The sequence below is a fragment of the Amblyomma maculatum genome, chromosome 10, assembly GCF_055883805.1.
Source record: "Amblyomma maculatum isolate TAMU_Amacu chromosome 10, ASM5588380v1, whole genome shotgun sequence".
NCBI lineage: Eukaryota > Metazoa > Arthropoda > Arachnida > Ixodida > Ixodidae > Amblyomma > Amblyomma maculatum.
This window is the reverse complement of record NC_139353.1, coordinates 72,096,236-72,168,324: the sequence shown is the minus strand read 5'-3', so window position 1 is coordinate 72,168,324 and position 72,089 is coordinate 72,096,236. Positions and strand designations below refer to the sequence as shown.

At 47.9% G+C, this 72,089-nt stretch overlaps 1 protein-coding gene across 1 annotated transcript; it reads left to right on the top strand.

Annotated features, from left to right (window-relative positions):
• The first annotated feature begins 21,777 nt into the window (after positions 1-21,777).
• Positions 21,778-62,443, top strand: LOC146176773 (organic cation transporter protein-like). Its single transcript, XM_084581382.1, has 9 exons — positions 21,778-22,146; positions 27,237-27,340; positions 30,919-31,073; positions 35,276-35,444; positions 36,926-37,073; positions 38,583-38,668; positions 44,958-45,172; positions 56,909-57,090; positions 62,300-62,443. The coding sequence occupies exons 1-9, from the start codon at positions 21,784-21,786 to the stop codon at positions 62,441-62,443; spliced, it is 1,566 nt and encodes a 521-aa protein (XP_084437508.1). The 5' UTR covers positions 21,778-21,783.
• Positions 62,444-72,089: the final 9,646 nt, after the last annotated feature.

The following is a 72,089-nucleotide window of genomic DNA, read 5'->3' as shown; positions in this document are numbered from 1 at the left end:
CCTTCTTACGCTCATTCTCTCTTTCCTGTTCCTATGCTCCGCTTTTTACGCTCTGCAGCCCCGCCGGGGTGGTGCAGTGGTGAGATGCCCGACTACTGTGCCGGAGTTCCCGGGTTCCAACCCTACCTCGGCGGCTGCGTTTCGATGGAGGCGAAACAGAGGCGTCCGTGTGCTGTGCGATGTCAGCGCACGTTAAAGATCCCCAGGTGGTCGAAATTCCCCGTAGCCCTCCACTACGGCTCCTTTCTCTTTTTGCACTTTCACTCCCACCTTCCTCCCTTCCCTTACGGCGAGGTTTCGGTGTCCACAGAAAACAAGTGAGACAGTTACCGCGCCTTTCCCTTCCTATAAATAAATCAGTTTTTACGCTCTGCAGGCGGCTGCGTTTCGATGGAGGCGGAGCGGAGAGACGTCCGTGTGCTGTGTGAAGGTGATTGAAATGACACCGGAGCCCTCCACAATGGCTCCTATTTCCCTCTTTCTGTTTTCTCTGACACCTTCCACCCTTCCCTTAAGCTGTGGGCAGATTTCCACAGAGAAAGTGTGACAGATACTGCGCCTACCTTTTTCTGTGAACCAATTTATTGATTATTATTATTATTATTATTATTATTATTATTATTATTATTATTATTATTATTATTATTATTATTATTATTATTATTATTATTATTATTATTATTATTATTATTGCTTTCTGTATCTTGGCGTCTCCGCTTGGCAAGACGTTCTTCTCTTTGTTAGGGCTTCTCTGCTGCGTCGGCAGCGGAGTCGACACGCGGCCGCCGCTGCCGCGTGCTAGGCGGGAGTATGCCCTCGAGAGAAAAGTCATTTCATGCGCATTTATTTAATATACGACCACGTGCCACTGTCTGATTGTTCAACCTATTCATTTTGCAGTTGCGGTTGTCAGAGTTCTTACTGGAACTGGCTGCTTTATGTACACTAGGTTTTGACACGACGCATGTAAAATTTATCTCGGCTTCAATAAATGTCAATGTCTTGAAAAAAAAAGCGTGCGGGATTTTCATCATGCATTTTTTTTATCCTATACGACTACCAATAATTTGTTGCGTGGTGTAAGAGGAAAAAAACAGTAAATAAATGTGCAGCTCCCAAGTAGGCAGAACATGTAACTTATAATATGCGCGGCTGATAAAATCGTACTTTGTGCACGTGGAGTTCTGGATGCCACGACAAGCTACAGTTTTTATTGCTTCTAATGCTAGCATGCCTTGATTGCGCACGCGGATTCTAAAGGAATTGCGATTACAGTGACGCCAGTTTTGTATTGGTGTGATATGGTCTCCAGAGCATTTGTGTGATACCAGTTTTGCAACCCTGCTTCAAAAAGTGACTATTTCTGCATGCACTTTTTGGTTGCTTATGAATTGTCGCGCCATTTGGAAGTGGTCAATACAAGCTTTTGGCCATTGCCGTCATTGACGTTTGGAAATCACACTTTTCTTTCTTCTTTTCCATTTGAATGAACTATATGGCTGTTATCTCTAAGAATTTCCGCTACCGCAAGTTTTAAACTAATACTATTTTTCGTGTTGGTTGTGCATTTATCAACAATCTCAAAGTTTGCAGTCTAGACGCAGTTTTCTTTATTGGCCGCAGGCGCCGCTACTATTCGTAAACAGCCGAATTTGGAATAATCAAAACCGCCGTTTTTTTTTTATATATATGGGCCGTATGGGAAGTTTTGCAACTGGTAGCATTGAATGACTCTGACAGTCTCTACCTCTTGAGCTGTAGTGGGGCTCGTTTCTGAGTTCACTGTCTCCCGCTGCCTCTTGATGGCCGCACCTCGCTCATCTGGCTTACCGGCGAGTGGTTTTACTCGAAAAACAGTAGTACAGAGCCTGCTCTCAGAAGTCTGTGTACATAAGACGCAGAAAAAAAGGTCAAAAACTTCTGAACAGCACATGCACGCAGACTGTATAACACAATGTTGCGAAATTCTCCGAGCACACGCTTACTTGTCGCTCGTTGCAGCCGCGGAAGACAGCTCTTGATATCTACCGGTAGCGAAGATTATCGCTAGGAAATCACGTCACTTGCCACCCTGGAGCAATTTTTACACCCCACAATAGAGCAAAACTGTTCCCGTGAACCGCCACTCTGGGCTTATACATCACAGTCAGCCGCAGGAAACAAAACCGCTATGATCAAGTCCAGATAGGCAACCCGTGATCCGATCGTGCCCCATCAAGCAAATTACGCCAGCTGCACAGAGTGACCGGAAGAGATCGCTCGATTATCGGGTATGACTCGCCTTAAGAGGTATTCTTATCTAGAAAATTCGATGACGACAAAGTGACGCTGTGTTCTGGTGAGAAATGTCACATGGAAGATCAGCATGTGTGATTAATATGTAGAGAAATGTCACCCGAGCTCCCCTTAAAGTAGGACAGCGAATATTTTTCATTCCTTCTTATGATGTATCAGCTGCTTCGGCATCTTCTGTCTATAAAATCGCTCGTATTAGCAATTCAAGACATTCCCACATATGCCGTAATATGCCACCAATAAGCTACCTTCCTATCTTCCTGCATTTGGAGAAACTGGTTTCGCGCATCCGTTTATCTAAGCAGTCTTATGCGTTTACTGGGACAAGATGAAAACGCTTTTATTTTCTCTGCAATTATTGTTATTACTAGCGCCATTTGTCAAGTAAGTAGAAAAAAAAAATTATTCAGTATGTTTTTCGCAAGTAACATTTTTATTTAAACCCCTCAAACCATTCTTATTTAATCTAGTTGTTTTAAACCGTCGGTTCGGTTCAGTTATAGTGCATCGAAATTTTATTAGCGGCCGTAGGTAACGTAACCAAACTGGTACTGGGTTAGTCTCAAGCAAGGATTCAACCTGGAAGCAGTTGACGACGCTTTGGAGACAGCGATACTAGGCTCAGACGCCTGAAGCGAGACTCTCTTATTTCGTCTAATTATTTTTTTAGTTTTGGCGGACTGTTATTATTTGCTTCTAGATTTGGCTATGCCACAGTGCTTGTCTTTATTGGTAATTAAGAACATGTTTCTTTAATTATTGAAATGGTTTAAGCTGTACTGTGAGACCACCTAAGGGCAAATTGAAAGAGCTGAATTAAGACGAAAGTTATTTATTGGAAATGATGGGCTTTCGATTCTCGCAGAGCTGTCGGTGTGTACTTCCCCTCAGGGGGCAGATTTATAACACGCATTAACGTAGCATCCCATGAGCGCTATTTGAACCCGCCTGTCGAACTCTCCTAGCAGAATGTAACCACGAAAATAAATTTCGGAGAATTGACGCGCCTAACGCATGGTCCATAGCAGGCATAATCCTACTGAACAGGAAGAAAGGGGGGGCAGAACACCAATCAAAACGAGAAAATTAATTCCATAAGAATAGGAGCACTAATATGCTGTTAGGTTTCTTGGCAGCCCCATCAGACTTAATTAAACGCGTCGTTCGTTGCGTGTGGCACGCGATCACATTCATGCAGTAACTAATGTCATTCATTGAACGTTTCAGGGCTGGCAATACTGGTTCTGCCTTCGACCCACACCGTCGTTGCACCCGACCGGTAAGTACCCAAAGTGGCAATAATAAGTAAATGTAACCTTTGTATTCTTTAATTGAATAGCATTTTAGTAATAAATAGGCTGTGAAAAACAGTACGTCTCATACACACGATGAATGGAGTCTGGTGCCTCCTCGAACCGAGCCCAATTATCTCCTTGGCGATTACAATAATCTCTTTTCACAAATTCAGTGCATGAAGAGAAGCTCAGAAAAGCTGTCCCCGTTCTCTGGTTATTCCAAACCTACATCAATCAGCAATATGGCACCTGGACGCAGCGCACACGAACGTCTCTCACCGCATATACGTACGCATATCTTTTAAAATCTATCAGATATGGGTGCACAAAATTGCTTTAGCAATGTGGATGATAATTTTGTTTCGAAAACTGTTTTAGTCTAGCACGATGGATTTCGCCAAACAAGGGATCCCGGTTTTTGTTTCACTTGAGTGTTGTAATGGCAACAACCAAGCGTAGCTTTGCTGTACATGGTTATACTGACACTATATACGAGTGACCATGACTGCCAAGACTGTGACCATGAACAAAGTCAAAGTAATTGAGTCTAATTAAGCCTGTGTGAAGCACAGGTTAGGAAATAGGCTAAACCTGTCTGAACAGATGGCGTAACGTATAACGTCTTAAGCATGTTACTGAGCATGTAGGCTGAGGCTGATAAAACTTATTGTGAATAAGTGTGGGCAAAGAGGGGAAAGTCAGCTAACGTGCCGCATGCCGTGGAGACCGACGGCCTTGAACTGAATGTCAGGGTCATCGCTGGACCTTAGCTTATCCTGAGTTTCTTTAGAGCATGTTAGGCTTACTTGAGCACACTACGTTTGCTAAGCCCGCTGGGCTGTGACGGGACATTACAGTAGTGTGTTGCTATCTGAAAGCAAACTTGCCATAATGACACCTTTATTGGCCTAATTATTCTTGATTAAGCTAATGAATTGGCTTAAGGAAAAGGTAAGGTGCAGTATCTGTCACATTTGTTTCTGTGGACATCTGAACCACTAATTATGCCACAGAGGCAGCAGAGGCCACGCTTGCGCTTGCTCTTCTATCTACATCTGCCACTAAAATTATCTCTGAATCCGAACCTGGCATTCTAAATTACGCCAATGGCTAGATATCCCACACCGCTTTTCGCTTATTACGCTTCTGACAGCCCCGGCTCTGCATAACCCTCATCTGGTTCCCATCACATGCCGGCCTCCGTGTCCCGAAGGAGGTTAATTCCTTAGCCCGAGGTTTTACATTCACGACTGCAGGAATGAAGCCCCCTTTAGAGACCGGAGAGCGCCTGCTCACCTTCCATAATATTATCTTGTACTACCGAGACAAACGAAGGTAATATACACCCCCAGATCCATCCCTCACCAGAGCGCAGGCCGCACACTGGCGAAGCTTGGAGACTCGGACTGCTCCATACCCTACACATCTACATGCCTGATACCCAGACCAATTTTCATCGTACAGACTGTGCGGCAAACCAGAAGCCTTCCTACACGTCCTTCTTACATGTCCCATCTTTCCTCATCTCCCATCTCCAAGCGAGTCTTACTTGGAGTCTCTTATGAGCAGCACTTCAAATCAAGATCAGCGTAGAATCCTCTCCAGTGCTATGAGCAGGATTGCGCGCCAAGGACTTTCTTTGGCTTGTACGTGCCATGCCGGGGGCTTTGCCCTCACTATTTGTACATATGACAATTATTGTGTATGCTTTTAAAAAACTGATTTATTTATAGGAAGGGAAAAGCACGGTAACTGTCTCACTTGTATTCTGTGGACACCGCAACCGCGCCGTAAGGGAAGGGAGGAAGGTGGGAGTGAAAGTGGAAAGAGAGAAAGAGGAGCCGTAGTGGAGGGCTAAGGAGTAATTTCGACCACCTGGGGATCTTTAACGTGCGCTGACATCGCACAGCAAATTATGTATGCTTCCACCACCAGGCCGTAACGAAAGAGAGGAAGGTGGGAATGAAGGTAGAAAGAGAGAAATATGAGCCGTAGTGCAGGGCTACGGAGTTATTTCATATAATAGAAAAACGAAAGAACAGAGATACGAAAGCAATATTGGGTGTACACTTAACCAAAGCGTTTGATAATACCGGCCACTTGGCCATCCTTGAAGGCTGTCAGATATTAGCGCAGGGAAGAGGATCTTCGATTACGTCAAATCTTTTCTCAAAGACTGAACAGCGACTGTTCGCATGCAGAGCCTCAGCTCAGAAGAGAATAAAATAGGAAACGGGCACCCCACAACGGGCTATCCTATGCCCCTTCCTATTAATTCTAGTTATGAAAGACCTACCGCGCAAGTTAGGAAGCATCGAAGGACTAAAAACGAGTATCTGTGCAGACGACGTCAACGTTTGGCTCAATGAGGGCAGCGATGTGTCTATCGAGGAAAGGCTCCGACGGGCAGCTGACATCATAGACCTCCATGCCAAACGGAAAGAGCTCAGCTGCTCTCCGACGAAGTCGGAGCTACTAATCGTCAGGCTTCGGACGAGAACATCCTTTGCATTTCCTCCCATAATCTCGATATAATTGAACGGAAAAGAAATCGTGCAACTAGATGCGATCAGAAGTCTTCAGTTCAGTTCAGGCGTTCAGTCGTGTCCGACTCTTCGTGACCCTATGGACCATGTCACGCCACGCTTTCAATCGTGACTGGCCATAGGGTTTTCTTGGCAGGAAATACTGGAGTGGGTTGCCATTACCTTCTCCAGTGAATCATATTTTGTCAGAACTCTCTGCCATGCTCATAAGCAAAACAGGAAACAACCCCACGACTATAGCTAAGCTAGGCGCGCACGCAAACCAAGTGGTAAGTATCATTAGAAGAATCTCGGCCAGGGGCAGAAGTCTAAAGGAGAACAAGTTGAGGCTGCTCCAGGCCTTCATCTTGAGTCCTATCCGCTACTCAACCCCATTCCTTAACATAAAAAAAAAAACAGACGAAAAAAGTTAGACGTCATAATAAGGAAATGCACGAAACGAGCACTGGGACTCCCAATCTCGACCTCAACCGAGGCACTAGAGGGAATGGAGGTGCATAACAAGTGTGAGTAAGCGGAAGCAACGATAACGGCGCAATTCGAACGCCTAAGTCCAACTGAGACAGGACAGCAGATTCTAAGCTGGATAGGACTACAAGAGAACAGAGGCACTAAATACCAGACATTCCACATTGAGTCCAAAATTAGGAAAGCACTCACGGTCGCACTGATACCTCAGAACATGCACCCTCAACACAATCAGGGAAGACGCCAGCACAGAACCAGGCACACAGTAACAAAAATAAGCAGAAATGCCACCCGAGACGGTTGCCTTCACAGATGCCGCCCTTGATGATGACGGGAACGCCGCCTCCGTGTTAGTCGGCGGGTCCAGAATAGAACAAGGCAAGATGTGTACAAGCGGAGTAGACGCCACGGCTGCGGAGGAAGCGGCGATAGCCCTAGCGTGCGTTAGTACGAACGCGAAGGTGATCATTAGTGACAGCAAATCGGCAGTGAGGAACTTCTGCAAAGGCAAAATATTACACAACGCGTTAAGCATATTATCGAAAGGCAACATAGCGTGATCACCCTAGCCTGGACTCCTGCTCTCTCCAACATACCAGGAAACGAAGCAGGGGGGCACGTTTTTAAATTTTGCACCAATTTTAAAAACACTTTTGTGGTACTTGTTTGCGCCAGGATGCATGGGAATGTGAAATCAAGGGGACACCGTCTTTTCTGAACAGGGTTAGTGTATGCTGAGGACGCTTCCTTGGGTTCCATGGTTTTACTAGCCTATCCTACCAGCCGCCTCTGTGAGGCCGGTTCGGAGCTGGAGATCGCAATCTCCCAACCCTCTTTTAATGCGAAAGCCTTTAATGCCTCATCATTGTCGACAGAACGTTGTCAGCAGAGGTGTCACGCTTTCGAGAACGAGAGTTAAAAAAAAAAGCAGAGGGTCTCTTAGATGTCTCTTAAGAGGAGAATGGCGCCAGCCTATCCTTCCTCTCCTGTCGTCTGACTCATTGTTTGCCTTTTATCGGCGTTCGTTGCAGTGCTGCATATAATTATAATTTGTTTACAGGAAAGTAAAGGCGCAGTATGTGTCACACTTTCTCCGACAAGTGTGCGTTTCGACGGTTCACCATTGCTCCTGTCGCGTGGCGTTTCTTGGCGCGCGTTCAAGTGTGGCATTGCAGATGGCAGGGACGCATCCCGCCTCGGTCAATCAGAACGCCGCGAAAGCGCGACATACTTTATCCCCGACAGCATGAGCCAACAAAAACTTTCGTTTTATTAAATGAACATTTTCTCCACCGGGAATCGAACCTACATCCCCAGCTCAGCGCTTTACCAACTGTGCCATGCCCCGGATCGTGAAACGCTCTTCATAATTCCCCTTGTTAACGTTAGTATGATAGCGGGATTCCGCAAGTGACCCTGTAAACGAATTATAGAACGCCGTTGAGCTTCGATGCCTTCAATGAAATGCTAGTTCGACAAGGGGTGCGCTATGTACCGTAACGACAGATCATGAAGCTGACCCCGCCGGGCGTCTGATCCAGGCGTCCGTGCGGCGCCTGTCATTTGCCGCTTCCTTGAACGCTGCACCACACAGCAAACAGAAGCAGACCCAAATGTCTAGGAGGCGTTAGTACAGCAGGCATCAGCGGCGTTTGAAATTGATTTACAGGATAGAAAGGCTTATTTCGGAGTCGAAGTGCTCGCTTCTAATTACATTTGTTTCGTTTCTGCCACGCAGTGCGACCCTGACGGATTTGGATTTGACTGCCCCACTGGCTGCAGCTGTCACCGCCATGCTTATCACCGCCAGGTCGGGATGTGCTTTAGAAACGGTTTCGGGACACCCCCAGCATGGCAGCGTCCGAATTTGCTTCGGCCTCCAATAAGAGTATAAAAGAACCTTTTTGAACTCTTTGTGCTGTCCTAAAGCATGTCATTAAAAAGCGCTTTTAATGACTCAAATTTCCTATCACCGAGTGTCCTAATTATTGGTCGTCATCTTACTGGCGAATACATCAGGAGGATCATAGTAGGCGAGTGCGGTCAGTAGAATATGCATTTTTACCGATGTGCTTGCAGCGGATCCACGCCGGCTTGTGCGGAAGGCGTTGCAAGAGCGCACCTTTGTGTACCAAGTACGAAACAGTTGAAGCTCCGACGTCTAGCGGGAGATAGACGGTGCTCGTTGAGGAACATTTTTTTTTTATATTTATGAGGCTAACTTATGCGTTTAATGGTCATGTGGATGAACGAAAAAAACTTTGGAATTAGTGCATTTTGACAACGAGTCCGGAAGGATCACGGTGCGAGTTTGTATTCATGCAGTCCTAGCAAGCAAAGCAATGCGTAGCTGAACGTTATTACGTATCGAATGCCATTTGAGTTTTTTTGTCGCAGTTTTGGCACCGAACGATCCTGCTACATCTGCATTACGGCAGCCGCAGCTCGGCGATTGGTATAGAGCCCGTGGAGTGGCGCCATCTATCCACGTTCGAGAAGCTCATGGAACGACGAACAAGATCTCGTCGCGCTGCCAGGGTGCTGCGTAGACACCTCAAAATATTCTTACACCGTGCTGACGAGTCACTGTCACTGGGTGACCCACGTTATACATCTGGTGAGAGCGAGCGGTTGAAGCGATGGTCGGCACTGCGCGGAGGTGACGGCGGAGCGCGCCTCTCGCTACGTGCCATTTCTAAGCCTGATTTGACATTAAGCTCCGCATGTGAGAAGTGGAGGTGTGATAAATTATGCAACATGTCCCGCCGCACTGGCTCAGTCGTTAAGACGCTCGACTACTGAATTGAAGTGCCCGAGTTCGATTCTGACCACCGGCTGCTGGATTTCAATGGTGGCGAAACGGAGAGGCGCCCGTGTGCTGTGCGACATTAGCCATGTGGTCGAAATTACACCGCAGCCACAGCCATCTACTACCGGCACCTCTTTCTCTCTTTCTGGTTTCACTCCCGCCTTCCTTCCTACCCATAAGGCGCGGTTCAGGTGTCACACACAAGAAAAACAGCTAATTCTGTAACGTAATAGTATGTAGCACAAACTGTGCATAATATGCCTTTGTACGCGTGTAGGACAGAGCGATTTGATAAAATATACCATCGAGCTATGCTACGCAGTTTGGTACGTATGTACATACACACTTTCTTTGTGGACAACAAACCGTGACGTATGGTTTTTTCCAAACGTTTTTTTGCCTTCAGTTTCGAGAAGTGAAGCTTTGCTCCAAAAGCTGAGAAACGCGTTACCACTCTATGTTAGCTACAAAAATTTGATGCTCTCTTAGATGTGTCCTAAATGGAGAATAGGGAAAGCTTACTCTTCTTCTCCTACCGATAGCCTCTAATGATAGGTCATCCCTAGCCACTATAGTCTTTACCACTCATACCTAAGCATTTTTTCTCATTTGCAGCCTGCTGCGGCCATTCCAAGTCGTCGTTCGACCGTAGTCATGCTGTCATGCTTAGACAATGTAGTCATTACTGCACATAGCTAAGTATGTTTACTCATTTTGAGTCAGCTACGGCAATTATAAATAGTTCTTTGACATACTGATCCTTCTGTAGTCATGCCTAGTCATTGTAGTCATTACCAATCATAGCTAAGCACGTTTACTGATTTATAGTTTCTAGAGGTCATTCCAGGTCGTCGTTCTGACATACCGGTCATTCTGTAGTCATTTTTAGTCATTTTATAAATACTTAATCAGTGATTATGATTATTCAATAAATCAATCGATATCTACTACAACCAGTGTACCATTGCGGCGGGGTGCCAGAAAAAAGTCCGAAAATGACTTGTTGCCAGCTGCTGCCGGTATGGTCTTGGCGAGTTCGGTGAACACCGCGGTGGTATTGTAGCGTAGACCTGGTTTCATATAATCGGGCTTATAATGCGAAAACATGACTTCGCTATGTTCACAGATTTCTGTCTGCAGGCCGTGTCCGCAGAATCGTGTCTGCAGCAGTTGTGAGTAATTGAGAAGCGGTAGAGGTTAATTAGTGGTGTCAATCGATAGAGGGTGACGTAATTTTGTTGCAAAAAACTAATTAGACCAAAAGGGTAATTACGTACTTAATTAGAATAACTGGTTCACAGGAAAGGAAAGGCGTAGTATCTGCTTCACTTGTTCTGTGGACATCTGAACCGCGCGTAAGCGAAGGGAGGAAGGTAGGAGTGAAAGCGGAAAGAAAGAAAAGGGGTGCCGTAGTGGATATCAACGTTGGTGGATATGACGTCAAGGGTGGGACATCATGCAACCGGAAGTAGAGCCGAAAAAAGGGCATAGGAATGGATTGGCGCTCAATTTGAAAGTACCAAACACTAAAATGAGCAAACAAGAAGTCATATAAGCAACTAGAAGCAATTTAGAAGCAACCAATAGCAGCATCCGTGCTTTCGCATTACTCCAATTAAGATTCTGCAGTGCTCTTTAATTTTCATTCTAGTAAACGGTTTGAGTTACAAGCATGCAGATGCACGGGATATTAGGTTACAGGATTCTAGAAAGGAGAAAATTTGTGAGAGCGCAAGACAACCTTTGGAAAGCCTGCTTGCGTGCCGAAATAACCGCAATCAACAAGCGGTATAAGCCTGGCTTATCAGCACCTCTTTATTAGCGCTTGGTTTATGACACGCCTGGAGCGTATATGGGAGCTTCCGCTCTGCATCTTTCCGAGGTTAGGCGGGGCAACCGACGGTGAGCGGATAGCTGGCGTGTTTCACACACGGCGGTGAAACTAATACGTATTTCTGTAAATGATAAAGTTCGTATTTTGAGGGTTGAGAGCCCCCAGGCGAGGCAGCTTTTTTATGACACCCTTTGACATCAAGAGCTGAACGTTAAGTTCATTATTGCTCAAAGAAAAATTCCCCGCCAAAACCTAACTTCACCGGGTGAAGGGGCCGACATAAACATCTTACAGGAGTTTGCTTTATTCCCTATAGCAGCTGAAGCACGGTGGTTGCGTTTTCGACAATATGAGCTGCTTTAGTTCTTCCCTTATCATATATTGTTTTTTTTTAGATCTAAGATCTTTTAAATGTCTTGGTTCCATATCTGAGAACGCTTAATACTATCGGCTTAAGAAATATTTTGCAACCAATATATTCTTCTGCTCCTTTGTCGTGTTAATTGCCTCTAGAATATTGCCTTGATTTACAGCATTGCGAACATGCTAGGAAAGTATCAGCTTCTTTGAAGGCAGGCCCAACCTTCAAGAAAATATCTGATAGACGAGGTAAGTTTTAACCCTGTGCAAAATTCCTGGGAACTATAAATGCAAGGCTTTTCCGCTTTTCCATCGTTTTGCGTGTGCTGCAAAATTCACCTGAGCATCGAGCTTAAGTTGAACTTTCAAGGACATAAAACACGCCAATAGTCCGTGGATTTATTGAGGTAAGGTGTTAAGGACATTAACATGCGGCTGTCTAAATATGGACAGGAATCTTGGCGCCAATACACAAATCAATCCTTGCTCTTTAAACGTTATGATCATATCTGTCACAAGCAGTCGCTTACTCAGTCAGGTAAGAATACGTGCTAGACGTCGCTGCAGCATTTAATCATCTTCGCAGTCAACTGAATGCGCCGTGCGAGAAAAGATTGGCAGTGGCTTAGCTTGGTTAAGCCTGGTAATTGTGAAAGCAATAGCTATGGCTACGCACGCCTTGGTTCAGCTGATGGTGTAGCTGGTTGGGATGCTTGTGGTTATGCTTATGGTTATGCAGTGATTCACTCTGCCCACGGCATATGGTTCAACTATTGTTTATTGCGGGGTGCTACCTGGTTATTCTGTGTATAACTAGTAGCGAGGCAAGGAGTGCCGTGGCTGCAACGACATCCTTGGTTGTGGGTGAGGTTAAGGCAGAATGTACAACTGCCGCTCCGGCACTGGCTGCAACGGCATTTTTTACGCCAGCAGAAATGAAAGCATCCCTGGAGACTGCGTTGGTTCCACCTGCCGCTAGGCCACCTCCTATAGTATAAAACGTTGCCCCCCCGCCGGTAGCTGCGGCTGCAACCCCATAATTCTTCCTAGTTTTAGAAGCACGTGGCACAATTGCAGCTCCGCGGTTGGTAGATACCGCCTCGCAAGCCGACGGCGCGAGTTGGGGCCCGTGTTTTTGCCGCAGGTGGGATGACGTCAGTCCGGCTGTAGCGCCCCTCGTGGCAGGAGCAGGAGTTAGGCCGCAGTCAGTAGCTACCGCCTCGCGCGCCGACGGCACGAGTTGGGGCCCCTGTTTTTGCGGCAGATGGGATGACGTCACTCCGGCTGCAGCGCTCCCTCACGGAGGGAGCGGTAGTTAGGCCGCGGCTGGTAGCTACCGCCTTGCGAGCCGCCTTAGCATCCTCCTGCATGGGGTCCCAATCCGGGAAGTGCCACTCATACGAATCCTGGGTCTCTGGCTCCAAAGCGATAGAAAAGTAGACCACGTGCTCCACCTCCTCAAGAATACAACACAGCAGATCTCTAAAATGATCTGCCGGGTGGCCAGAAACAGAAAAGGCATACGGGAAGAAGACACGATCCGTCTGGTGCAGGCGCTGGTCATCAGTCACCTCTCCTATGGACTACCTTACCTCACCCTGCTCCGAAGAGATCTCAACAAAGTAAACGCAATGATACGTGCAGCTTACAGGAACGCGTTAGGCCTCCCACCATACACCTCCAACGTCAAATTGGAAGCTCTTGGACTGCACAACACATTTAAAAAAATTCAAGAGGCTGTCCTCCTGTTCCAAAGGGAACGCCTTCTGTCAACTGAGACTGGCCGGCTCATTCTCTAGCGCGTTGGCTATCCTTCGGACGTACAAGCTATACAGTCAACGACTAGCATTCCTGTTCCGTACCGGGCAAGAATATATGTGTCCCCGCTCCCAAAGAACATGTCTCCAGTCCACAACGAAGGCAGAGGACACGCCCGAGTGAATTATCTTAAGCGTGCAGTGGAACGCAGACCGAGAACTGTCTATGTGGATGCCGCTCTATACGAGCATACATCAAACGCAGCAGCAGCCGTGGTGGTGGGCTCTTCATACACAGAAGTCTCCAGCATGTCCATCCCGCACTGTACTATCACAGAAGCGGAAGTGGCGGCGATCGTGCTGGCCATTACCTAAGGGGACGCGACCAATCGAGAGCTTCACGTAATCACCGACTCACAAGCGGCGTGTCGGCTCCTTCTTGCAGGCAGAATACCTAAAAAATTAGCTCGCTTCACAACTAACCCATTGGCTACAACCTCACAGCTCAAGCATCAGATCCCTTGGGTTTCGGGGTGCTCTGGATTGGAAGGTAATGAGGTCGCGGATAGGCTAGCTCAAGGTCACACAAACCGAGCGGCCACCAATCCCGATCTCACAACCAGCATTCCTGTCCCAGCGACTTACGGCGCGCGACTTAAGTACCTACGGGAACAACGTAGGATTTATTCCCCTTCACACAAGGGTCTAAATGCACAAGAAATGCGGGAATGGAGACAGCTCCAAACCAACACTTACCCCAACCTACATCAATACAACATAATGTTCCCAGAACACTACACAGACGTATGCCCTTGGTGCAATGACCAGCCCACCGCGTACCACGTCACATGGGGGTGCACAGGCCCCAAATCTCCAGACATAAACATGCACCATTCGGAGGCGCAGTGGGAGGCCACTCTGCAATGCTATGATCTAGAGACCCAGCGTAGGCTGGTAACTCAGGCAAGAGCGGCAGCCCAAGCCACTGGGGTCTTGAAATGAAGACTCCACTCACTGCCCCTCCCCCTTTATTTTCTTTTTCTTCTTTTCTCCTTTCTCTTTTCTTTTTCTTTTTAAAATAAAGTTTTCTCTCTGTCTCTCTCTTGCGAGCCGACGGCGCGAGTTAGGGCCCCTGTTTTTGCGGCAGATAGGATGACGTCACTCCGGCTGTAGCGCTGCCTTACGGAGGGAGCGGGAGTTAGGCCGCGGTTGATAGCTACCACCTCGCAAGTTGACGGCGCGAGTTGGGGCCCCTGTTTTTGCGCAGCTGTGCTTGGCGGCGCGCCAAAGGTCACGATGGTAGCTACCGCCTCGCTAAGCGAAGGGCTGAAAAGTGAAAATAGTATTGCTTTCACAATAAAAAGGTTTCAGTAGACCGCCAGCGGTTCACCAAACAAGCACTATATAAACCAACCCCCAATGTTAGACTGGGACCGCTGCTATGCGCATTAGGGTGCCTCGATCCTCGATGCGCGCGAGAGGCGGAGGGGTGCGCGCGCTTTGAGGAACGCTAATGCGCATGAGGTGTCCATATAAAAATTTCTGAGAGCACTGTGGAATCTGTACTGCAGAAATGTGGAAGCCGGAGCATTTGCTGCACATGGTGCATCACGCTTGCTGTGATCATCATTATCAACTTATTGCAGCGTCATTATCACTGCACCATGCGTGACGTCACTTGTGCTCCGGCATACGCCGGTTCACGCGAAACGTGGTGTTCGCTAGCGTAGTGAAGCTTAAAATTTAAATTGGTTCACAGGAAGGGAAAGGCGCAGTAACTGTCACACTTGCTCTGTGGACACCCGAACCACGCCGTAAGGGAAGGGAGGAAGGTGGGAATGAAAGTGGAAAGAGAGAAAGAGGAGCCGTAGTGGAGGGCTACGGAGTAATTTCGACCACCTGGGGATCTTTAACGTTTTTTTTTTTTTATGAAGGAGGGGTTCGTGTGCTGTGCGACGTCAGCGGACGTTAAAGATACCCAGGTGGTTGAAATTACTCTGAAGCCTTCCACTACTGCTCCTCTTTCTCTCTTTCACTCCTATCTTCCTCCCTTCCCTTAAGGCGCGGTGCAGGTGTCCACAGAAACACGTGTAACAGATACTGCGCCTTCCCCTTCCTGTGAACCAGTTATTGTTGAAGCGAAAAGCTTCACGGATCTTTAACGTGAAGCTTTTCGCTTCAACAATAACTGGTTCACAGGAAGGGGAAGGCACAGTATCTGTTACACGTGTTTCTGTGGACACCTGCACCGCGCCTTAAGGGAAGGGAGGAAGATAGGAGTGAAAGAGAGAAAGAGGAGCAGTAATGGAAGGCTTCAGAGTAATTTCAACCACCTGGGTATCTTTAACGTCCGCTGACGTCGCACAGCACACGGACCCCTCCTTCATAAAAAAAAACTGATTGCTTTATAGGAAGGGAAAGGCGCGGTAACTGTCTCACTTGTTTTCTGTGGACACCTTAACCACGCCGTAAGGGAAGGAAGGAAGGTGGGAGTGAAAGTGGAAAGAGAGAGAAAGAGGAGCCGTAGTGGTGGGCTACGGAATAATTTCGACCACCTGGGGATCTTTAACGTGCGGTGATAATGCACAGCACACGGACGCCTCTTCGTTTCGCCTCCATCGAAACGCAGCCGCCAAGGTCGGGTTCGAACCCGGGTACTCCGGCACAGTAGTCGGGCGTCTTACCACTGCACCGTCCCGGCGGGACCCCTCCCTCATGCATCCCATATTCAACACAGAGAGGAGGGAGAAGAGAGCAGAAGCACTAATCAGACGCTTCGATTCGATGGACAGCAAATCGGCTGCGTACGTGGGTCAAGTGGCAAAACGGGGGCGGCGGTCGCTTCGGTGGTCGAAGGCCGAGGTGCCCCGGTGTCAGCCGCCACCATTAGAAGCCGCAACGCCGAAACGGCCGAAGTTGCTATAGCGCTCGCTTGCGTCGAAAAGTAAGCCAATTTCATAATCAGCGATAGCGAAACGGCTATTTAGAATTTTGGAAAGGGTAGGGTCTCACTGGAAGCAGCAAGGATTCTGGCCAGTAGACGATTAAACAGAAAAATTCGCCTAATTTGAACCCCTGCACACACGTCCTTTCCTGGAAACGAAGCGGCCCACGAGTTAGCTCGAGCTCTCTACTTCCACGTAACTGTGGAGCCGGCCGACTGCCGGAACATGGACGAGCGTCAGCAAAATTATACAGAGATTCTTCAAAATTACAGGTTAAGCAGGAGACTGATGCCGCCACTGAATAAAAGTCTAAACAATAGGGAGGCAGGCGCGTGACGGCGCCTGCAAGCTGGGAACTTTGTGAACCCGGTCTGGGCATATTATGTCCAGATGGACGATAGGAGAAATGGTAAATGCAAGCACTGTGGGGAAAGAGGGACCGTCGACCATATAATCTGGGAACGCACTAGCTCCCCAGGGGCTAAAACAAATATAAATTGTAGAGAAGCCTGGGAAGCCCTACTGCGGAGCGAGGTCCCTGCCCCACAGCAACAAGCCAGCCAAGACCTCTTTGCCTGCTTCTGATCGCAGCATTAAAAATTACAGACCAATCAGCTTACTGTCTGTTACGTATAAGGTATTTACCAAGGTAATCGCTAATAGAATCAGGACAACCTTAGACTGCAATCATGCAAAGGATCAAGCAGGGTTTCGGAAACGGTACTCTACTATCGATCATATCCATACCATCAATCAGGTGATAGAAAAATGCTCGGAATATAACCAACCCTTATATATAGCATTCATTGATTACGAAAAAGCATTTGACTCAGTTGAAACCTCAGCGGCACCCCGCCGGGGTGGCGCAGTGGTTACGGCGCTCGACTACTGTTCCCAAGGACGCGGGATCGAATCCCGGCCTCGGCGGCAGCTTTTCGATGGAGGCGAAAAGCAAGGCGCCCGTGTGCTGTGCGATGTCAGTGCACATTAAAGAACTCCAGGTGGTCGAAATTTCCGGAGTCCTCCACTACGGCGTCTCTCATAACCTAAGTTGCTTTGGGACGTTAAATCCTACAAACCAACCAAACCTCAGCGGTGATCCAGGCATTGCGAAATCAGGGGGTAGACGAACCGTACGTGAAAGTGTTGGAAGATGTATATAGTGGCTGCAGAGTAACCATAGTTCTGCATAAAGAAAGTAGCAAAATTCCCATTAAGAAAGGTGTTAGGCAAGGAGACACAATCTCCTCGGTACTATTCACAGCTTGTTTAGAGGAAGTATTCAGAGACTTGGAATGGGAGCAGTTAGGGATAAGGGTAGATGGAGAATACCTCAGTAATCTGCGATTTGCTGATGACATTGCCTTGCTAAGCAACTCGGGGGTTGAACTGCAAATAATTATTGATGACCTGGACAGGAAAAATAGAAAGGTAGGCTTGAAAATCAATATGCAGAAGACTAAGGTAATGTTCAACAGCCTCGGGAAGGAACAGCAGTTTACGTTAGGTAGCGAAGTACTGGAAGTAGTAGGCGAATATGTCTACTTAGGACAGGTAGTAACCGCAGATCCGGACCACGAAAAGGAAATAACAAGAAGAATGCGATTGGGATGGAGCGCATTTGGCAAGCACTCGCAGATTATGACTAGCAGCTTACCGGTATCGCTCAAGAGGAAAGTATACAACAGTTGCATCTTGCCTGCTGAAACGTGGAGGCTAACCAACAGAGTTCTACTTAAGTTGAGGACAACCCAGAGGGCAATGGAACGAAGAATGGTAGGGGTAACATTGAGAGATAGAAAGCGTGCAGAGTGGGTCAGAGAAGTAACTGAAGTTAGCGACATTCTAGTAGAAATTAAGAAGAAGAAATGGACATGGGCAGGAGATGTAGTGCGAAGAGAGGATAACCGATGGTCGCTGAGGGTAACAAACTGGATTCCAAGGGAAGGAAAGCGTAGCAGGGGGCGGCAGAAAGTTAGGTGGGCGGATGAGATTAAGAAGTTCGCAGGGGTCAAATGGATGCAGCTAGCACAGAACCGGGTTAAGTGGAGAAATATGGGAGAGGCCTTCGCCCTGCACTGGGTATAATCGGACTGATGATGATGATGATCGCGGAGGTCTCGGCTCCCATCCTTTAGGCCTGCGTGCCGGGGGCGGGGATTGGGGCCTCCTTATCTGGTGGAAAAATGAAGTTATCACATTCCACAACCGAAGCGGTGGCGGGTGCAATGACAGCCTACAACGGATACAAATCCGGTGGCAGGCTAGTCCCCGCCGCAATTAAGCGGCGGTGACCTACCTGTCCGAACCTTTCAGGCAGCCAGTTAGTGCACGTAAAATATTCCCAGGTGATCGCAATTTCTCCGTAGCCCTCCACTATGGCTCCTCTTTCCCCCTTTTTACTTTCACTCCCACCGTCCTCCCTTCCTTTACGGCTCCGTTCAGGTGCCCACAGCAACAAGCGTGAAAAGATATTGGGCCTTCTCTCCTGTCAACGAATTATTACTATGGCTGCAAAGCTCACACCCATCGCTCTCCCAGTAGATTCAAGCAATGTCGAAACCCCCACAATTTTTGGTTACATGGAATTCTTAAGACTCCAACATTCTGATTATCCTTGGTATTGTATAATAATAATAATATAATTGGTTCTCAGGAAGGGAAAGGCGCTGTAACTGTCACACTTGTGTGTGGGCACCTGCCCCGAGCAGTAAGGGAAAGGAGGAAGGTAGAAATGTGAACCCAGAGAAAGAGGAGCCGTCGTGGAAGGCTACTAGTAATTTCGACCTAACGTGAGCTGACATCGCACAGCTGACGGACGCCTTGTTTAGCCTCCATTGATTGATTGATTGATTGATTGATTGATTGATTGATTGATTGATTGATTGATTGATTGATTGATTGAAAACTTTACTTCCACCGGCATAGGATGTGCCCTACTCCCCACTCTGGTATGCAGACCGTAATAGGGGGTTGGGACTTCGCGACAAGAAAAGCGCAAGAATACATTGATTCTTCGCTGCCTCAGCCGCCAGGCGGACTTCTTTCTCGGACTCAAGGTTGTCGCTTTGTAAAAGGAACTCCCAAGCTTCCGAATCTTGAATGTTGATCATTGCCCCATGCGAAAAAAGGCATTGCCAGATTATGTGGTCTAGTGTACCTCACTGTCTGCTGTGTTTACAGTTTTCGCGTTTTCTGACCTATATATTTAAGATTTGCAGCCATATTGGGTTGGGGTAATTTCCGGTCTGTAGTCTGCGGACATTTGGCCTCTTCGTTGTTCAGCCGGTCGGGATCAAACCCGGGCACTCCGGCACAGTAGTCGGGAATTTTAACCACCGCGGCGGGGTTGCATGATTGTTGCTTTTCGTTTCCTTCATTATGGTAAAAAAGTAGACAGTAACTGTCGCACGGTAGGAACATTGCAATCAACAATCATGATTGGCACCACAACGCACTTAAGCTCTAGAAATCTACAAGGCACTTTTGAAGGAACCCGCAGCAAACCTGACGCCAACTACAGCTTCTAAAGATCTCAAGAGCCTGGCGCGCACTGCGGAGCGGAAGAAGCTTATTGTGCAGTGCACGAAGAGATAAGAAAAAGATATCTGCGGGAGAGGAGAGGGTGCCACTATATCGTTTGGCCTTGTAGACCTATTGCTCTGTCACTGCTGTATAAAATGACCTGGAGCTGTATATAAGGTGACCTGGAGCCCAAACGAGAGATCGGTACTCGGGATCCGAATCTCGACTGTAATTAATTTTGGTATATGCGGTAAGCTAGGGGAGCAGTCCACCCTTGCTGGACGTTCCGACTTGCCCCTCGCGAGTCGGTTATGATGTATTTGGAGGAGGAGTCAGAGGCTGCGAGGGCGATGGCAACCTCTTCTGCGTGTGTTGGTGACTGGGCGTTGAACGTAAGGCCATCTACTATTTTGCCCTTGTGGATGACCGCGGCTGTGTACCAACCCCTAGGGTTTGGGCCAGAGACGTCCACATAGAAAACTTTTAGCAAGCAGCTGGGTCAAAGAGGCAATAGTGTTGTTAAAATTACGGATGAAGCGGCGGAAGTAGGAACAAAGCCCTATAAAGATGCGCAGTCCCTGCACGAAGCTTGGCAGGTTCCGGCCGGAAACCGTCCTTGGACTCGTGGCCTAGTATGGTTAACTGTCGAGCACCAAGCCGACACTTCTTTAAATTGAAGTGTAGACCTGCATTGCTCATAAATCAAAGAGCACTCTCGAAGCGAAGTAGATGGAATGGAAAGTCCTTCGAGAAGATGACAAAATTGTCTAGATAGCTGAGGCATACCTGCCATTTCAGCCCCCTAGGATGTTGTCCACCAAGCGCTGAAACGTAGCTGGAGCGTTGCTCAAGCCGAATGGCATGAAATTAAATTCGGGGAGCCCGTCTGGCGCGACGAATGCGGTTTTCTGGTAGTTTGCCTCAGCCATTGGCACTTGCAAAGAGCCAGAGCAGAGGTCCATCAAAGAAAAATATTCAGCTCCCTGCAGACAGTCAAGGCCGTCATCAATACGAGGCAGCGGATAAACGTCCTTCCTAGTACGCGAATACAAAAGTGGCGCGGTAGGTATTTGCAATAAAGAAGTACATAAATAGATACTTCAGCAACATAAATATGTTTCGCAGCCAACAGCTACGACGGGAAGCGTACGCTGCATGATTAGCGCCTTTTGTAGCTTAAAAACAATTTCAGGCGCTTCCACGCATAGACGCAACTGTGGTCTAGGTTTCTTGCCCTTCAGTGTTAGTTCTGAAGAAAGTGGGTATTGTGTTAGGAAAATAGTGTAAGGTACATTTGAATATGAACCTTCAGATACGTAGTTACAACTAGTTTTTAATGTTTTCCCTGTGTTGTTTACCAAGATGACAGTCATAAAAGGGAAATAATTATAATAATTAGAATGACTAAATATTGCAATTGGTTGCCAAATCTTGCTTTAATGTTACTCATGCGCGTCAATCAGCAGTTAACACTGCTACTGAAAATAATTGGCGTGCATATTAAGCAATAAACATCAGAAAAGCTAAATTCCCGAGGGAAGATGTGCTTTTATATTGATATTTTTTTTTCATGTAGTCCAAACACACGCAAAACATCGCGTTCATTAACAACTCGTTAATGAGCTTGTCTGTAAATGTCGCTAATTGCTGAGCATGCCCAGACGTGTTATCTTCGGTGCTCCCCAGTGCTGAATATGGCTGGTTCTTCACTTTCGCTACATTTTCTCATATAAACAGCAGCAACAGAGATGATTAATTCTGTAATGTTTTCAGCTAAAGTTCGCCAAATGGTTGGCGATATAAATAAGCATCGATGGATATCATTCGGCAAGTTGGAATTTCGGGTTTCCACTGCAGTCACATATTGTCTTGTTTTTTTTCATCACTTTTCTTTGACAGGTGAAGGCATCGCATATTTCTGCACACGCTTCGTCACACTGTGAAATAACATGGTCGCAGCCACAGTGGACAGCGTTCTGGACAAGCTGTCTCCCACCCATGCCATCATATTCGTGTTCTCCTTCATGCGAGGCCTGCCTATAACGTGGAATCTGATGATGCCGGTGTTCGTGGCACCCTCAAACGTCAATTTCCGCTGTGCTCAAGATATGGAGAGCGCTGCCAACTGGACTTCGTCTCCTACTGGCCACCTATGGAGTAACTCCAACTTCAGCGCAGAAGGCAATGCCACGGAGCAATGCTCCCACACTCCCGTATTTGAAGACGGCGAGAAAAGAAGTGCCAACGGCTCGGAACCCTGTACGTCTTGGATTTACGACCGCAGTCTTTATGGCAAAACAGTTACCGAAGAGGTGAGCGGCTCCTACGTCCGCATCAAAACACATTGACATGAAGCATGCTCTTAGACTAATTGCGCAGAATGTATTGGGTGTTGCAGCTAAATATAGCTAAATATGCAACGGCTCATGTATCCCAGCCAATTTGAACTAACCTAAACCTGTTGAGAGTCTATTTGCTTTGTCTGAAGTATTTTTCATTCTCAAAATCTTTATTAGTAAATACTAATTGGTTTCCTTTTTATTACTGGCTTCCAGGCCCGATTGTGAATAGATTAGTTGTATATCGTATTGAAAATCAGCTGACTGAAATGTTTGCGCCAACCTACCATTTACATTAAGTACTTGTTTTTACAGACTTTGAACAAATATTCGCTCGATAAAAATTCTTATACGTAACAGCACATCTCAGAGAACAAAATCTTCTTTTTTTCTGGAACGCTATCCACTATGAGGCTTGATTGCGCACAGGGCGAAAGATGTCTGGAGCTCGTGACGTGATAGCTTCCATTAATGGTCTGTTCATGCAGAAAGGTAGTTGTTTCTGCATCGACTTGTGCACTGGTACTTTTGTAAAACAATGCTTTAGGCTAGTTGGGCATATTCAATAAAAATAATTGCACCGAAGAAACACGATCACATAAAAGAGAAAGAAACATCACGCAGACGAACGCTGCACTCGCAACTGGCTTAATTTTTTTATCGGTAACCCGGCTTGCGAATATAAAGGTGCTTCCCGTCTGCGCGACACAGAGAGAACATACAATCACGTGCCAAAGGTACTCCAGAAATTTTTTATATTCTTCTTTTTTTTTTGCCAAGGAAAAGGATATATTCCGATGTGCACATAGATACTGACGCATCGCTTATACAGTTAACTGTATTATATCGTTTTCTCGGCAGAAACATAAGATGGTTTTACTGAAACTTTGGCATGTGGTTGCACGGTATGTGGCCCGTAGGTACGAAGAATATGGTCCGAATAATGAGGTCGAGGCGGGACGAAAGGCTGTGGCGCTTGAAGATATTCCTGTACAGGCGCTGGAGGCGTAGCGTACACCACAGGGTAGCTAGGTGGCCGTGGTCGGGCAGCGACCGCAGCGTACGTCAGCGGTGCGACAGGAGCGGGGGCGCATATCATTGGTGGAGCGACAGGTGGAGCGACGTCGGCGTATGCGAGGGTCTCAATGGCTTGTGCGGGCTGAGGAATGGGCGCTGACGGATGGACAGGGGGAAGGGCGTCCGCCACGCGGTCGGCGATGACCTGTCGAAGGGGCGCCAAATTGCGGGAAAGCTCACAGTTTGTGGGCAATAGGGATATTTGGCGAGCAACTTCCTCTCGGATGAAATCTTTGAGCTGCTGCAGCAGCGACGAGGTCTCAGATGTAGCGAAGAGACCAGAAAATGATTCCACAGGCGCGGAAGGCTGTCGAGGGAGGAGTCGCTGCTTGCGCAACTCATCGTAGCTTTGACAAAGGTTGACAACTTGTGCAACAGTTGTCAAATACCGGAATGTCAACATGAGGAAGGTGTCATATTTGATGCCCTTCAGGATGTGCTTGATCTTTTGTGCCTCGGGCATCTGGGCGTTAACGCGACTGCTTACGTGGAGCACATCTTCAGTGTAGCTGGTAAACGTCTCGCCGAGCCGCTGCGTTCGATCGTGCAAGCGTTGCTCGGCGCGGAACTTGCGTACAGTAGGCCGACCAAACACGGTGGTAAGGTTCGCCTTAAATGAGTCCCAATACGCGATTTCGGCTTCGTGGTTACGGTACCACAGGTTGGCGACTCCGGTCAAATAAAAGATAACGTTTGTTAACTTTGTTGCATCGTCCCACTTATTGTACGAACTCACTCGCTCGTATGACGCATGCCAGTCGTCACAGTCGGTGTCGTCTGTCCCACTGAAGATCGCAGGGTCTCGCTGGCGCAAGGAGCCAAAGCAGACGACCGGCGGGGTCATCGGGGCGGTTGGTGGGTGTTCCTCTTCGGCCATGTGAATTACCGGTAGCGTACGGGTGCGAAGCTCCAGCGTGAGGCAAGGGTATCAGGCCGCAACTCCACCAAGTGTAAGAGAAGGTTTAATCTATACGTCGAGGACGGCGTCGAGGTCGGCAAGGAAGCGCACGATGATGAAACCAGCACGATGATCTGCGCAATCACAATTCCACAGACTGCTTCCTCTTCATCAGCGTCCAGCAAAAAGGGCTCATCTTCTTCTTCACAACATTTTTAGCCCTGTTACAAAAAAGCTAGTTGTGAATGCCGCCTTCGTCCGTGTGTTGTGTGCTTCTCTTTTAGGTAATTTTGTTTCTTCGCTTCATTATAATTCAAGAACATACACTTCGTTCCTGAGGGCAGTAAATAATAAACAATTTAAGTAAACTTCACTAAATAGCCACTTTTTGCGAATTAAGCCTGACGACTCGCAACAGCTATGAATTGGTTTCAGTGACCTCGGATACTCCGTGTATGTTTTAAATCTTGGTTACTTTTAGCTGTGATAGTCGGTATAATTCTTGACGGAACTATCACCACACGGATGCTTATTGGTCCATAGTTTTTTCCATGGCACATATGGTAGCATATACCACGAAGGCGTTACAGTATATAAGAATAGCGCTCAAGGAAAATTAAGATTTCCATCTGGTCTGTATGACGTCATATACAGGTTGATAGAAAATGATCTTTACAACTGTGATCACATATATTTTAGAAATGGGGAGCGTTTAAAAGCCGCGGCTTGCTGCAAGAGGTTCACAAACGCCTGATGTTTTGCCAGCAATTGAACGTTTAATGTGTGCGCCATCCTTTTCACGCAGGATATCAGAGGGATATTCTAATTCCTGCCATGTCCGGCGTAGCATGTCCTCATTAACGTGTAGAACGAGATGAAGAAGATGGTTTACACGGTATGAAGGAGCACTGAACAAGGGTAAATGGGGTACGCCTCAGTTCGCAAGTCGAGCCAACGTTTCGACAAGTGGACTTGTCTTCGTCTGGGCCAGACGAAGACAAGTCCACTTGTCTAAACGTTGGCTCGACGTGCGAACTGAGGCGTACCCCAATTACCCTTGTTCAGTACTCCCTCATTAACGTGTGTAATTCCTGGTATGATGCGAGCTTGCAGTTTCTGCACGTCCTGCTAAGCAGCCTGGTGGACAGTATCCTCCAGAAAGCCCGAAGAAAAAGGTGTTGTGGCGTAATATCTGGAGACAATCGAAGGCTGGGAAAGGGTCATGCGCCTCAGCCAATCCAGTGACCTGCAAATGTGTCCCCAAAGGTGTCCCTAACGATCAAAGCCCAGTCAGGAGGGGCACTTTCCTACTTTAAGATCATGCCGAGTTGCAGTCCTTGAGTATGTGGTATTGGAAAAAGTTGCGACATGTCTAGATAAATAGTTTGGGTTACTGGCGCCTTTTCGAAGGAACACAGAACTACCACCCGGTCATGAAGACGACGATATCAAACGTTCACTTTTGAACTTTTGTAGTGAATTTCACAAAAAAATATTCTGGTGTGTGGCAACATGATGATTATGCAAACCGCAATTTTCTACATATCCTTGTTTCTGAACTATAGGTGATGAAAGTTGTAATGATTTTTTTAAACATCTATATCACGTGGAAACCAGTTCGGATGAATATGGGACCAGCAAAGAAATAATAGGGACGCGATAACCGACTTCAGAAGTCATTCCACCTCACAAATGGTCACAAATGGATTTAAGTTAGTACACGGGTCGTACGGGAAGCATCTGTGGATTGTCGTGAAATATTCTGCACAAAATCGAAAGGAGATAAGTACAGCGACATGCAAGCAAAGGCTCTTTGGGGTGTTTTGTTGCTTTGACTGAATGCTTGTCTCCTATCGCATAAGCCAGAGTATTGAGTCTCCGCATAAACTGTATTTCCCTGATTTAATAAATGCGATCAAATTCCACGTGCAAGGCACAAAAGTTCAGGATTGAAATCATTTTAGTTCTCGTTGTGGACAAACTGCTATTGCGAGTGAACTTTACCCGTAACCACGAGGCGAATTTGAAATCGAATCTAGAGTAGCCGCGAATTGCGATGTGCATTTGTTCTGCACTTGTCCAGAAAATATATCGCAATGCACGACTAGCAGGCAAAGTGCTTCTGCAGCGTTGTGTCAGTGTAAACGAGGGAAGACAGCGAGGGTTCACGCTGCGCATCGAGCAAAAGCATTTTGTAATTTCGCGCTCTCCTAATCGCCGATTCTGATGAGGCTGCGCTGCTCGCACTGCGGCTAATCAAGAGCTTTCTTAATGGTACTGCCCGGGATTTCTAGCTCCCACAGTCTGCACTGAAAGAGCTGTCCTTTCGAAGTATCTCTAAATCTGCTTCATGCAGTATTACGCCATCGCGTGCTTGCCATCGGTCACCTATAGAATGGCAGCAATTTCGCCGCGAGACAGCGCTTCAAAGCGAGTAGATTAAATAGACAAATGATGATCAAAGATCAAGGTTTTATTGGAAGAAAATGATAACATGCTTTTGGCTGCCCTGTCCAGTTTATACAAATGCATATTCAACACAACTGAATGTCGTAAGTTGTACATGTGATTAATGGTTATCATTTAAGAATCTATCAAGACAAATTAGCTCAATTAGCATTGGAGAAACACTACTACATACATTTGTGACATTGAGAAAAAATGAGGTGTTCTCGCACAAATATTCGCCTATTACAAACGCAGAATAAAGTAGTTTACAGGACAGCACGCGCAAAAAAATGCAACCAAAATTATGAAGGATCTGGCAGCGTTGACAGCGGCAAAATTTCGGATTACTAAACTAATAATCTTGCAATTTTCTGAAAAAACACTAACGGGTAGTTTTGTTGTCCTACGTGAAATTATCGTTAGTTTTTAATTGCTTCCTTTCCTATAATTTGCACGCGAAAAGGTTTTTCTGGATATTTTAAACGTGGTACAACTGGACAAACTCTGAAACCGCTTGGTTTCAGAGTTCAGGGACAGCGCAGCATAACTTCTCTTGCTTCTGCCACATGCTTTCTTAGACGCCCGAAATAATGTGTCTGTTTTCTGAAATGATATTGTTTGCCGGTGTTATTTTTTTCAGTGGAACATGGTATGCGGCAATAGGTGGATGAGCTCTTCCGTCCAGAGTTCTTGCCTGGCTGGAATGGTCGTCGGATCGGCTGCCTCTTCCCACTTTTCAGACTGGTGAGCATTGAATCTCGATTGTACACTAACTGCTCTTGCGCTGGAAGCTGCTTTTTGTTTCATGTTTACCCAAAGAAAGACATACACAGCAAGCGCTTGCCAGTTTTATAAATTGTGACTGCTATCCTTCGCCTGAGCTGGGCAATAAAGCATCTCCCAATTAATAACGCATGATATTAAGTTCCGTTTTGAGCATTAGTAACAGTTCTTAACATTATTCATGTTCTGCAAACCCGACTATTTGACTTGTGCCACTCAAACTTCTCTAGGATTTCAGCTAGGAAAAATGTGTGCTCTTCATTGCAAGAAGCTAGTCGCACGTTTGAGCAATTACTTTAATGCACACATATACTGCGCATAGCACCATCGAACATCTTAGGGTTAGATCAATAGCCCAGTGGAAAGAATAAGCCATTCAAGCAGAGTTGCAGGCCTCAAACGCTGTGGAGACTGAGACTTTTGGTCGGCGAGGCATTTGTCTTACCTTTTTATCCACGCCAGATATCGAAAAGAGGCCCATTGACACGTGCACTGCATGCTTGCGCGCTCTTACCTCTCTCTCTCCGGATTGGCTTCAAGGACTCGTGGGCCGCGGCTTTTCCCCGTACCTCGCTAGTTGTACCAGGAGAACCCCTTGAAAGACACAGGTCACGCTAGAAAAAGTGACGGACTATGGGATCGCCAGGCTGAATGGGTGAATTATGTGCTTTAACACTTCAGTTTTCACGTCGGTTTCAGTCACACGTACAAGTAGTATTCTGTTGTGATCATCAAATTATGTGAGAGACCACCAGGCATAGACATAAAAGTGTGCATTACCAAACCACAAGAATGTGTTTACATGGTCTTTTTATTTGTCCTCTCATATAAATCTAAGAAAAGAACGTAAAATAAATAGAAAGGGAGCCCGGTCCAGCGAAGCGTTACCGGAAAGGAGGGAATGAAATGGAGGAGGAGGAAATAAGTAGCTGTTTAGCTGGGGATCCAAGGCTTCCGGTGGCAGCGACTTCCATATTAAAATTGCTGCTCAACTTGTCATCTCCTGCCACCTCTGCCGTGTCATGCGGTCTTCTGACGACCCACGACCACCGACCAACAGATGACAGGCTATGCCATCTAAGGCCTGCCAGAGCCAAGCTCATGATTGTCGTCCGCGACGTCAGCAACGCCAACCCCGGATTTCCTGCACAATACGGCCCTCGTTAAAGCTATATGCAGAGAATCGCGTTAAATATGTATGCAAAATACAATTCAAAATGGCATCCAAGCTACTTTCACAAGCCTTCGAAGGCAGTGTTAACCGGTCTGCAGCTCGAAAGCAGCGCTGGCCAGCTCTGTAAAATTACTCTTATCCCCATTCTCACAAATATCGAACTTCCCGCTAGTTGGCACAGCATACCCCGTGAATTGTACATGCTCCTTTCTGTTCCCGGGTATATATATGCTTCCCCCGTAAGCAGAGTTGCGAGATGGTCTGCCAACATGTTTCTAGCTCGGTGGAAAAGCTGCTCTTTGTGTGGCAGGAGTCAGGATTACAGCATACCTTGTTTTTGCCTTCTTATGCAGTAAGTTAGAATCAATTACAAATATTAGGTACTTCTTAATTGGATTAACAGTCATTGATGCGATTAATTAAATGTTCTTATAAGTATTTCTTCTAGTATCCTGATAATTGTTTTTCACCAAAGGCTTACTTTATATAAGTGGGTAGTATGCAGTGCAACTGGGTACCTTTTCACCACAGGATCACCCTCGATATGTCCTAGATTTTCTGGCAACAGTCATACAGTAACCGCTTTGCTTGATGGGGACCCTTTAGCATTGTGCGTATCGCCACCATTAGCGCGTACCGCTCACTGCCAGTGAGGAATAGCGCCGGTGCCAGATGATAATGATGGTGTCCTCAGTCGTAATGGCTCACATCTATGGCGGGGGATCGGCCAATTGCAATGCAGATAAATAACAGTGGTGGAAAAGTGGCGCTCTACGTATAGGTCTAACAGAATGTAAAATACAAATACAGCGCATATCACCACTGAACATCATAGGGGGTGGACCAACGGCGGAGTAGAAGCAACGGACTTTTCCCGCAGGGTTGCAGGCCTCAAACGCTGTTGAGACTTTGAGACCCAATGAATTCCAATTCTAGCAGAGGAGTCTACCTGGTGTAATTATATAGTCGTGAACAAACCCGCACACTGGTTCCAGGGCTCATCCTTTGGAGCTTGCACCAGAATAGAAGAGAATCGGAATAGATAGAGGAAGCTCCAGTGCGCATGGTCACATCGTGTCAGGTATTTTACATGATATACACTTGACGCCTCTGGAGTCTATAGGAGACCTGCGAATGCGAAACAAACTGACACATTTTATGTAAGCGGATCACATGATCACATGATGAGATAGGCGTGGAAATCTCGAACAGCTCCGCTCCCTGCGGGATCATATACAAAAACAGCACTTGAACTTCAGAATTTATAAAATACCGAAAATTTAAAAACATAACCCCTCTCAAGTATAAAACTGACTTTATCGTTATAGTAACAACAGCAATCACTAGCGGCACAAAACAAAGGAATGGTCTTAATTCATATCTGTATACACTGATATGAGTAAGTGCTATCTATTGTAATTAGGTGCCTGCTTTCCATGGAGAATTTTAGCGACCCATCAGAGCAAAAGAAGACAGTTTCCGGAAGTTCAAAATCTTGAATTCATTCCACGCGGGCGTGCGACGGTTTGGGTAAACCAGCGCGCCAATGGCAGAACAGCGTGACAGTAATCGCCGCTGGTTGCTCTCACCTCCCCGACCAGGCTTCATTTGAAAAGGGTGTTAGAGCAGGTTCCCCATGTATGAAAGGCTGAATACGTTGTCGCTCCATCGCGCGTAGAATATCCGCGTTTCAGAAGTTTTAATCCTCTCCTCTAAAATCATGGTTCACTGCCAGTTTATTCGTGTCCTGACACCTAGTAACTGCCACAAAGTGTACTTTTGGAAACCATTTTGCCAGCTTACTATACACATGATTCACTCGGTCACTTTTCTTGCCGGATCTATTTGCTCTTGTAGCAAAGGTGAATTAATGTCGTTGGGTGACGAAGCAACGTTAAATGAGTGTGGACAGCGAGCGGAGCACTACTGATCATCGATTGGAACTCAGCATTGGCTGCATGATGCACCCAGTGGTTAGCCGAAGAATGCAGTGAGTAGCGACGTTAAAACATCGATTGCGAAATCCGCCATTTTTTCAATTTTGTAACTGGCTACCCACTGCTTTCGCCCGAACCTTCCATGATGCTAACGTGGCGTCAAATGGAAGATGGAAAATGGCTACATGCAGAATGCAGCGTCTGTTTTCGGATATCCCCCACCACTGCTAGTGTAATCCCGAAATATCAAAATAAAACCTCAACAAGCTTATATTTAGAAATGATGGACGGGCATTGATGAAACACCCAACTTAATAGGCCAATTTGCCGGATGCGTCATTTGGAGACGTCCTTGCACACACATTGTTACTTCTTCCCTCAAAGCTTAATGCATCTAACTAAGAGGCATTGAAATTTGTTTCCGGTAGGTTTGGACGCAAAAGGACGATGATGGGTGGCCTGCTACTGTCCCTCGCAGCAAGCGCCACGACCGCCTTCTCCACGTCAGCCACCATGTACTATGCATCTAGATTCTTCATGGCCGTGGGAGTATGCGGCTATGCAGAAGTCATTTATACGCTGAGTAAGAGTCCAGAACGTACTTCGTAGTCGTTCAGACGTCAATGCCGTCGAATAGATAGTAGACGGGCGACAAACCTCAATCGTAAGTTCAGTTCAGTCGTTCAGCCATGTCCGACTCCTCGTGACCCTATGGACCATGTCACGTCACGCTTTCCAATCTCTCACTATCTTCCTAACATCACATAACTTCATCTCCAGCGCCTCGAGGATGTCATCTAATCATCGCGTTCGCTGCCTACCCCTTCTCCGGCTACCCTCAACCTTTCCCAACATCAAATATTTCTCCAGCGACTCCTCTCTTCTCATCAGATGACCAACGTAGCTGACCTTTAACTTTAGAATTTGACCCTCCAATGAGCAGTCAGGGTTTATGGTCGACAATATCGACTGATTTGATCTTCTGGCAGTCCAAGGAACTCTCAAGAGTCTCCGCCAGCACCACAATTCAAACGCGTCAATTCTTAGGCGTTAAGCCTTCTTGACAGTCCAACTCTCGCATCCATACATTACAACTGGAAAGACCATAGCACGAGTTATACGGATCTTGGTTACGCAGTACGGATCGTAAGTACTGCGATAATAATCATACCTTCGATATTTTCGGTAGCCTAGATCACACTCCTGCAGCTCGGAAACTAATCGATGATTCTTTAGGACACTAGCACAAAAATGTGTCAGCTTGGCGGTGCGCTTCGTCCTAGCTTACGCATTTCATAAATATGGAATAAGGAGCACGCCCTAATGCCTGAGAATCTCAAGCCAGACCCGCGTCAAACCTGTAAGGTAAACAGATTCAGACCAATCATACTCCATCCTCATGCAAAAACGTCAATATGTTATTGTCCAGCATATATAGATTACTTTTCTCTGCAGCACACTCAAGGTGAGTACCACGGGCGTAGCTCTAATCAATACCTGGAACACTGTGGTGCGTTTTCAGGACTGCGTATATAAGCACATTTGAGCCCAATCTTTTTGAAGAGAGAAACGAGCGAATCATGCCGGACGCGGCTAGAGACTTGGAAGTAAATACTTAAGACACTTGTAGGACTAATCATGAGAGAGGCCTTCGCCCTGCAGAGGGTATAGTCAGGCTGAGGATGATGACATAAGACATTACAAAACCTTAACAAAGGAAATTTTGCATGCTACATATAGTTTGAAACGTGTATATAACTAGGCTGAATCAACAATGAGGGAAAATATATGCTTACGCACAACAGTCAATTTGGCTCAATCGAGACTGGTGCGATTTATGATACGTATATGAACTAAAAGGCCAAGTGCAGTTTCCTGTACACAAAACAAGGGAGAAGTGCTTTACAAAACCAGCCTGCAAACATGTACATTCTTTGATCCTGAGATAATAAAATTCCGCAGGAGAACCACGACATTGTGTTAAAAATTATACCTAAAATTCTTGCAGAAATAATCATTTGGAAAGAAGGCGGAATCTGGGGTCGAATAGTTTTAAGGATTTAACGCGCTACCGCCAAAAAACACTGCACAGGACAAACCTGAAGGAGAGTTCAGACTGCCTGTGATTTTGGAAGCCGAACAAGCAAAGGCGAACGACAGCGAACGACAGTTGCCTCTTTCCTTCGTGTTACTTGCCTTCGGAAGAGCACACAGGAGTGCTCGTACTGCTGCAAGCAGAATAGACAAGACTATCTAAAAGAATGAAAGAGCAGCATTGGTATCTAGATACTGGTGCCACTTCGGGTGCTGTTGCCGGAGGTCTTGTATAGGAACGCTAAACTTTCAGAGCTAAAAAATCCGAAACGAGTGCGTGCATGTAGCGCCCATGATAGTGGCTGTGAATATCTCTTCAAAGGCGATTCTTGCGACAAATTTGAAACCTGGTGCTGTAATAGCCTACAATAATGCCTGTATATAAAATTTTATTCTACGGGCACATATGTTTCAGTACTTAAATGCTGCAGTTTTTGGTGCTGCTCTGAACTCTGTGGAGAGAGCGAACATGATGCTAGTACAAAATAGAGGCCTGTATACACGCCCATTCATTTACATAGTCGATCACACTTGTCTATAGAGCGCTCTGGCAGTCTGTTGTGGAGTAATGAAGAGAAATATATTTTTCAGGATTTTTCTTGTGCGCTTGAATTCAGTTCAAAATAAGGATTGTTCACATTTGGCAAAAAGCGTGTACCCAAGTTGCTGACAGATCCCTTCGCCTGCCTGTGAGCACAAGTTCGACTATTGAAATTTAGTTGGTGGTCCAGAATTTTCCTTTATTTCTTGCGCCCCTTCGCCCTGCAGTGGGTATAGTCAGGCTGAGGATGATGATGACTGCAGTGCCTGCAATGCAAACGAGTTACCCCTCTCAAATAAGCGCTCTTCCTTTTCTTTACTTTCGCTTGATATCATCCCGCACGCAACGTTCATGCTAGTAATATATTTTTTGTACCCTTCATTATTTTCGTGTTCAATTCATACGATTTAGACTACCACGGTGATTCGGCATGTCTGTTGATTGTACACCTCTTTCACAGAACGATCTGTTCCACCAGCCCAAAGAGATCCCTAACAATGAAGTTTCCCGCAGTGGGCAACAAAACTAATGATGTGTAGTATCAATGGAAAGTCTTTCTAAAGAGTTTGTTCTAATATATCCGAGAAAAGTGTAGCAGCGCGACCCAGAATAAAACAATAATCAAAGATAAACTGGCCTATTCCGCAGAAGGCGATTAAATGTCCATGGTTCGAGCATCTCAGCGTGAAGTTATGCGTTGACAGGCACCGTGTATACGAGCACTTTAAAAAGAACATTTTCATAAATGAAATATTCATGTCTTACCACTTTTAAGAACACTTGTTAAATCCCAATAAGGATGCCGTTACAAGCGCATAGGAAGCGAAGACTCGGTAAAGAACTGAGTCACCTGCCTCCGATAAAGCTATATGGGTAATCTGGAAAATAGCGAACAGTAAGAAAATTAAAAGGCACCAGCAACTTTCTAAGGGATCCCCTAAAGACCGCTCGGGAGTCAGTCCAGTCGATGCGAGCAGGTAAGGCAAATGAGTACTTAGGCGCCTAATGATCAGATTTTGCAAACGGGCCAAAAAATAATGATATTTTGATGCACGAACAAGGGAGAAAGGCCCACGCCAACAAATTTCAAAGGTAGAAAAAAGGAAGAAAAGAAAACAGATTTCAAAGGCAGTGACTAGTTAATGAAATCATTGTAATGACTGAACACTTAAAGGAAAAAATGAAAACAAAAATAGCAACAGGAGGTCTCACAGCTGTCAAAATGCTCAGGATGAAAAGCTTGATGCTGCTAATCAGGAAAAGTGAGAGTGTGTAATTGATCAACTAACTTAAATAATTGAAAAGGCGTATAATACAGTTGAAAAGAGTCAAATTACACAGGACAGAAAGGCCAAGTTTGCTGATGTGAGGTACAGGTGTAAAAATAAAAAAAAATGTTTTAAAGGTTGAAACAACAAAATAAGAATAAAAGGCAAGAAGACATCGTCCGTATGTGTGAAAGGCTACCGCGTCATACTTTTAACGGTGGAGCTTAAGCGTCCCCCTAATTTGTGTTTCCTCAACACCACGATTACACCCGGGTGGTCGCGTTCATGTGTCGGTTACTCCTCACTCCACCCACCAACATAAGGCAGGTAATTCTTACGCCATTACTACAACCGCTGTTGTGGCGCGCCGTTTTGATGACGGCTGTTACCGCCATTGCCACTGTCACGCGCGCGGATCCGAGGGTCGCGGACATGACAGCGTCTAGTTGATAACTGTTGTCATCTCGAGAGATAGGTCGCAAGGGCATTAAACCAGGCTGTAGGAGCCCGTTTAGCACGTGCACCTTTTATGACCGTAATTTTTGCTCGCGTTTAACAGAAATAGAAGTCTTAGGTTATCGGAGGAGTGGTATTGTTCAAAGTGTCGAAAGCGTATGTCCATACACAGTTACGTAAATAGCACACACCTCTGGATAACTTTTTCCGGTGAATATTTAGCCACATTTGCACTCCAAAAACGCTTAACTTTTCAGGAAACTGCTATGACTCTAGGATCCAAGTTGTTAGGCTACCTGGCCTTCTTTGTGGTTACCTAGCTAGTCTGTGACCATCTCGTTGCTTCCAAAAGCACTGTCGAAAAAAAAAAGAACGCAAGTGAGCGAATACTGGCAACGTGTTCAAATATAACTTCTTGACGTTTAGTTATGGAGACTGTTTCCCCGCGGCATCGCTACATACCGACGCTGACGGTGGACAACGGCTGGACGACGGGAATGCTGCTGCTTCCATGGCTGCACTACGTAATCCGTGATTGGCGTGCAACCCAGCTGTACGCTGCAGTGCCTCTTGTTCCGCTGTTGGTGCTCTGTTGGTAAGTGTCTGCGCAGAACATGCAGATTCATTACTGGTTTTTAAATGTTCGTTTACAGAGATGTGTGCAAACAGTTGCACTCAACTTGATGTTATAAATTTACCTGCCATCTTGTACTGCTTGGTAAATTAATTCAGCTGCTCCGTCCTTCACAAGCACAATTGCTTCGATTATTGCTACACAGTGTTCGTTTTCCAGTCGCTTTTATATGATAGGGGTAATAGGGGGGGGGGGGGGGAGGGGGGCTTAGAGGCTCGCTTCGGCACCTGATACACAGAACGGTCTGAACTTTCGTCCCAACTAGTCCCAACGGGACGCTGCCGCCACCACTCTCCAGATTTCCTACATGTGGCTGTGGCGCTTGCTTGTGCTTGGAGACCTCTACAGATTCTTGTTTTCTTGTTCGATACGTTTTTCTCAGAAGTGCAGACATCAGTACGAGAATATATACGTACATGGAAAGGAGTACGTTCCCGTTACCTTTCGCTTGCTCGCGTTGATATGATTTCGCTTATGTGTTTTGTAGCGGACATTGATCTTGTCGGTTATACTGTTGCGTCCGGAACAGGTACCTAGGAAGAAATGTCTTTCAGGACTTTCACAACCTAATTCAATGTAATAGATAGGCTGGCATGTACCAAACGAATATGGCAAAGAGAAAAAGAAGGAACATTCATTTCAGGAGGAGGCTGCCCTCGTGCTCCCTCTCTTTCTTTGGGTACGCGCCTGATCCGGAAAATATATCATCTGCATGAAGTTCACATCATGTCGTATTACGATGATTTAACTCTGCATTTGAAGTCCGGCCTGTTAGCGTCACACCGCTCAGCGGCGGCGTTGTCGCTCTGTGATGTGCCAACTTGGGGCAGCAAAGTTTATTTATAGCGCACGCAGGTGTATTCTTACGGCGTCCTGAAATTTTAAGAGGGTTTAAAGGTTGGGGTAATCGTCCCCTCGGTTTATATACATTCTTGTAGACTAAAAACAAACGAAAGGGCGCAGACAAAGGTACACAGGTTTTATCTTTTACAAGTATGTACCAACTGCCCGAGCTCTCAACTCTACTTACATGCGTTCAGATTTTGGAGGGCGGCACAAGCGCTCCACTAATCCATTATTTGTCGCACAGACAGTACGTGGCTCATAGGTGCTCTCGCTGATAATTGTTCAGAAAATAGCACTACTACTGTTTTCACAACCAAAAACGTCGGTTGGTAATCACAGAGGCTCGGCGACTGAGCACCTTCGTACGTATCAGCTTACAGACTTCTTGACATTGCCGCTGACAGAGGTCTTGTTGTAGGCCTTTGATGCTACATTTACAGTAACACAGATGGTCGATTATTATATAGCTAGGAGGGAGTTGTTCTATTATTTTTGCTGCTTAGGCTGCACGAAGCTCCGATGACATGAACATTCAACGGGGCATGCGGAGGACAGCTAGACCGGTCCAGTCAGGGTTGATTGTAATCTCTAAGCAGTTTTTTGCCAGAGTCTCCGAGATGGCTGATGGCCACTGGCCGCTTTTCGGCAGCAAAGCACGTGGTCGCCAAGTTTGCCAAGCACAACCGGGGTACGGAGCGCCAGGTTGTTAACATCATCGAAGAGGCCAAGAGGGCCAAGGCTACGGTAAGTACTCTGCACGGAGTTGGCATCATTGACTTTTAATTTATTATACATCATGAACGCCGGCAGGAGAGAGCAAAAGGGTGATTTGACAATTCCCCTACCCCCAAAGCCGCATGATTTCGTTGTATCAATGGTAGGTCCTCTAAGCAGCATTACCTGGCGACAAATAGCAGAAATATTGTTGAAACGAATAAGAGCGCATTCAAATCCCTCCCTTCTCGTCGCTTTTGTGGCCCAGTGGAGTAACACTACATTTCTCAACGCAAAAACATCTGTTCGGTTCCACTTGGTACAACTTTTCTTTTCTCAAATATTTTTGTTTACAGTACAGTACAGTCAGATTACTTACATATTCCCTGGTGTGTGCTTCGATTCTAAATACTTGCCAATCAGCCTTGAACCGAGCCGGGAGGCGAAATCAAACGATGGGGTATGGCAATGCTTACATTATGCAATTACTTTCGCCGTAATCATTTTCTGCCTTCAGTGTTACCTTTAGGTTACATTCAGAAACTTCTCAGCAACAATCCCCATTTAACTCTCTGGCAGACAACCAGTAAGGAGAAATGATAAGTTGCGCGACCCTACCATTGAGAGATCTCAGAGTTACGCCCCCAAGCCCCTACAGCACTTGCCTCCCTCTTAACCCCGAGCTCGCTCCTCCACTAGTGCTTACTCATTTTCCACAATGTCAATAGAACCAGTTATTTGCCCGCTGACATCGGTGACCAAAATCTTTCTGGAATGCTTTTGTGGACCCCAACAACAAAATATTAGAGGGGTTCAACGCTTCTGACCTGAATGTGGAGCGAAAGCGGCTGCTGAACTTGAGTACCTGTCTCTCCTTGACCCGGCTGCGAAGCCGACCACCGGCAGCTGCGTTTCGATGGAGGCGAAACGAAGAGGCGTCCGTGTGCTGTGCGATATCAGTGCGCGTTAAATATCCCCAGGTTGTCGAAATTGCTCCGTTGTAGGCAGAATCTATACTTTCATGCCCTGCACATGCGATGCTGGCGACGCTTTCCTGCTCAACTCGGTCAGCTCTCCACGGCGGCGCGCGCACCTGCTGTGGTGCCGCTACCATCATAGTGATCTATCTGTAGCGAGCGAAGTGGCGAACACCTGAAGAATTGCGCAGCTGGTTGCCATGGTTACGGGGCATGCGCAGTTATCGCTTGCGCCCTGCACGGCGACCTTGGATTTGTATGGCGTAATGAAGCTGGGAGGAAAACGGAGCGCTTTAGCCCCCTCCCCTTCCCGCCTCACGCCCCCGTTACACATGTACATTGATATTCCCCAAAGAGAGGAAGATAAAATTTATTTTTAAACATGCGCATTAATTAAAAAGAAGCCATAACTGTTTCTCATCAGCTCCCGCTTTCGAATTGAGTAGTTCACAGAAATGCACGCTCAGATACCAAACTATTAGGAAGCCAGCATCAGCTGGCTTGAAAAAACACGTTGTATAGAGGCACACCTGAATAATCCGGTGTCGTCCTTCTCTTTCAGGCTCGCGACGTCGGCACAGCAAGCGTCGCTGATCTGTTCTCAACAAAAACCTGGGCCGCAACGACCGCTGTGTTCAGCTTCCAGCAGTGAGTATTCGTACAGCTTCATGTGATAATCATATCACAACTTGATTTGTAATGTTGGACAGCGACAGAGAATGTGGAGTGTTACCTTTCATGTTTTCAGGGTTATCTTTCGCGTTTCGCTTTTTCGTTTTGTTGTCTGGTGGTCATTACCACGTTTTTCACAGATCTTTACCAATTTTTCTTTCTGTTATTATTAATGTGGCGCTCTGTAAATGTACTCTTACTGCGTCCTAATGCATTATTAGCAGATATAATTGTTTATATTGTGATGAACAGAATAAGCGGGGCCGCTTCAGGCGTGTTGTGTTTTATTGGGTTTAATGGCGCATAAACAACCCAGATTATCATGCGCCAGGCCCAAGATTCATTGTGTTTTCTTGGTGCAGGTTAAAATGTTAGGATATCGTGGCTTGTTTATGGACATTGCTTCTTCTAGGAAACTAAAAACACAGTACATATCAACAAGCAAATTCTCTACTTGGAGCAACATGGAATAGAACGGTGTATGTTCAGTATGAAACCGTGTGAAGTGTTCTCTAAATGTTTTCGAGGTTTCTACATCAGAATAAAATGTAGCTTATTGTGTGCTCATGTCCACAACCTTCACATATTCGTTCATCTTCTTTCTTGTGAATGAAGTGTTTCAGACACATGTGCCCAATATGAAAACGACAAATCATTCTCTCGATGAAGCTGTTCTGTTGACTGCATGTTTTCTATTCTTTAACGACTGGTTTCCCGATGTTTAGTTTTATATATCGATAATTCGGTATATAAAACGTGTCGAGAGATGAGCTCAATACGGTGCACCCGTCTTCTTGCAACCATATGCACCATGCGAGCGTACTGGCGGTTACCACTCGCATCGGGGGTGGCGACCAGTGCGGCGTACGTACACCGAGCAAGCATCACCTCGCTCCAGGTGCCGCTCCATGGACGCCAGCACTTGCTCTAAATATTTAGTGGAAAACCTTGCTTCTATATCGCTGCGTGGCGCACGTGCCGTTGCGCTTCATATCAAAGGTGCTGCGGAAGGTGCTTTAGCAAACTATATTGATACGGGGCAGAAGGCTAGCACAGGAAACCACAGCAGGTGATGAGCAAGTGTTCACAGCACAGCAGCGCAGAACACAGCAGGTGTTCAGGCAAGCCCAGCGGTTTCTTCTGCTTCGTCGTCTCTCACTCTATTTTCTATGGTTGTCCTCTTCGGTGGCATATACGTAACATTACCCCGCCACGAAAAGCACAGTCCCGGTGCGCACTAGGACAAACTACTGCAGGGGTAGTACGGCTGCATTCTGGCGACATGAACAACCTCGGTGCGTGGCATAGAGGACTGTCGCGGTGGATGTACAGGGGCGACCTCGTATGTCACAGGAGTGACTGGCCGTTAAAACACGGTAGGGTCCTGAGGAGCGTGGCAAGAGCTTCTCACACAGCCCAACTTTACGAGCGAGAGTCCAGAGAGAGACGAGAGAGCCCGGAGAGTAGTGGACATCCCGGTGGCGAGAATCATGGCGTCTTTTTTGAGAATTTTGGGAGGAGGCCAGTCGGCGGCGAGCAATGACACGGGCGGCGTCAGCTCGGGAGATGGCGTCACGAACGTAGCAACTGGCGTTAGCGGTGGGAGGCAGTACGCTGTCAAACGGAAGGGGAGGGTCGCGGCCGTATAGAAGATAGAACGGTGAGTAGCCCATTGTGTCGTGACGAGACGCGAACGTTACAAACGGCAATGTGATATCCCAGTCACGGTGATCATCCGAGACATACATTGACAGCATGTCCGTGAGCGTGCGGTTGAGGCGTTCGGTGAGGCCGTTCGTTTGTGGATGGCAAGCGGTGGTAAAATAGTGCTTAATGGAGCAGTACCGAAGAATTTCGTCGACTACTCGAGCAAGAAAGCAACGGCCACGGTCAGTGAGCAGCTGGCGTGGAGCACCATGGGCAGGATGACGTCATGGAGAAGAAACGCAGCCACGTCAGTTACACAGCTGGTGGGTATCGCTCGGGTGACAGCGTAGCGCGTAGTATAATCTGTGGCCACCGCAATCCATTTATTTCCCGACGCAGAAAGTGGGAAAGGCCCGAGGAGGTAAAGGCCAACTCGGGAAAACGGGTCTACTGGGATGTCGATCGGCTGCAGGGATCCAGCAGGCATAGCCGAGGGCTTCTTCCGTCGCTGACACCGGTCACAAGAAGCAACGTAACGACGAACAAACAAAGCGATAGAGGCCTGGCCAAAAGAAGCGGCGGCGGACGCTATCGTACGTACGAGATACGCCAAGATGACCCGCTGTGGGTGCGTCGTGCAGCTGTTGAAGAACGGTGGTACGCAGGTGTTCGGTGACTACGAGCAGAAGCTCGGCGCCATCTGGTCGCATATTCCGTCGGTATAAGGTGCCGTTGTGGAGCACAAACATAGCAAGGGTAGCATCAAGGTGATCAGTGCTGAGGCGATTAATAATGCTGCAAAGCTTGGGATCTAAGCGCTGCTCATGGCGAATGCTTGAAAGGTCAGAGACGGCCAACACATATGTGTCATCGTCGCACTCGCTCGCAGGTGGCGGATCTACCGGGTTGCGGGACAGGCAATCGGCGTCAGCGTGCAGACGGCCAGAGTTGTGGACGACAGAAAAAGTGTATTCCTGAAGTCGGAGGGCCCAACGGCCCAGGCGACCAGTAGGGTCCTTCAGCGTAGAAAGCCAACATAAGGCGTGGTGCTCGGTGATGACGGAGAACGGACGGCCAAACAAGTAAGGGCGAAATTTTGTAATGGCCCACACGAGGGCTAAACACTCACGTTCTGTGATCGAATAATTCCGATCAGCCGCTGAAAGGAGACGACTGGCATAAGCGATGACGCGAGTGCGACCCATCTGCTGTTGGGCGAGTATGGCACCAATACCGTGACCACTGGCGTCAGTGCATACCTCTGTTGGTGCCGAAGGATTGAAGTGCGCCAGGACGGGCGGGTTGATGAGGGCTGCAATGAGCGCAGAAAAGGCTTGGGATTGTTCTTGGTGCCAACAAAATGGAGCGTCATTCTTCAAAAGATTGGTGAGTGGACGAGCCGTCTCCGCAAAGTTGGGTACAAACCGCCGAAAACAGGAGCAAAGCCCAAGAAAACTACGCACGTCACTGGTACAACGGGGTGTAGGAAATGCACTTACAGCACGTATTTTGTCTGGATCGTGTTGAACGCCACGGGTGTCGACCACGTGACCGAGCACCTTGAGTTCACGTCGGCCGAAGCTACATTTCTTGGAGTTCAGCTGAAGGCCAGCTCTTCGGAAGACGCTAAGAATGGTATCAAGGCGATGGAGATGGCTCTCGAATGTAGAAGAAAAAACAATGACGTCATCCAGATAGCACAAGCACGTCGTCCATTTCAAGCCGCGCAGGAGAGAATCCATTATGCGCTCGAATGTTGCGGGCGCATTACACAAGCCGAAAGGCATCACCTTGAATTGATACTGGCCATCGGGAGTGAAGAATGCGGTCTTCTCTCGGTCTCGTTCGTCGACTGCGATCTGCCAATAACCGGAACGAAGATCAATGGAAGAGAAATAGCTGGCACCGTGCAAGCAGTCGAGGGCATCATCTATCCTGGGGAGCGGGTAAACGTCTTTCTTTGTAATTTTGTTGAGGTGTCGGTAGTCAACGCAGAATCTCCAGGTATTGTCCTTCTTTTTAACAAGCACGACAGGTGACGCCCAGGAATTGCTCGCAGGCTCTATAATGTTTTTTTCTAACATCTTGTCCACTTCACCTTGTATGACGCGTCGTTCAGAAATGGCGACTCGATAAGGTCTTCTGTGAATTGGCCGGGCGTCTCCGGTATCAATACGATGTGTAACGAGGGACGTTTGTCATAAGGGGCGGTCACCAAAATCGAAAATATCGCTGTACGAAGTCAGAAGACTCGTAAGTGCTGTAGCTCGGTCAGGGCGCAAGTTAGGTGCAATCATTCCTGATATGCGGGCCTCCGGAGGTGGGGACGATGCAGGTCGTGTCGACACTTTAGCAGTAGGGTCAGGTAAAAGAGCGGCAACTGTGACGTCAGACAGTGGGGTCAGTTCGGCGAGAGTAATGCCCTCAGGAAGAACGTGCACAAAAAGGCCGAAGTTCAAGACTGGAATATAAGCGTTGTTATTTTCTACGTGCACGATGTTATGAGGGAGAACGATCCTACGCTCCAGTGTCACGTCGGTTATGGGACAAACAACGTAGTCGCCATCAGGAACGGAGGGGAAAGGCGACATGAGCACATACACTGCAGCTTCTGGTGGCAGACGAGTAAACGTAGAGGAGCGGAGACGGAGCGTTGAAGTATCAGAGGCCTGTTTGTCAGGACAGAGTGGCAGGTCCAGATGAAGCAGTCCAGACGAACAGTCAATGAGCGCGGAATGTGCAGTTAAAAAGTCGAGTCCTAATATAACGTCGTGAGGGCAACTGCTGAGGACTGTAAATAGCACAGGGATATTGTGGTCGGCAATGGTAACTCTCGCAGTACACATACCAACCACAGCAGCTGTGTTGCCATCAGCAACACGAACGGTAGATGAGGGAGCGGGTGTGAGGACTGTTGAGGCGTTGTCGGAGCGAGGCATTGAGGACGGAAATGTGGGCGCCAGTGTCAATAAGAGCGGAAACTGAGACTCCGTCCACAAAAATGTCAATGAGGTTACGTCTGGTTGCGAGGGTCAGTTCCGAGTTGACAGTCCGGGTCGGTAATGCAGCGTCACTCCCGGGCGCTGCACTCGCTAGTTTCCCGAGTAGGTGCCGGTGTATGATGGGGAGGAGTTGCGAGGAGGCACCTGTGAACGGGATCGACGAGACCGCGGAGATGGAGATCGACTGGAGTGACGGACCCTTGAGACGGCTTCGGTGTGAGGTTCATCTGGTTGAGAAGGGAAGTTTCCAGGTCCATCATATGCGGGGCGGAGTTGTTCAGGTTGGGCAGGGAAGCGTCGAGGTCCGTAGTAGTACCGACGGTCAGCGTTGTAATAAGGATGAGGGGTGGGGAAGGTACGAGTGCGGCAATATCTTGAAGTGTGGCCGGCTCGACAGCAAATAAAACAAATTGGCCTGTCGTCTGAGGTGCGCCACTCTGCAGGATTGCGACTAACGTAGCGACGTGGGGGAGCTTGGCTAGTGGTTGAAGCCGCCACTACAGGAACAGGATGCGATGGTGACGAGGGCGGTACGGGGTTGGAGGAAAGACCGACGTTGGCAAGTTCCTGGCAGACAACAGCCTGTATCATGGCTAAGGTGTCGGGCAGTGGAGATGGGAGTGGTGCAGGAGCTAGGCTTCGAGTTCTCGCCTGACGATCCGAGTCATGGTAGTGTACTGGGAAGGCTGTTGCAGAGGAGCCAGATCATCGCAGGATGATGTAGCTGCCGTGTTTGGAAAGCGCTCAAAGCGATGTACCAGGCGCTCCCATCTCCCAGGCGATGCACCCCGCACCTCCACCAAGATCATACGGTGCAGAAGCCTAGCACACGAAACCACAGCAGGTGATGAGCAAGTGTTCACAGCACAGCAGAGCAGAACACAGCAGGTGTTCAGGCAAGCCCAGCGGTTTCTTCTGCTCCGTCGTCTCTCACTCTATTTTCTATCGTCGTCCTCTTCGGTGGCATACACGTAACAATATTAAACCAGTTACAGTTGGGTACAGTTGATTTCTCCGTCTATTTCAGCAGCGAAGCAGGCCACGGGAAAACCTCGAGGCTTCGGTTAGCCAGGCTGGCTTCACCACAGAACGGGTGAATTGAACTCTGGCTTTCCCGCATGGTAGCAGTGTCGCATTTTTGAAGCGGGATCAACCTGCCCCTCATCAAGCAATTTAACAACGTTAGCGCTGTCAAGAGGTACCCGAGGTTGCACAGCTGACCCGGCTCCGCGCAAAAAATGATCGTAGGGGCGCCATTAAGGGAAGAGCACCATGGAGGGGCGCAGTGCTCTGTTCGATGTATCGAATGTTCCGTTGAGCTGGAGTTCGATGAACGCGAACACGAATCCTATACTTTTGCATTTGATTTTCGAGGGGATAAACAATCACTGACATATCCGGATTCTATATATCGGGGATCGACTGTATTAATGACTGATTAGCTGCTTTTTCTGTACTCTGTTCGACCAGTCAGTGCACTAAAAGCACCAACGGATAAGGCAGAATGTCGAAGGAGAATAAAGTTGCGACTTTCAGGCTCACGCAGAAATTGAACCCCGAAGTGTGGCTGTCTTGTAATGACTGGTGTGTACTAATCACTGCATTTCCATCGGCAGAATGATGACGACCTTGGTGTGGTACCACGCGACGGTGTCCACGGCAGGCGTTGGTGGCAACCCGTACGTGAACTTCACTATCGGCGCCTCGTCCGAGTACCCGGTGAGGCTCACCAACGCGATACTCATCAAGTATTGCCGCCGGCGTCGCACCATCTGTGCCGGCATGTTCATCTCGACGGTCGTCATGGTCGCCCTCTGGTTGGTGCCGGCCGGTGAAGTGCACTTCATTTTGTTACAGTTCAGCCGTCGGTACTAGAGCCGCCAACGCTGTGTAAACAGATATTCATTGAAAAAGCCACCGTCTTTAACTAACGCGAAACTATTAGTTAAAGGGAACTGCATATCTTTTCTTGAAACATACTGAGGCTCTTATGTCTAGGATTGTCGCTATTATATCGCTACTATTAGGATGGTATCTTCCCTCATCACGTGTGAGAAATTTTCCTAGAGCATAAGGACTGTGTCGGAAGTAGAGTATAAACATGGTGCATGGTAAATGAAAGCAGTATTTTCAGATACAAAATGCCTTTCTTTTCAGCGTTCAGGTGGACCTACTTATCGTATTTGGTAATTGACTTAACAATTGTGCTTGTACGGGAGTATCCCAAACATTTATTTCCTGAATAACCACAATTCAGGTCGTCAAACAGTGCAAACTATATTTGGTTATCAAGAAGGAAAAGGTGCAGTATTTATCACACTTGTATCTGTGGACACCTAAGACGCGCAGTAAATGGAGACAGGAAGGTGGGAGTGAAAGCGGGAAGAGAAAAAGGGTTGCCGTAGTGAAGGGCTCCGGAGTAATTTCGACCACCTGCAGAAATCGTATTCATATTGCTGCTAAAGTAGAGGTAAAATACTCGATGCACGTGTGTGAAATATTCTCAAATATGGGATTCCGCGAGGGGGCGCCGAGGAGTGAAGACGCTGCCACGTCGAGCTCTGCTGTTAATGGCCTTTTTCGGCGGCTTTTGGGTGCACCCAGCAACATCTCACTTCGGACCGATTTTCGGAAGTCCCGAGGATCAAGTGGAACCAACTCTCTAAAAGGTGGGACCACCAATTTGGTCTTTACGATACTTTGAAGTTCGGAGCAACAACGCCGCCAAGTTAAGCCTAGCGTCCGAGCCTAGCGTCGGGCCTAGCCGCCCTCGAGGGAAGACCCTCGGAGCGTGGACGGCATGGACTGGCAGGGCGAGGAAAATCAGAGCTACCAGCCGAACTCTGACACTAGTAAGGACGGAAATATGGAGGCGGTTGAGGCCTTAGAAGAAAATTCATGGTTCCGCCGACAAGGAGGCAGATATGTGAAGGAATGCGACGCAGCGTCCCAAGCGAAGAAGGAGGCACCCATGAAGGGGAGCGAAGGGACCGAGGCCGCCAAATCGCGGCAAAAAGCGATAGGAAGGTCACTCGCCGAGAGATCCGTAGGCACGGTCAGATCCAAAATACCGAAGGAGATGTTCCGCGTAGTGCTGCGACCGCACGGCGGCGCCGATCAGCTGACAAGGAAAGCGGGACCGAAGCTGCGCCAGGTCCTGGTTACGGCTGCAGGCCTCAACCTGAACGGGGAAGACAGATTCATCGCCAACCCGAAGAATCAGTCCCTACTAATTATGACCCCGGAGCTCGGCAGGGCGAAGCGGTACGAGCAAATTACGACCATAAAAATCGGGCCAGTTGAGATAGACGCAACTGCTCACGCGGCCATGCCGGAGGGCGGCAAGGGCGTCATATACGACGTTCCGCTGGACGTCACGGAGGAGGAAATTCGGCAGGGACTCAGAGATAACCCTGGCTACATTGGAGCGAGGAGGCTCGGGAAAAAGTCTAAAACTGTGCTCATCATTTTCGAAGACCAAGAAGTCCCGCGAGAGGTGTGGTTCAACGGATTGCTATACCGGTGCAAACTCTACAAAAAGAAATTCGATGTGTGCTACGCATGCGGCAACCTAGGACATCGGTCGGACGTCTGCCCGGACCCCACCAGCCCTCGATGCCGAGGGTGCAGAATGCTTAATCCACCGGAGGGGCACGAACAAAATTGCGAGCCGCAATGCCTACTGTGCGGCGGCTGCCACCCCCTGGGGCACAACCGCTGCAGAAGCATGTACCGGACCCCGCACATTCTCAAAGTCCGACAAGCAGAGAAAGAAGCCACCCAGGCTCTAAACAAGCAGCAAGAGCCAACGAAAACCTGGGGCAGATCGAGAGGAAGAGGCGACGCCGCGGGCACAACGGGCCGTGCGAGAGACTCCAGCGCATCCGTCACCAGAGATGAGCCCAGATCCAAGACCAAGAACAGGGGCCGCCACAACCACCGCCACCCAAGGACGACAAGAACCACTGGCCGAAGCCCGGGGAGACGCCGGCCGGACAAGCAAAGACGAATGAAGAAGTTAACGCAGGCGGTAAGTCGGTCAGCTTCGCTAGCGGGGTCTCCAAAGAAAAAAAACTTGGAACTTTCGGAATTACAACAGACTCAAGCCGAGCATAGCAAAGAAATCAGAATCATTAAAGAAGACATCAAAGAGAATAAAGAAACCCTCAAATCCCTAGTCGAGGTAATTAAAGAGTTAAAAGAGACAAAAGCTACACCTGCACCGGCACCTCCGATGCTCAGGCCGCCCGTTATACGGGGCCCCGGTGGGGCAAGCGAGAGCAATTGTGGCAGGGACAGTGACGACTCAGATGAAATGAATATCGATCAGGCTAGACCCGCGAAACGTAAATCAGACGACACTAGTGTAATTGGACAAGCCAGAAAGCACGTGGCTTTTAGAAAATTAGTCAAGGATGAAATCATAGACTTCGAATTGAACCTGAATAAGAAACTTGAGGCGAGATTTGGAGTGCTAGAAAAAATGCTTCAAGCCCTTTGCAACGCATCAGGTATACAATATCAAAATCATAATGGATCCCAAAACGTCTAAAATTTGGCAATGGAATTTCCGGTCGTTGTCAATGAAGCGATGGCTCTTGCAACAGTACGTAGCTAGCCAGAACACACAGCCTTTGGCAATGGCTCTGCAGGAAACGCGAGGTGTATGGAAGCTTTCGGGGTACAAAAGCTACGATAGCGGGAAGGGAAGTAAAACACAGGTCGTGACGTACGTCAAAAACAACGTCGCCGTCGTCCAGCACGAAGTAGGTAACAGGGAGACCGAAACGGTCTTTGTGGAAATCCTGACCGGTAAAAAGAACAGAGGCAGCATATTTCTACTCAATGTGTACAGCTCCCCAAAGTGCACGAAGGCGAGGTTTGGCCCGATATTTAAGAGAGCGATTAGCCTGGCAGGTAAGAACCCACTAATAATAGCCGGCGATTTTAATGCCAGACATCGAGAATGGGGTTACACGACCAGCAGCCCGAAGGGTCAAACGCTGTTGGAAGATATCACTGAGTCAAACCTCTACATCGCTAACGACATTAGATGCCCGACGAGGGTGGGCAACAGTGTGTCAGCGGACACAAACCCGGACTTGACTCTCTGCCATAGAACTGGCATAGTCAAGTGGACGAACAAGCATCAGGATCTAGGTAGCGACCACTACGTGCTAGAGGTAGAACTAAGTAGGAAAGTGAGCGTTAAGCGCGCTGTGTGTCGGACGGAAACCCAAGTGGATTGGGATAAATTCATACAGATCAGAGAACGGGAAAAAATTGGAGATATAGAGTGCATTCAAAATTGGGCCGCCCAATTAATTACCCATGTCAACGAGGCCACCGAAGAAATTAAAGGCGAAGCTCTGCCTGAGGCGATGGATAGCAGGCTATTCGGCATGTTCAAAAAGAAACAAGAGCTAACGAAGAAGCTCAAAAAGCAAAAGTGGAACCGCAATCTCAGGAGAGAGATAGCCAGACATAACGTCGAAATAGAAAAATACGCCCGGAAACTCGAGTCGCAACGTTGGGATAACAAATGCGATGAGATGGAGGGCACCATGAATGGGGCCAAGACGTGGCAACTGCTCAGGTTCCTGAAAGACCCGACTAAGTCCAAAACGGTCGCCAATATAGAACAGGTCAAGGCGAGGTATAACTTTAAGGGTATGGACAAACAGCTCATTGACAAGCTCAAGTCCATGTACGTAGCTCCCCCCGCCACAGCGCATTACAGAGATTACAACGGACCGGCGAACAGCGAGCTTGACGCGTCTATAACAGTGGCAGAAGTCAGAGCGGAGCTGCACGGCCTAAAAAGACGCTCGGCCCCCGGGCCGGACCTCGTTAATAACAAGATGCTCGCAAATCTGGACGACGAATCGATCAATGCCCTAACCAAATATTTAATTCAGGTGTGGGAGAGTGGTCAAGTACCCCAAGAGTGGAAGAGGGCTAAGATCACCCTAATCCACAAGCAGGGAAAACCACCGGGCTTGGAGAATCTCCGCCCAATATCACTAACATCCTGCGTAGGCAAACTACTTGAGAAAGTTATTCAGAGGAGGCTAACCAAATACACCGAAGAGAATGATGCGTGGCCGGCTGAATTGGTCGGATTCAGGCCCGGCCTTTGTACGCAAGATACCATGCTCAGACTACATAACGATGTTGTCAGAGACTACAGGAAAAAAATACGAAAGCTATTCTAGGCTTAGACCTTAAGAAAGCTTTTGACAACGTCAGTCATGACGCCATTCTCGACGGGCTCGCTGAGCTTAGAGTAGGCGAAAGAACCTACAACTACATTAGATCATTCCTGCGAGACAGGACGGCGATCATCAGCTTTCAGGGCTTATGTTCGGAGGAGTTCCCGCTGGGTAACAGAGGCACTCCGCAGGGGGCTGTGCTCTCACCTTTCCTTTTTAACATCGTAATGAGGAAGCTCCCCAGTAAGCTTGGCCATCTCGATGACTTAAAACTAAGCATCTACGCGGACGATGTGACCGCCTGGATGTGCGAAGGGAACGACTCGTACATCACATCCAGGCTCCAAGAGGCAGCAAATATAATCAGCTATCACGCAGAGGACGTAGGTCTATGCTGTTCGCCAGAAAAATCGGAGCTCCTGGTAATGACCAGCAGTAGTGGGAAGATAACTCCAGATATCAAAATTAAAGTCAACGGAAACGAAGTCCGGAAAGTAGATGAAATTAGAATATTAGGTATGATTATCAACCGCAGGGGTAGTAACAAAAGCCTGATTAAGAAATTAAAAGATCAGGCGGAGCTCGTAGTCAGAGTATTTAAGAAGACGTCCAACAGAAGGAGTGGTCCAACGTAGGCTAGTAGACTCAGACTCGTACAAGCTTTTGTCACGAGCAGAATGTGCTACGCGACTCCATTCCTAAATATCAACAAGACCGAAGAACACAAATTAAACACCATAATTAGGAGATGCACGAAGTGCGCTCTAGGACTCCCCATAACTACTTCTAACGACATTCTAGAGAAAATGGGGTTGCATAATGAGTGGAAAGAGCTGGCTGCGGCGGTCAGGCTGTCCCAGAGAGAGCGACTCGCAGGAACGGTGGCGGGTAGGCAAATCCTCGATTGGGTAAACCTACTAGCGCCCGGGGAAGGCGAAAGTGTCAGAGAAAGCATAGATCGAGAAATCAGAAAGCATGTATACGTCTCGCCCATACTGAAGAACATGGACCCCGTACACGACGAGGGGAGGAGGAAAAGCAGAGCTAAGCACCTCGCTAACAAATTGGACAAACTCCCGCCGGGATCGGTCGCCTACACCGATGCAGCGATCGGGAAAGAAGGCGACGTAACCTCGGTCGCCCTTTTGGACACTGGGATCGCCATAGGAATAGAAAGAAATCGAGATCTACCGCCGGTAGAGGCGGAGGAGATTGCAATAGCCATTGCCATTGCACGACCAGGCGTGAAACACGTCATCAGCGATAGCAAAGCGGCGGTTAGAAATTTTAGCAAGGGTAGAGTCAGCAATCGTGCTGCAAAACTTCTGAACGAGTCGTCTCTCGCCGAAAGCGTGACCATAATCTGGACCCCAGCACACGCCGGTCTCGCCGGCAACGAGGCTGCCCACATGCTCGCCCGCTCCTCGCTACCTCGGGGTGCTGCGGACGCCTCCACAACATCTAAAACCAAAGAATGTATAGGTACCTTTAGGGATGTAACCGACAACTTGAAGAAAGACCGGAGGATATATCCGCCACCGGTTAGATCCCTGAGTAAAAAGGAATCGTACGACTGGAGAAGACTCCAAGCTCGAAATTTCTTTTCGCCCCTGTGGAGGAGTTGGACGGGTGCCAGAGGGCGGAAGAGGGACGGTGCAGAAACCGAAATTTGTAAATTTTGCGGCCACGTGGCAACATTAGATCATATAATATGGAGATGCGTTCGTGCCCCAGGGCGCAACGCGATTAAAACTAGCGATGAATGGAAGACCACGCTAAGAAGCTCCGACGAAAAAACACAGCGATTCGCCGTCCGCCTGGCGGCCGAGGCTGAAGACCTCTTCTCCTAGACGAGGCCGGGTGTCCTCTGGCCGCGGTGTGACAGACTGCCTCCCCGGACGCCTGCGTGCGGACACGTAGGTGGCTGCTGCACCATATTCGGCGGAAATAAATGTTCTTCCTCCTCCTCAAATATGTTGCAGCGTAGCTCTGAATAATTAATAAAGACTGTGAAGTAAAAATTGTCCGCTTCGGGGAGGCCGAAGCGGACAATTTTTACTTCACAGTGTCCCCGGACCAAAACCTGATCATCGTGGGCATGTCGAGCATCCACGCGGCAGACAGACTGGCCGGCGACTTTGTAATCCGAACGCAATGGCAAGACCTTTATCTGCGTGGACAAGTAAAGAAAAGTGAAGACAACGTGGTATACGGAGTAATCACAGTGGCCAATCTGGAGTCCACCGAATCCCTGTGAGGGAAGGTGAGAAGTTTTCACGGAGAGAGGAAACTCTAGGACATCCGAACATTCGGCACTTCGAACAAAACAAGGGTCACCTTCGAAGGGAAGTAAAGCCCAGAGCTGTGCTGTACAACGCGCAAGGCATACCGGTAGCCACTTACCGTCGCACATACCAGCGTGTAACCTGCGTGGCACGGTGTGACTTAGGGAAGACACCTGCCCAACACCAAAACAAGAAAACGGCGGACTCTGCAGAACGCAAGCTCCGTTCATGGGGGGGGGGTGTACCCCTCACGAGTGAAAACCGAAATGTGCGGTATGTGGCAGCGAACATGCCATGAACTCTAAAGACTTCACTGCGAAATTCTGAAGGATCGAGCAGCAACAGTACAGCAACAAGAACAAGAAAAACAAGAAAAAGAAAAGAGGGGTCGGGATTCTGCCGCCCCCTTCGATTAACATGGAGCCAAATTCCAACCAAAACAATCAGGAGAGGATCTGGGCCAGCATGGTCAAGAACGGGAAGCAGGTGAGCGGGGTCGTCCCTCCTCCCAATACTACCTCTCCACCCACAACCAACTCGGTAGAGATTGAATTAAACAGAGGGGGAAGGGTGGCTGGTCCTCGCCCTGATGGGGCTGGGATAGGTAGGTCACAGCCGCTTGCGGCGGGATCTAGCCTGCCACCGAATTTTTATCTGCTGTTGGCCGTCATTGCACCCGCCACCGCTTCGGTGGTGGATGACGGCTGTTGCGCGGCGCGCGTCTTTCTCTGCCTATTCTTTTTCTTTCATCTCTATTTTTTTTTCTTTTGTCCGCACGAGGCAGCGGAGGTGGCTCATCTACAGAGCCAGTAGCAGGCCCGTGCATTTTCTTTTTCTTCTTTCTACAGCCACAAGGAAACAGATAGCAGCCCTAAAAGCGAAAATAGAGCTACTAAACAGCAAACTAGAAATTACACTAACTAAATCCCAGCCGCCTCAGCAAGAGGAGGTGTTGGAAAGCGACGCAGAGCCTACCATAGAAAGGAAACTAGAAGTTATGATGAGAACGATACAAGAATCCATTCCCTCTATAGTATCACGACAGATAGCGAAAGCGATGACGGTTCGCAAGTGTTCTGACACAAGCAGACCCGTGGATCCCCTAACCCACAAGATGCGTTGGGTGCTCAGTGAGGGTGAGAAGCTGCAGCAGCTCCCCATCTAGAATAACAATCTCCAGGTACAACATGGCGGGACGAAATAAAGAGAGCCCTATGATTTTAACATAGTGGAATAGTCGAGGCTTGAAATCAATGACTAAGTGAGCGGACCTTAAGATGTACCTTTCCACGTACGAGCATACACCGGCAGAGGTGGTCGTACAAGAGCTAGGCGGGAACGCAAGCTTCACAATCTACAAAGCGTTCCAACTCAACCCCTAACATGCATCTTCGTGCACAAAACTTTCACAGCAATATTAATAGATGTGGCATTACAAGCCAGCTTTTCATACGTGATGGTGACTCTCCTGTCCATAAAAAAGGATGATCCGCCGCTCCACACCCTGAACGTGTACTGCCCACCTAAAACAAAAAAACGTAACTTTTTCCACACTCCTGTGCCCCGCCGGGGTGGTGCAATGTTAAGACGCCCGACTACTGTGCCGGACTACCCGGGCTCGAACCCGACCTCGGCGGCTGCGTTTCGGAGCAGGGCTATCAGGGAATCGGGACGAGATCCGTTACTAGTGTTAGGAGATTTCAACGCGCAGAGCCTTTCATGGGGCTACAACCGAGAGGTCATACGAGGACTGAAGCTAGCAGAGGCAGCGTCCTCATTAGGTCTAACCCTACACACTGACCCAGCGTACCCCACGCGGGTTGGGAACTCGGCGCAGAGGGACACTTGTCCGGACTTAAACTTTTCGAAAAACGCGAGGCGAGTGGAGTGGACGAATACGGAAGAAACACTCGGCTGCGACCACTGTCTGATCAACATAGCGATCCGCATTAAACCCCTTACCAGACCGACGGGGCAGAATAGAATTCCGGAAGAGGCAAAATTCAGAAAAAATTATAGTGTTAGTTATATCCAGGAGCAGGGATATCAAGCCTGGACCAAACAGCTGCTGACCAGCCTGCATTTGACGGAAACGCGGGTAAAGCTCTCGGAGGCGGTTACGGATGTGAACACCCACCTCCTCCACCTCCGGGAAGCCAGACGCAGCATGGTCAGAAGATGGCGCGGGCAGAAACATAACCGCAAGATAAGAACCCGGATCGTGGCGATACTTAAAGAGGCGGCAGAGTACGCGGCGCAACTCGCGGACACTAACTGGGTAGAGAGGTGCAACGCGGCAGCTAGGCAGATGTCTGGTAAAACCACATGGCGTCTCTTCCGAGCGCTCATAGATCCAAACCAGATGTGCACCGAGACGCAGGAACACCTGCAGAGAGCAATACACTAATTAAAAAAAAATACGGCCCAGCTAGCGCTGAAGCTCCAAAACCAGTACTTGAGCACGACCCAAAACCCAAAGGAGAAGCTTACAGGTACACTGGAGACGAAAATGTTGACCTAAATGAACCTTTCAAACTATATGATCTCAAGGCGGCTCTAGCGAGAATGAAACGCCGGACCGCACCAGGAAGGGGCGGGATCACAGTAAAACTCCTAGCAAACCTACCAGAGCACACTTACTAATTACTTCTGGAACACTAATTCGATCTGGACGGGCGAAGTTTCTCTTCCCACCGAATGGAAGATGGCACTTATAACTTTCATCCCAAAGGCGGGCAAGGCCATAGATACGGACAACATCAGGCCCATTTCTCTCACGTCGTGCATGGGCAAGTTGATGGAAACAATGGTCAGAGACAGACTCTGCGAGTATCTAGAAAACAAGCGAGTCTTCGCCGACTCAATGTATGGCTTCAGGCCAAATACATCGGTTCAGGACGTCCTGCTACAGCTTAACAGAGAGATACTAAATCCCATTGAACATACGAACGGGGATAAGATACTGCTGGCTCTAGATCTGAAGGGAGGCTTCGATAATGTGACGCACGAGGCGATCCTGACACACCTTTCGGAGACGGGGTGCGGAAAGAACGCGTTTGATTATGTAAAACGCTTTCCCTCAGACAGACAGGCCTAGGCGAGAATCTAGAATTGGTACGAGAGCAACACCACAGGGAGTGGTGCTATCCCCGCTGCTTTTCAACATGGCAATGAACAATCTCCCGGTCCACCTGGAGAAAATCTCGGGTGTGCTGTACGCGCTGTACGCGGACTTCTCCATATGGGCCACGCAGAGCTCTTTGGGAGAAATGGAGGCCAGCTTGCAGGAGGCAGCCACCGCTGTGAATGAGTACGCGAAAAAAAATGCGGCCTTCATTGCTCGCCGAAAAAATCCGAATTCCTCCATCGTCTCTCCACAAAAATGCACAGACAAGATAGAATTGCGACTTGGATCAGAACCGATACATGAGAGACAGGAAATTAGAGTCCTCGGTCGTTTCATTCACCAGCGTAAGCTAACGACGACCATGCTCGACAAGCTAAAAAAGGTGGGAGATCAGGTGGGCCGAATGGTCCGCACAGTCTCAAACAAGAAAGGGGGACTGAGAAGTAAAGATGCTCTACGACTGGCCAATTCCTTTGTAACAAGCAGAATCCTGTACTCGATCCCCTATCTCCACCTCAAGAAACGCAACATCCTCGAGGTGATCACGCGCAAAGTAGCGAAGAATGTCCTCGACCTCCCTATAATCACGTCGACTCTGAGCCTCCAAGGTCTGGGTATGACGAACTCGTTCGAGGAGCTGAGAGAAGCCCACCTCAGAAGCCAATACACGCGATTATCGCAGACAGCGTCGGGTACTCGCCTATTAACCAGTATACGCATACAATACACGACTGTAACTGAGGAAAGAGTAAGACGTCCCCAGGAGTGGCGATACGCCCTGCACGTAAAACCACTCCCCACTAACATGCCCAAGGACGACCACGAGGGTAGGCGCATGGCCAGGGCAGAGGCCTTAGCTCTCCACTACGGAGGGAAACCCGGAGTGTACTATGTGGACGCGTCCGGCCCGCACCAAGGCGGGTGGTACACAGCGGCAATGATGCACGAGTCCAAAACGGTGCACGGGCTCACATTTCAAGCCCGAAACGTAACACAGCAGAAGAGGTCGCCGCCGCGTTAGCAGCAACACCACTCTAATTCCAAAACAATCATAACGGACTCGCGAGGGGCGTGTAGGCACGTTCAACAGAACTGGGCCCCGTACCTGGCCTACCGGCTACTAAAAAACAGCTCGGACCTAGCCTACCGACTACTGAAAAACAGCTCATACGTGAGAAGTCCATCTCGCCGCTTCATAGTCTGGGTTCCTGCCCACTCGAGGCTAGGAGGAAACGAGGGAGCAGATGTCGCCGCCACCGCACTTTCTAACCGGGCAACCTCGTCCCCCTCCTCCTCAGAAGAAGAATTCACACCAGCTTACACTTTCAGAGAAATCACATAGCTGTACCAAACAAACAGACACAGTCTTTACCCCCGCCCGTGTAAAGGATTAACGAGAGCGGAGGAACGCGTGTTTCTTCGCCTCCTTACGAACACCATGATGTGCGGCATTACCTAAACACTTTGACAGTGCCTTCTCCGGAGAGTGCCCAAACTGTGGGAAAACGTCCTCGGACCTCTTCCACATTGTGTGGGCGTGACGCTCCAACCCTGCCTCTGCACCTAACCCAAACTCCACCCGGGAGGACTGGGAGGCGACCCTACTCGCCTGCTTCGACCTGAAAGCCCAAAAGGCGTTGGTCAAACGAGCAATGGCGACAGCGGAAGCCACTGGGGTCCCGTACTAGGGACTCCACCTAGTGTTTGTGAGCGGAAGGGCACTAAGCCTGATCTCAGAGCAATCTCCATGTAACTATTTTAATAAACGTTTTTACCACCACCACCTCCCGCAGGATGAACCATCGCAATCTGCATATGAGACAGATAATAAAGATCGGGGATAAGTTAAAAACGCGCATACCAGTTTCATTCACCTGCGTGCAACGTCTGCGGCGCCTTTAATTAAACCTAGATACCGGAATGCTGCAATTTGTGTTCTGCAGAGTACTCTTGGGTGCGGCTCGCCTTGCTGATGGCGGGAAAAATGGGTGCATCGGCGACTGGTGCCGTTCTTCGCGTCCACCTGAGCGAGACGTATCCGACCGTGGTGCGCTCGGTAGCTGTGGGCTTCTGCAACACCCTGGGATGGCTCGGCTCGGCGGTTGCTCCCTTCTTCGACGACCTGGTAAGACATACTTGCGCGACGGGGGTATTTACGTCCCATTTTATGCAGGATATCGTACAATGCTGTTATGAATATGTTGGTGGAGATGCTCCAACCTTAATTGTTAACCGTACAATCCTTTTTTTAAATATTTTAGAGCTTGTCTAGGTTCTTGCCCAGTATCAACATGTCATATAGAGTCAGTTAAATGATTTTCGACCACCCCGAGCAGCACAGTGCTTCTATTAAGTGGGGGCTCATGCTGAGCCCATGGGGGCAGCCCATACGGGCCATATGCAGGATTTTAAACTCGTGCCCAGAGGTGTCCCGTGTGGAATCGGTACGAATTAGTACCCGTCTGGGCAGCCCGAATAGGTTTGCCCGCATTAGGTCCAGATAGCCGAATGTGAACAGCATAGAAGTGTCTTCTGGTGGGCTGGTTGGTATGAATCATTCACTTTTAAAACTGTGCTAATAAGACAAGGAGCGAGTGAGAACACAGCAACACACACAAGCGCAGAACGCGGGACTTGCACGTGAAGGCTGCAATGAGGGATGCACAAAAGGTTGCCAGAAGGCACTTCTAAACTATATTTCTCCTACCATGGGCTCTGTTCTATGCAACATGCAAATGACTGTTCTATGCAAATGACAAAGCTGCAACCTTCTGTGCATCCCTCATTGCAGCCTCCACGTGCAAGTCGCGCGTTCTGCGCATGTATGTGTCCCTGCGTTCTCGCTCGGTCCTTGTTTTATTCGCGCAGTTTTAAAAATGAATGAGTGAACAGCATACAAAAATCCCAAATGGGGCCTACTTTTGTACAAGCGTGTTCCGCCCTATTTATCAAAGTTTCAATGCTCATACCGGTTAATCTTTCCAGTACCCAAATATTACCGACTTGGGCTTTAGGAGACCATCCCGGTTTTGGGCTGGCTCACGTGTTTCTATCATGGGTTGAAGTTGGCTTTTTCGGGGCTGCCCAAGTCCCATTAACTATTAAGTGTGAAACACTGAGTACTAGGTCTTTACCTAGCATTTTATACTCAGCAACGTAAGAGAAATTTATTCGCATACAACACTATGATAATTTGTTTGCACCACACTGTCCCTAAACATTTGTGCTGAATAACAATGTTTTTGGTGTGGTTGTTGTTGCGACTGTAGGAAGGAGGGGGAAAATGCATGGTCCTGCTACTGGCTCTGTAGCCGAGCCACCTCCGCTGCCTCTAGCGGCGAGAGGAGAAAATAGAAACGAAAGCAAGAGAAAGAGGAAGAGAGATAGCCATCGTCCGCCACAGAAGTGGTCGCGGCTGCAATGACAGCCTACAACAAGTACAACCACCGGTGGCAGGCGAGACCTCGCCGCAAACGGCGGGGTATGCCATTCCCAGCCCCGTAGGTCCAGGAGCAGCCACCCTCCCATCCCTAACGCGTCTTTCTCTCTCTCTCTCCCTCTTTTCTTTCTTGTATATTTTCTCATCAACCTGACCTCGGCGGCTGCGTTTCGATGGAGGCAAAACGAAGTGGCATCCGTGTGCTGTGCGATGTCAGCGCACGTTAGATCCCCAGGTGGTCGAAATTACTCCGTAGCCCTCCCTACGGCTCCTATTTCTCTCTTTCCACTTTCACTCCCATCTTCCTCCCTTCCCTTACGGCGCGGTTGCGGTGTCCGCAGATAAACAAGTGAGACAGTTACCGTGCCTTTCCCTTTCTATAAATAAATCAGTTTTTTTTTTCTGCCAGCACGAGGCAGCGGAGGTGGATCAGCTGCAGAGCCAGCAGCAGGCCCGTGCATTTTCTTTTTCTTCCAATAATGACGCAGGGACGATTGAGAGGTAGTTCGGTACGCACTCGTAAAGCGGAATCATTACTGCTGCATAGATGATGCCAATACTACCTAATTAACATTGTTGTCAGAGAAAAAAAATTACCGACGATTACGTTACTTCCTAATGCGAAATTTGAGCGCAGCAAATAAGCAGTTTCACCTTTTCGATAGATTGAGGCAGAGAAATCGAGCAACACATGTATGCGCTATCACAGAATTTTTTTATTTTTCACACGTATTCCTTTAACAAAGACTCCACTAACAGTTCTTGACAGTCATGAAGGAAGCTTTGTGGTCGAAGAAATAGACTGATATATGTTCTACTTGGTCCCTCTGCTCTGGCAGCTCGTTTAGCAGCAGCAGCAGCAGCAGCAGTGGCAGCAGCAGCAGCGGCAGCGGCGGCGGCGGCGGCGGCGGCGGCGGCAGCAGCAGCGGCAGCAGCAGCGGCAGCAGCAGCGGCAGCGCGGCGGCGGCGGCGGCGGCGGCGGCGGCAGCAGCAGCAGCAGCAGCAGCAGCCGAAGGACTTCCACCGGTCGTCTCGCTCATGGCTCAGAAAGAACTGGCAGATAATTTCGCAGTGGCGAACGGCAGCGGCAATTTCGGCTCGGGCGGTGCACATATACAGATCCGCCGCCACCGATCTGGCTCTCTGATTGCCACCGCACAGGGGTTGGATTGGAGGAGGAGCGAAGAAAGAAATTAAGTTCGAGTCGGCGCTTTGACAGCCGGAGACTCGCAGGAAGAGGGGGGAGGGGGGCGGCGTGTACACCCAGCGGCAAACGATGGGGGCAGAAGCGCGCGCAGCAAGCGGACAACGCGATAAAGGGAGGAGGGAAGAGATAGCAGCGACTGACTGATGCTGCTGACGCCGATAGTGAGTCAACCCCAGCTGCGGAGTTGGTTTCAGGGACAACGCCGCCGATGCCGACGCAAACAATATGATACCCTCGCTTCCGCAGCGCCAAGAACCAGGTCTAGCCGTGGAAAGGTGGTCACGTATTCGTCGACGTGCCGGGGCCTACGTGAAATAACCGGCGCGTCGGCAACTCAAGAGCACCCTATCCGCCATACAAGAACAGGGGGGGGGGGGGGGGGACCCTCCCCTCCTCTTTCTGCATGGCGGCGACGGTGTTCTATGCAGTCACGTTATCTTGACTCTCTAGCGGCGTCAGCGGCATCCAGCGGTATCAGTCGGTCGCTGCTAGCGCTGTGGGGGATGAAAGGGGGGCGGAGCTGGTTACGAGGCCGACGCCGACGCGAAACCCAGGAACGGACGCCAAAGAGCTGCGCTCTAAAACATAGAGTCTGTAGTAACGGCATAAATATGCATAGAACATAAAACCTCCAGAAGAGGCAATTACCGGCTCGTATGACATGAATTACATAAATAAAATGGCACCCATTAAATATAGGATGGAGACGTTTAGGAGTGTTAAGTCCGGCTATGGCCAATTTAGTGCTCACTTCCGCCTTCCATGGGACGCCCCGTTTTGGCTCATCCTATTTGTACCGCATAGAATCCAAATATATCTTGCATTTCCAATATATGCACGCTTTTAGCCCAGCCGCGATCCATGTGGAACCAATTCGACTTTTGAATGGGCAGCCCCATTTTAGCTAGCCCATTTTCTATCTGCTTTAAGCCCACATTTGCTTCGCATCTGCCCTAAAGTACCTGGCAAGAGACCAATGTCGGCAGAAGCAGGTATTACCACATTCTGTGCCCGCTATAGCCCTTGCGTAAACTATCAGGGCTTTTTGGTGAGTACCCCCATTAGGGGTAGCCCGGGAGTTAACTGGATAAAGCCCGCAGTTCCGTTGGACCTTCCCTCGAGTGCCCCTCAAGGGACCCAAGTATAGGCAATGTACGGGCAAGCCCTTTTTCGCCCAGCCACGGTTCATGCAGGCTTTTTTGAATGGGCAGCCGCTTTTAGGTTAGCCCAGGCTTTTTCTACATAAAGCCCAAATTTTTCTTGCATCTGCCCTAAAATCCCTAATAAGGGGAGAGCACAGATTCTCATATCTGGCTGGGTCAGATGTGGGAACATGTGCTCAGTTAGCCATTGTCATGCCTATAAGATGTCCAAATGGAAAAACGCATGGCCAATCCCAATTTGGGCTTATTGTCGTTACCGTAGCGCACCTTGCCTATTTGGACTCTATGGAGCCCATATCGTGTGGTACTTGGGACCATAATTATGGTAAAACTCCAGGATATTGTTACGGACATCCCGCTTTTAAAGTTCGTGTTGGGGTAGCGCTGACTGATTAAAAAAAGCAGAGACCTAAAATGTTTAACTGTGTACTTGTACTAAACATTTGGTCTGGTTTTGAGGGCTTAACGTCTCAAAGCGACTCAGGCTATGAGAGACGCCGTAGTGGTGGGCTTCGGATATTTCCACCACCTGTGGTTAAGGTGAATTGACATTGTACACCTTACGTGGGCACCTTGCTTCACCTCCATAGAAAAGCGGCTGCTGGTACCGGAATTCGATCCCGCATCCTTGGACACAGTGTCGAGGGTTATAATCACTGCAACACCGTATTTTATATTGGCATCCTTATTAATGATTGATGGATGACGGCTAATAGCGGCGAAATGGCAAAAGACAAAACCGAAAAAGGAACCATTTTAGTGTGCTGAAAATAATGCTCGTAACGCGTGTATAAGCCAATTAGAATACGAGTACAACTTTTTACATATGGCTATTAGGTCGTTGTGTTAATATTCGAGCAAAACAATTGCCTGTGTGAAACAGCGAAGGCCTAGCGGCGGCGCTAAAATCGGGGAGTGAAAGCTGCAGCCTCCGACAAACGCCATAGATAGCTCCACTAAACAACTCTGTGACATCAGTAAATATAGTCTGTAGCCATCATGCCATGCGTATCTCGAACTTGCGTTTTGCTAGTGCGACGACTGCCAACAAACTAGAGCAACATATCAATCGACGACAGAAATGGCAATAACAGCTTGTAAACCGCGCTCTCCATTATCAGGCTTGAGGGTAGGACTTGTTGAAATCTGCCGTGTCGCCCATCCTTGGAGGTCATCTGTTTGTGGCACTAATCAGACTGCTGCGCGGCGCTGCCTGTGCCGACCAATCACGCAGCTTACCACGTTAGCAAGGGGGAGAAAGGCCCTTCAGAAAGACTTTCTAAAACGTTGCGGAAGAAAAATGCTGTTCGCCCGACGTCAGCTTCGTGACCTTTATTGGTAAAATGTGTCATATGTAGAAATCCTTTTAGGACATAGAATTAATGATTCTTTCAGCGCTTCGAATAGGAGGATATCAATTGATATTCAAAAACTTCGAATATTTGTACAGCGGCCCCGATCCGGCTTTCTTCTCCCAGGTCGCTAGCATGTACAAGTAGCGTTCCCATGCAACTGTCTTATTCAGGGCCACGCGACTCAGCCGTGGGTGCCGAACGCTGTGGTAGCCACACTGTGTGCCGTCGCCGCGGGATCCCCCTGGTTCCTAGCGGAGACCTTTGAGAAGACACTCCAGGACGGCTTCGCTACGCAGCACGGCACAACGAAGTGAGAGAGACTTATGCCACAGGCTGAGGGCCCTTTAATACACGACGCTTTTATCCTCGCACGCCTTGCACACTCACGTTCGGTTAGAAAACCGTTAAGCTATGAAAGACCTGCCCCATCAGTGATGTTATCAGTATTCAGAGCACGCTGTTCATACGTTCTGATCGACTACTGTATAATGGCCAAATTATTTCGTTTAATAGGCATAGCCATAAAACGAAAATAGCATCATTACAGCAGTATATTGATAACATCAACCCCCAACACAAAATTATAGCCCTTGAGGACGTTATCACCAAGGCAAAGCTCGCATATTATGGTATTAACCGAACCAACCCCTAACTCTTCTATATGTGTTTCGTTTCACAAGGACGGTAATTTTTACAGTAAATCTGTACTCCACAAATGAGGCAGTCTATAAATTTTTTTTAAACTATATAAACAAGTAAGCGCGCCGGTAAAAGTAGCTGTACGTAATAAAGGTATTTGGTTGATCGCAGCACCTAAGGCTATATGTGACAAGATCTTTCAAAAGGCCACACAGATTGCAAAAACAACTAATCTCGCCGTAGTCAGGGAGTCAACGCATAGCTGCATGTGGGGCTACACTAACCAGACGGTAAATCATTAATTAGGTCGTAAATTATCGACAACTTCTGACATCGCGCTGACGATACTGACGCACCCGAGAATTTCACGAGGGTAGAGGCCCTGTCCTGATCGTTCGCCTGTTAGTAAAAAAATTCAAAACACTACCAATCGCACAAGAACAGGAATATCTGGGCTGCGATCATTGTGTACTCGGCGTCAGCCTCGCCCTAACAAAAAAACACACTGGTAGGGGGCAAGCTCGCTACACGGATTGGGTGGAATCCTGTGCTACGCGTACCCACAGCTTCAGCACAAAAATGCGGTGAGTTAATTTCGAAACAATGTGCAGCAGCAGGACGTTTATGAGAGGGTAAGTATTTGCTATATCTGAAATATTAAGCGTTATTTTGCTGTGTTAATCAAGCGGCCATGCTCCTAGGCCACACAATATCAGGTGCTTTATAGAGACGGTATTAATGTAATGATTTTATCGGCGATTGCATTGAACACGCCTCAAGCTTTGTAACGTAGTTTGGAAAAACGCAAATTTGTGATCCGTGAACAAGTTTGAGGCGATTCTAACGTCCTTCCCAAGAACATCATTTTGAAATACAGGATGTCTACAACTATATCATTACCCTTCTTACCTTTTCTCGTACATACTGCCACTGGGCATCCACATGTTTCTGCCCCTTAGCAAAGACATCAACCTCCGTTGATTCCTACTGCCGTTGCCTTCTTGCACGCTGTTATTGCCGTCATCGCACATGACGATACTCTTTGTCAGACAATCAGGACTGCCATAGACTACCTTCCATACTAACCAAAAAGCAGAGCCATGGGAGAAATTATTCAAGTGCTCCTAGGAATGAATGCAGAGGAGCCAACTCCCCTCTGGCCTCGGCGCCTCAAATTTGGAGCAGCAGCCTTTTAGCTTCGCTTCTGAACCGGTTTCGCACATGTCTAGCGTTACCCAACCGCCTTTCTTCTCCTTTCGTACGCGTCGCAGCCTTTCCTCTCCTCCCTGCACCATGCAGTATGTTTTTTCTTACCAGACCGCAAACAAGTGCAGACTCTCCGTGACGGAGCTGTGTTTCTCCTCCTCTTCACCGTCAGCACTCGGAACGGTCAAAGGTCAAATTCGCTTCAGACAACGGTTTTTTTTGGGAGAATTTAGGTAGTAGTGCTGCAGCACTTAGAATTGAAATCTGCGGAGCGTGGAATGACCCGCCACGGTGGTGTGGCGGTCAAGATGCCCGACTACTGTGCCGGAGTACGTGGGTTCGATCCTGACCGCTGGCGGCTGCGTTTCGATGGAGGCGAAACAAGGCTTCTGTTAGTCTGCTGTGCGATATCAATGCACGTTATAGATTCCCAGGTGGTTGAAATTACTACGCACCCCTCCACTACGGCTCCTGTTTCTCTCTTTCCGCTTTCACTCCCTTCATTCTCCCATCCATTACGGCTCAGTTCAGGTGCCCAGAGAACATGTGTGACAGATATTGCACCTTCATTTCCTGTGAACCAATTATTATTATTGTTATCATTAAGCTTGGAACTGATCCCCCGTCAACACCAAGGAAGCATTCAAACGCACAGTTAAAACATCGCAAGATACCCCAGACAGAGATAGTGACTGGTAGTGGTAAGAACATTTATTAGCTATACAAGGGCCAGGAGGTATGTTTGGGTCAGCCCATAAAAGACCGGTCCTTAATAGCACTAGGTGGAGGTGCCTAGCTTGGGACACCAGTGGCGGTTGCCGCCGCTCGGGCGCGCCCGACTAAGGCTTGTTGGGCCTGTAAGTCGTGGCAGCCGAACAGGATCGCCTCCCAGTCCTCCCGAGTTGGGTTGGGGATGGGGGAATAGCCGGGTTGGAGGGGCAGGCCCACATCATGTGATAGATGTCAGAATTAAGACACCGCTCCACTGTGTTGGCAGCTGCCACTAAAGGAGAGGTCAAAATGTTTTAGGGCTGCCGGAAGTTAGGCGAAGTTTCGCATGGCGGTGGAAAACTCAACGCCACTACTACAATCTCAAACTAAAAACAGCCCGTCTCAAGCAACAAGCGGGAGGCGATGCTTTGAAGCTAGCTAAAAGCAAGTGGTTCACCATATGCGACTAGCTTACGGTCAGCTTCTACAATATATCAGTACGGAACCTGCTTAACTGTTTGATAAATCCTCCAAAATCTCGAAGAAAGCAGCGCCACAGTGTAAGAAATGCCCTTCACGGGTTCAAAGGGAAAGACGAGCAGTTAACTGACACCTATCTGTGAGCCCCTAAAGACACTCACACCCCTCCCCCTACAGAATATGGAAGCAAAGGCAGCCCAAATGTCGACCGCGACTTCAATTTCGGCGAAATAAAAGCCACACTAATTGCAAAGCAAAGTTGTACCGCCCCAGGCCCCAACATGATCACATTAGGTCCCTTGCTACCCTCAGTGAAGAAATGGTCGAGAACCTCATGCATTATATCAACGAGGGGTGGTGTACTGGGACACTGCCGCAAGAGTGAAAGACAGCAGAACGTATCTTCATTCCCAAAGGCGGCATGGAAGTCAATATCGCTAATCACCGCCGGATATTCTTCATATCGTGCACAAGCAAGCTCATGGAGAAAGCTATGCAATTCCGCCTCTGCCGCTACTTAGACTACAACAACCTGCTGCCCACAGCATGATCGGTTTCCAAATACACCTATCAAATCATCATGTCTCCTTCAACTGTATGATGAAGTCATGGGCTCGATCGGTAAAGTAGGTAAACAGCGCCAAACTGGCTCGATTCGAAGGGGGCATTCAATAATGTCAGGCACTCCAAAATCTTTGACAATCACCAAGGTACGCACTACGGATTCCGTACCTATGAATACTTAAGGAGCTCTTGCAAAATAATCGAGTACACATTAGAATGGCAATACTAAACCTAATCCCCCCTATATGCGCAATAGAGACACGCCACAAGAGGCAGTATTCCCCCACTTCTTAACATGGCCTAATTGAAACTAACGGTCAAACACTACACCGCACAAAGCAGTAATCGGTTCCTTTCAGTACTACGCTTGAAACTTTTATATGAGCATTCATGTTGCCTGTAATTTGGTGTTTTTTGCGCTGAGGTTCATAAATGAATTTAAGCAAAACAACCAGCACATAGGAAACACATGAAACGAATTTTCGTTACAGTATTTCCATACCATTCCATTATTCGCCATTGCAAAAAAAGCAGAAAAAACGTGGTCCCACAGTTTTCCTTGCAGCTATGATATAGCAACATAAACTATAAAGACGTAAAATCTCAAATGGCTATGTAACCGCCAAAGTGGAAAGATTACACCACAAGCTTTGTTACACGATTCGACACCCGCTATGTCTTCGTAGAGTGGAGTCCGAAATACGTGGAAAAAGTTCTAAAGTGCGACAAAAATGCCCTGCCTTGTGTTAGTATACAAAGGCACCTTCTAAGGAACTCCTGTGCTCGGAAGTGGCAGACATATTTACGTTCATCTGTGTATTTTGGCTATAAGCAGCTATAATTAAACCGGCTTTTCGCCGCTGATACTTCCTGAAACTCTGTGGAAAAATTGAGTGGACGTGGAAACATAGAAAGATCCAAGCGCTCCGTGTTTAAAATTAAGGTGACAGCAGCTGTATATGCTGTCTTTCGCAAAACAGGGCGGTTGTTTACTCACATTACTTTTCATTTCTTTACAGGACAACCGCACCTCCGAGTTCAGATGGACAGCAAGTCTACACCGTGGAAATGACGCACTTTTAGTAGCCATATCACTCGACGAGCATATGTTCTAGAGACAGAAAAAGTATTAAAGCAATAAAGCATGCAGACACCTGGGAATGAACAAATAAATCAGTGATTCGTGGTGGACAGGATAGAAATCAGGGCACAGAACGATGTCGACCTTGGATAAGTACGTCTCTTTGTATTTCGCTAAGGATCCGTCTCCGTGTCGCGAGAGTTGCTAGATTCATGATAGGGGGCCCTGTCGGAGTTGTTAACTGTGGGGCGACCAAGCGCACTCACGGAATTTGGTGCGGCGAAAGTACGGGAGGTGCAGTTTTCACTGAGGCAGCGTGCACTCGCACTCCTTTCTTCCCCGAAGCTTTAGGGTCCCCATATTCTAAACCTCGCTATAGACTGCATTATCAAGGGGGATTCAGTAACTAGATTCTACATAGGCGCTGGCATACTGCTACGAAGGAAAGCTATAGATGTCTTGATTCTAACTCTGCCCAGACAAATTTTATAGCGAAAGCTGTTCCCGATGAAGGATGCAAAATCCGGGCTACCTCCGAAGACTGACATTGATTTAGTCATGGGAGCCAAGCGTATCAACAGCATTGCTTAACAAAAGTGTAGTCTGTTGTCCTCATTTTTTGACGGCAACGTGAAATATGTAATTGGGCTATGCCCCAGTGATGGCGTCGACAGGTTTCCATATATTGGCAACCTAATGTTATGAAGATAATTGCATTTTGTAGCGGTTACGGCCTAATAAACAAAATCAAGTGCTAAATCGCTTTCGTTCGACAACTCAGTTTAAAAACGTCAAAAACTGCAAGGCTCCTAAAAACTTCATAGCGCTTCCTTGCAGCTTTATGATTGAGGAAACAAGATGCTAATGAGTAATTACATTCCGGCGAAATGTTTAGTGCGCCTTGGTGGTTTCCCTAAAGACGTTGAACTAAAGGTTCAGGCACTCTACGCATTAAACACGAATCAGTCCAAACCGGAGTAAATGGTTTGTCTCCTAACATCCTCCTATACGAGGTTCGATTGAAAACGAAAAATTTGGGGTAAAATTTTCTACCCCAGATGAACTCCCGCTGGCCCCCGCATATGTTCATATTTCTTGGGGTAAAATTTTAGCCCAAGGAATATGAACATATGCAGGTGGCAGCGGGAGTTCATCTGGAGTAGATGCCCACCCTAGCACATCAGATACTATCAAGCACCGCATTACACCTATAGCAGTGATAGCGGCTTGCTTCGAGTAGTGTGAGAGCGGTCGAATTACAAAGCGCAGGTTGGCAGCATGGCAAGCGACGAGAAACAGCTCAAAGAACCGTGAAGAAGCGAGAAGCTGCACTCCCAGTCCAGCTAATTTCCTAATTGCCTAAAGAACGGCCGAGAGCCATGCCTTCGACCAAATAAAGACTTCATTCATTCATTCGTTCATTCATTCATTCATTCATCCCTTACTTGAGCTTCACTGCCCTAGATTCACCTTAAGCTGTCTCACAACCCAGCTTACTAATTCTCACTTGCCATTGACATGAGCCCCATTACATGAGCCCGGCAGAGACTGAGTAGAGCACCCTTTTTGAGGAAAAGCGAAAAAAAAAAGCATGACTAGCCTTCTCAAATCCCCTCTTTATTTTGATACTCAATTCGAACCGCTCTCTGCCAGGCTTATGTAAACACCCAGAGAGTACGATGCAGTAGTTATTCAACAAGCTGAACTTTACAATAGGCAATGGCAAAACATGTATAGCAAGAGAAGGAAACTAGAGCGCATGTTAGTAAAAGACACAGCCGTGGGTAGGTTTGCGGGCTAAAGTGGCTGCAGCTGTCTCAGGACAAAGTTAATTTCAGGTATATGGAAGATGGTTTGGTTGGTTTATGGTGCTTAGCGTCCTAGAGCTACTCAGGTTATGAGGGATGCGGGTATAAGTAATACATCTTCCTCGGATTCAGTACCCTAGAATATTAACCATCGAGCCATCGCGGAGGTTACTTTAGCTCGTTGCAGCTCAACATCCGTCATTTGACGCCGCGGCTCCCAGGTGGCGCGAGGAGGAAGGTTAAGCTAGGGTGCCTCGATGTTGCCCGCGCGGCCCGACTAATGGGTGGTTGCCATGGTAACTACCCAGAGGGTGGTAGCCTGAAAGAAGGAAGGCTTTTTTATTTATGAAGGCGGCTGCTGCTCAAGGGGAGCATTGTAGTAGGGTGTGCATTTCTGAGGATATTACCTCCTCGTGATGTAAAAAGACGGAGAATCACTGAAGTTTAGTAGCAAAATAACAAGTGCAAAGGCAGCTCAAAACTTTTGCGCGGGAAACATGGAGGCACCTTAAGAGTTCCAGTGACTTTTGCTTACGCCCGTGGCCTTCGCTATCAAGCGCGCCGTTACACAGTAGGTGATCGCGGAGGCTACGGTTAAAGCACCGGCATTTGAGGCACTGGCTCCCAGCTGGCGCCACACGAACAGATGCCCCTTCAACGCACCCACAACTATAACCACAGGAGACTTATTACTTAGCCGTTCCGTAAAAAAAGAATTGTAAACTTGCGGGGCGCCATCACAGCTCATATAAGAAGCAATCAGACGAAGTTAAATCGGGTAAAGAGGAAAAAGGCCACGCTTTCGCACTACAATTGGTTAAATAGCCCCTGCCATATTTTGCTCTTACGTGCCGTGAGCCTTAATTTCTGGCGTGATGCATTAGGAATGGTTAGGGTGCCACTGCTGTCGAGGAAGTTAACACAGAATTGAACACGACGATTGACCACTGGTTGAAAACAGCGACAGTATAGGAACGCTTGATTTAGTTTCGCTTATTGGTTAATGCCCGAAAGCCACATATCGCCTGTTGGAACTCCGTATTAGAGCTGTGCACGGGCTTGGGCCACTCGGAAGCCCTTTGGCCCGGGCCAAAGTATTGTTGTCTCGGGTGGGCCGGGCCGGGCCGGACACCCAAATCACGAACACATGCAACATTTGTGAAATGGCAAAATAGCCGTATAGTGCGATAAGTGGCATTGACCCCCCCCCCCCCCCCCCCTTAACAGCCCAGTCAAACCGGTTTCGCCCAGGGTCGTAAAATGGTCAATATATTTCTGCTTTGAGGAAGAACCGTAAAATATAATAATGACAAGTAGGAAAGCTGATATTTTTAATAAAAATTAGGGTCTCCGAAGGACCATAATTTAAGCTTTTTACTTGAGCTACAAAGAGCTAGTAGACCATTCTGGAGAACTGCAAACTGATATTTTTCCAGATATACCTGACAGCTGCCTCATTCTGTAGTACCATTAAGAGAAAATGTTTTGCTTTATTTCTCTTAATTTGTACCAGGCCAGCTGAGTTACGATACCTGGTGTTCCCATTCTTGGCACACCTCTACAGTGGCGCAACAAAGCAATGCCGAGGGCTTCTGCTTCATTCCTCATAGTTGATTTCGTCATTGAAACAAAAGACTAAGAGGGGTATAGCTATCGTCCTGTATTAGGCGCCCGTGTACTGTGCAATGTCACTGCACATTATAAACAACACCAGGTGGTCGAAATTTCCGGAGTCCTCAACTACAGCTTTTGTCATAGCCTGAATCGCTTTGGGACGTTAAAACCACACAAACCAAATCAAACCAAGCATTCATCATATCTGTCTAAATGACCACCCATCTCCTGAGCTCCTGAGCACCAGTGCTGCGTTCGCTTTGTTTTTCTTACAGCGAAATCTAGAATTCCTTACCTTTCTCTTTACCTATACGACTATTTGATGCGCTTCTTAACCACAAGTTTCCTCTCTATTCTCCTAGATGTAGAAAAGCCAGATGTAGGGATTGTATGAACCATACATCTCAAGTTACCGAGAGCCTCCGTAAACTGCGCAACGGTTGGACGCTTGGAAATAAATGTGGTACTTTTTTCAGTTTTGACCGGCATTGCGGATTTTCCTAGCCTACTCAATCTGCTCCAGTCAGGGGAGAAAGTTGATCATGATCCGCAACTTACATTGTGCTGTGAATTCGATTGACTCAACACTTCTTCCTGGCTTCTCGTCTATTTTGGCTCCTAAGTTGCCCAATACTACAGAATAATGCATTTTACTTTTCTCCTACTTTTTGTTCGTCCTTATAGCAGCTTTCCACTATCCTGTCAACAATTGGACGCAGATAAGCATGCAGGTCCCTACAAACTTCGTTTTATATGCTACGAAGCTTAATTACAAAAGCAGCATCTCGTTAACACTGTAGAACAGCGGTACGTTACTGGTTTTATTATGATCAGAAATCTCGCATGCAAATTCATATGTCCATTCAACCTCGCCATAATTTGCAGTCTTTTTTCTTTTTTTGCAATGAAGCTGAGGCTACACAGCCAAGAGAAAACAGGTCACCGACCCTGTGACGTGGTAAGAATGATCCCCTATACAGTATCAATAATCTGATACCTCTCTCTGTAACAGAAATGTGTTTAATTACTTTTTATATTGTGAGCCCTCCATGGAACTTTTTTCATTTGTACAAACCATCGTCATCGTCCCGCGGTGCCGGCTCCAGTACAGGCCTGGTTTCGCCATCGTATTAAAACGCTAGACACGGCACACCTTGCCTTGCCGTCACGACCTTGCCGTCTCTAGCTGGCCTTCTTTCACAATATGTTTAAACTTGAAGAAGAGAACTTCAGTCAGTAGTACATCATTAACAACCCAACACGCAATGCAAACACGGACCAAAAGGGGTGAGGTCAGGCGTTAATTCGGAACTGATTTTATTCAAGAGTACCATAAATGTGCTGCACCCAAACACATTGATATAAGACCGTGACGACGGACACATCGAAGTTCCAGGCCGAAAGCTGCACTTCGTCCATCTTTTCGCTGCGTCACGTGAAATGCTATCCGTGTGTTCACTCACAGTTACCTATCCACAAAAAAAGAAGGGCAGCCTTAACCAGTACGGGGAGTTCTCGTGAAGCTAATCAAACCGAAATTTTCGCGCCCTCTTGTCCAATAAGAAGGCCAAAACTAATCTTCGCGCAGCTGCAGCCGAGTGGTCTTGCTGTGTTCGGCAAACACCGCGGTGGTATTGTACATAGACCTGCTTTTATATAATCAGGCTTATTCATTCTAGTAAATGGCTTTAGCCACTCCAGGCCGAACATGCGACATTATAGGTTCTAAGATTCTACCAAGGAGAAAATTTGTAAGAGCTCACGACGACCTTTTTGTAATCCCGCTTGCGTGATAAAATAACGGCAATCAACAAGCGGAATCAGGCTGGCTTATCAGCACCTCTTTCTACTGGCGTT

What these genes read in the sequence shown, in the direction of transcription:
- LOC146176773 (XM_084581382.1), top strand. Translation starts at nt 21,784, where the DNA reads ATGGTCGCAGCCACAGTGGACAGCGTTCTGGACAAGCTGTCTCCCACC. An exon ending in TCTTCCCACTTTTCAGACTG is followed by an intron (nt 27,341 to 30,918) that starts GTGAGCATTGAA and finishes TGTTTCCGGTAG; the next exon opens with GTTTGGACGCAAAAGGACGA. An exon ending in CCGCTGTTGGTGCTCTGTTG is followed by an intron (nt 35,445 to 36,925) that starts GTAAGTGTCTGC and finishes ATCTCTAAGCAG; the next exon opens with TTTTTTGCCAGAGTCTCCGA.